Raw genomic sequence first — 72,089 nt, forward strand, 5'->3', positions numbered from 1 at the left:
ATTCTGAATGGTATGCTAGCTGGCAAGCGGGGTCTGCCTAGTTGGTTCCAGTCGAACGAGACAACTAGGTTGCTTGGTGGTGGGACTGAATAGACGGTCGGGTATGACCCTGACGAAGTTCCTTCCTGCGATAAAGGAATGGGCAAATTTCCCCCTTGTTCGTTAGAGTCTGTGTTGATGAAGAGAACTTGGACGGTGTCGTCTTTATTCTCCTCTGTGATGGTATCATTCAAAGATAGAGCCTCTGAAGGCAAAACCGGGTCAACTGCCACCTCAACCTTTTGACTTTCATCAGGTATGGATTCAGACGGTTCATCTTCAATGATAGGTTCTTCGGCTGACCACCTGAGTGGGCCAGCCGGGTTCTCAACTAGTGAAGGACTTGGCAGGAGTTTTTGATATCCAGGAGGAAGTTGCGCTCGTAAAATCGGGCGATCTTCCAGAACTCTTTTAGCCTCATCTAAGAAGGGACAACGGTGGATGGCATGGTCGCCTTCACACAGTTTGCAGGGAAATCTGGCTTTCCCTCTCTGTCCTGTGGCTTCACCTTCACTAGTTGACGATGTGCTGTCAACATGGCTATCAGAGGTTGACGCCACTGAATTGTGCAAACGGGGAGACTAGTCCCTTAGTATCCGAGGGATGCAGGGACAATCTCTGTGGAAGTGGTCTCCCTTGCATATGACACATGGCGATTTAGGCCTTGCTAGTGCTGTGTGTGGATTTTTGTCAGACGACACTTGTTTGCCCCCAGTCGTTTTTGGCTCCTTCTTCTTCTTCTCTTTCTTCTTCTTCTCCTACTTCTCCTTAGGAACTCGGTTTTTTGTTTTAGTAGTTCCATCAAGCGAAGAGGAAGGAGGAGAGGAAGATGAAGTAGAAGGCTGGTGGGAAACTCTGGTCTGGTCTAACTGTTGACTTGACTGTTCAGGAATAGTGGTGTTCTGAACGACATTGGTTGAAAAGAGCCAGACAGGCAGGCCAATCGTCAGTCCTGGAAGCGACAATGTGGCCATGTGGGGCGCACCAACATCTCCCCAAGAGGAGAAGGGACTAGGATTTCCACCAAGGGGAATTCCTTGGTTGGTGGGCTCCATCTTTTCAACCTAAAGATCAACGCGGGAATAAAGGGTGATTGTTACGTTTAAAATAAATTGTTAATGACGCTTAGACACAACTTGCTTTTTCACTTTTAAAGAGTCGAGAAAAAGCTAAAGATGACTCTAGTCTCCTTCGATGTTTTAACGAGCCCGAAGTGACAAATGCTCGGATGGACTTTTTCCGTTATAGAGTCTGAAAAAGGCCAAAAGGAACTGCTCTGGAGTTCTAGGCAGAGGGTGTGCCAAACTTTTCGCAAAACCGCAGAATACTTTTTAGGGTACGGGCGGTCGATCTTCCTGAATGCTGTGTTCAGTGCATTGCGATCAGTAGGGCGGCCGACACGGCTTCCTAAGGATAAAGGTTTTATGCCTATAGGGGTCTCCCAATATATACACGACGGTACGTGGGAGCACAATCCGTACTGGCGCTATCGTCCCTCAGGAGGAATCACCCACCATCCACGAGATCGACAGTCACCAGGCTTTACGACGCCGGAACACGTCTCTAGCCTAGACCTCTATGTTGTGCGTTATGTTGCAAAGCGTTGTTAAGTTCATTCAGTTTATTTTAAGTTGATCTTTTTAGAAGTTTTCCTTTCAAGGTTCACCACGAGATGTATGATACAAATTCCTAAATGCAGTCTAAAGATGATAAGCAAGCTTTATATCTTTTCAACTTTGAAAATCCTAGCTACTAAGGGAAAAGAAAGACACCATCTTTTCTCAACGAGCAATCAGCACACTCTAATGCACTTTTCCTAAATCAAGCATGCAAACTATCAAAATGCAAATGCACAATGCAGGTGTTTGTTTTCCGCTTTCTTAGTATTGATGCCTACAAAGAAAGCTTTTTGTACAACTTTGAATTTCCTTTTAAATGACAGATACAAACAAGTTTACTTTTTTCGAAATCAGAGAGGGTAGAAGAGATTACAACACTTAACGATTTTCGAAATGAATACTTGTTTCGACACTAAAAGAGACAAATTCAAACCAAATGCAAAAGTAAATGTATAATCAACTGCAAACAGCTAATGAACTCTCTCCTAAGATCACAATGAACAGATCTGAATCAAGGGCTACAGGATGATTATTTCACTCATGCAAAGGAAAACTGCAAATGACGCCACAAACACATAAAAACACTCACAGTCCTTTTGTACAAAAGGAGGCGGAATCTAAGCAGAGAAAAGGAGTTATCAGACTGGTACCTATGCTGGTTACAGGCTGCAAAAATCAGAGATCAAAACAAGGCAAAACAGAGCAGAGAACCCCAGCTGCACAAGGCCAAAGTGGTTCAACGCAACCTCAACACAGGGGTTTTGACATTCAACGCAGGTAGCCTTCATAGGAACTGTGTTGAAATGCAGAATCCCTTCATTGGGTCTGCGCTGAAGGAGAAACTCTCGTTTCCCACATGTTCTGGGTCACAGATTGCTATTTAATCTACAGTTTCAGGCCAAATCAAAGCAACAAGCAAGGTGTAATCAAAGGGATGCTTTGAGGGGGTACTAAGATCTATCACAAAGGATCATCAAATCATTTGTGAGTCCATTGTTCAGATCATAGACAAGTCCAGCATTTGGATCAAAGCAGCAACTGTCTACTTTGCATCCGGGAATAGCAGATGCAGTTCGATTGTTGTTGTCAAGTCTATGAAGCAAACAATGATAGAAACACAAATAAAATGACTAAACAAATCTCCCCAGCGGAGTCGCCAATTTGTTGTGGGGAAAAATGCCTATGCAGGACGATCCTATCCACCTAAGGTGTGACAGTGCCTTAGCAACAAACAGAGACAGCTATTCTGGTTTCTTCCTTTATGAAATGTGAAAGAAGAGAGATCAATAGACTTACCGGTGTCTTCCGTTTGTCCCTCGATCCAGTCTCTCTTCTCTTTGGGATTTCACAACTACTTGCCTTCTCACTCGCCCAGCTTCAACAGGTTCATGCAAGATCACAAGAGAACAGCTACTTGCCTTCTTGCTTGTCCAGCTTCAACGGGTCCCTGCAAGATCACAAGAGAACAACTACTTGCGACAAGAGAACAGCTACTTGCGACAAGAGAAGAACTCTACACAAAGACAGATATTCACATTGATAACTAGTTCAGGATTAGAAATGAACTAAACATACTAATGCAATCATACATCAAAGATACACCAGTATATAGGAGAAACCAAGATAGCTTTATTGATGAATAACAAGGTTCAGGAAGAGATACAACCCAGAGGGCTCCAATCCAGCATCTCCTTCCCAGCAGAATGGAATTCCTATCTTCACCCCCTTCAAAGCATTAAGCACCCAATGATTCCAATCTCAAACCAACAGCAATTCTTTGCAATAACAAAATTCCAGCCTCTCTATCTCATGGAGGAGAGATCCATATATAGATGTTTGGAGAGAGGATGAGTCAGCTTGAGATCTGACTAGTGTCCTCTCCCTCTGTCAGTTCTTGATTCCACTTGGAGGTTCTTGCTTCCACTTGGAGATTTGGAACTTCTTACTCATCACCAGTTGAATTCCCTGAGGCAAGTGTCATTTTGGAAGCTTCCTGGGTTTTAACACCTTGAGAAATGAGCCTGCCACATGTCCATTCTCGTTCAGCGCAGGTAGCCAGTGTTCCTTTTGACATTCAACGCAGGTAGCCAGTGTTGGCTTTGACATTCAGCGCAAACAGCTAGTGTAGCTACTGAAATGATCCTGAATTGACTTGTTTTTGAGCAGTTTCTGGTGGAGAACTTCTGTGAATTGCTGTGGTTTGTTAGCCTTGTCCCTCTAGGGGTAGGAACAACATGTTTAGGGACTTTTGATCCCTTAGATTATGGACATTTCATGCTCAATGCTGTAAGGCACAAAAATGTCTATAACAGAAAGGGGTTACAGGGACGGTGACAAATGGTGACAAATTACTGTGTAACAAAGCCTGAGAGAGTGGGAGGGGTGAAATTCTTTACGAAACTATCTGAACTAGAACACCACCTGGAGGAACCTGCAGGTGCAAGTGCAACTGATATCTCTGATAATGAAATACAAGTAGTCGAAGCATGGGCGTAGCCATCCAAAAGACATACGAACTAGGTCTGTGGTATGGACGCAACCACCCAGCTAGTAAGACCATGATAATGATAAAGGTATGGTCGCAGCCATCCATGAAGACTCAGGTATGGTCGCAACCATCCATCAAAGAGTCATGTAATCACGAAACAATCCATGCAACCCGAACATGTGTAATCTTAGTTTAGGGTCTTGAAACCCAACCGATCATAGTACAAATTCTAGCATGTGAATATATGTACTGAGGTCGAGCATGATAGAAAGTTGCTTAAGTACCAGTCAATGATGAAAACCATTAACAAGCATGAGAGAAACCACCAATAATGCCAATGGCTCTCAAAGTACTGTCTAGTACAATCCACGAAGTGTTAAGAATGAGTTGAAGTCAAACACTTGTGGAATCACCCAATCAATGACCAATGATGAAAGTTGATCGTCAGGCGCGAAGAACTTGCCATTGAGGTATGCAAGCTCCAAGGTACCAAAGTGGATCTCTAGATTAGTCTCCTGGATAATGAGCTGACGGCGGCAAGAGATAATCCGTCGCAGGAGGGCCATAATTTTTCCCCCATCAATGACACGAGATAAGGAACAAATGGTAGATGGTGAAACAAAGTATCAAAGGAGGAGGTAAGGATGTGAACTACAGAAGGATTATACTCTTGAACATGTTGATGACACGACTCTGGAGGGTGCCAGCATTCAGGTACCAAAGGATCAGAGGCTTGATGGAGATAGCATGGATCAAATGGAATAAGGCTAAATGTCAACCCAAAAACCCCAGAAAGCCAAATGACGATGGATGGATATCCCAACCCGACAAGAAGCAAAAGTGTCGATGTTCAAGAGTGACTAGCTGCCACAGGTAACCAATGACAACTTCCAAATTTTCCCCCACCATTGCTGGTGAGTACCCCAATTATTTTTGGAAACAAGCTTGAAGGGGATAGCATATGCTTCTAATATAAATTCGACCTTCGGTTGAATCCAACGTAGTAGTAGTTTAATGAGCCCTAGGGAGGAGAAACTCGAGCCCCGTCATGGTGACGAGTCCAATGTCGTCAGGGTTTAATGAGTCCAACATAGGTAAAAATCAGAGTCTTTTTCATGTTTAGAGAGTTTGAAAAAGACATGGAAAAGAAAACTCCAAGGGGGTTCTTTTTCATAGATTTTTGTCCCTCGAGCCCGAAAAGGTATAAAATAATACTCGAGAGAACCACTTGACCATTACGATCAAGGAGTACTTTTCGTAATTTAGTGGCCTTGATCCAAAAAAGTCAAAAAGCGATCGAAGACACGTCATTTTGTGACCAGTATTGAACCTGAAACGACAAAATTCTGGTGATCTTTTCATGTTTATACGGTCAGAAAAGAGCTGAAAGTGGACCACCTTTTAATTGCATTTAACGAGTCAAAAGGGAAAAACTCAGCAATCTTTTCATATTTTGCGAGTCAGAAAAGAGCTTAAAAGGAGACTCGTCCTAGAGGAAAAAGTGGTATAAAGGGTAGCAACTGGTTCGGACAATGGTGGAACTGCTCAAAACATGTAATAGTCAAGAGGCTGGCCAATAAAACCACTAATCATTGCGTTTCCTCAGGAAAGGAAAAACAACCAAGTGAAAGCGTATGATCGGCCAAAGAGATGGTGGTGATGGAATGAAACAACAAAGGCTCATCTAGCAAAATTTAGCAGATAAAAATGGCAATCATGAGATGTAAATCAGGTATGGGTTCATTTTTACACAAGCTTGAACCATGGAGAACTCTGCTTGGATTCAGTTTCATGTTTACACAAGCTTGAAACGAAAAACTATGCTTGTTATGAGTTTCCATGCCCCTAGGCATAATGACGCAAATCAAGGGACATCCCCCCAAGCTTCATTGCATTCAACAAGGTGGATGGAATGAAGGTTCACTTTCAAGATCTTGGAAAGACTCCACTTGGATTTTACGAGATCTTAATCAAAGACTCGATTTGGAAAAGGGATTTGCTTCATTTTTATTTTTTTAAATGAGGTTGACACAGTAAAAGAACTATCCTCATAACCTTGTTTCATTTTTTAACGAGGTTAACACCAGATCAAGAACTTTCCTCAAGACTCCTTGTTTCATTTTTTAATGAGCTTGACACAGGAACAAACTATCCTTGCAACCTTATTCATGGGCCATATGAGAACATGGCTCCCAAGAGGTCTTTGCGGGATGGAAGAGAAGCACTCTGGGAGGAATGCATGTCATGAGGCACTAATGACAAAACAGGTTCCAATGCCCCCAGTACATGATGTACAATACCATCTGCATTATCATCAGCAGAGGTAGAGATGGAACAGGTAGCCACATAATTGACCTGTGGCAAAGAAGGTATTGATTGCGAGCAAGAATTGAGAGGGGATGACAGCTGCGTAGGAGGCACCAGGGGACTAAAGAATGATAATTGATCTACGGTCACCATTCTTCCATCATGTGGAAAACAAACCACATGGAAAAGTGAAGAGACGAGGGCCCCCATGGCATAAACATAGTCACGGCCAAGGAGAAGACTGAGATCTAAAGCACCTTGGACAACCATGACGTCTATATCGATGGTTTTGCCACCCAAAGTAACAGGAAGCTTCGGGAGGATCCCTAAAGGTTGACTAGTTCCTCCGTCAAACACCAAACGATTCTATGTGACTTGCACAAGCTGTGGGGAGCCCAAAGCTTTCCAAGTAGTGGAAGGCATGAGACTAACCGACGCACTCTCATCCAAGGTAGTGCCAAGTACTACCTTATCATAGGCATGTATTGTAATCTGGAAAGGCACATAGGATGGAAGGCGGAAAGCAGTCAAGTGACTCCAGTCGAAGGAAACGACCGAACTACTTGGTGGGGGTATCATATGATTGCCCCCATGCTCTACAGGAACCGAAGAAGGACTCTCGTGATCAGCAGGGATAGGAGGGTCATTCTCGGACTCAGGAGAATCTGACAAGACGAGAAGAACATGAGCATGATGCTCTTCCGAAACAGAGTGATCAACAGGTGGTGAACCCAAGTTGACACTCTCCCCAACCAATGGTTGGTCTAGAATAGGCTTAGCACAACCAGGCTCGGAAAGAGGAGGATGGACAAGAGAAGAATCTAAGTCAATCTCTTTGTCAACGGGGAGAGGGTCTGAAGAGAGCCTCTGATAACCAACGGGAAATTGGGGTGAAGAAGCTGTAAGACTTTCCAAAACAAAGGAAGCTTTATCCATGAGCGGACAAAGGTGAAGGGGATGGTTGCCCTCACACAGTCTACAGGGGAATCGAATCTTCCCTTTCTTTGTACCACTGCCAGTTGATAGGGTAGCATCGTCATGAGCTTCAGAGGATGATGAGGGATGAGCCAGATCGCGAGACCATACTTCTAAGATCCTAGGAATGCCAAGACAATCACGAAGAAGATGGTCACCATTATACAATTTACAAGGAAACTTAACCTTCCGCGGAGGAGCAGAAGGTGGTCCGACCTGAGACGTACTCGAAGTAGTAGCTGCACAGGTGGCCTCGCATTTATCAAACTTCTTCTTCTTCTTCTTCTTCTTCTTAGTCTCCTGGTTACTAGATGTGAAACTTTCACCAGGCGAAGGAGGAGATGAAGGTGAAGAAACAGGGGAAGAAGGCACAAGCTCAACCTTGGAATCAACGTGTCATGATTCAAACAAAGGAGAAGGTGGAACAGGAGTCATGACGCTCAGGACCACTAAGGTCGAAAACAACCAAATGGGCAGACCGATGGTTAACCCGGGCAAGGACAATGTTGCCATATATGGAGCACCGGCATTTCCAAAAGAAGGAAATGGACCAGGGTTCCCATCTGGGGGAAGACCTTGGCCGGTAGACTCGGGGAATGTTGCCATCGGGAATGAGCCTGAAAAACAATCGAACTGTAATGAAGAACTCTAACTATTACCAGGAATATTTCGTGGGCAATAAATTTTATGACACAGGAACAAAACTTGACCTTTTCATGTTTCAAGAGTCGAGAAAAGGACAAAAAGGTGACTCTATCTCTTTCGAGGTTTAATGAGCCTGAAAGGATAAGTGCTTAGATGGACCTTTTCTTTTAAGGAGTCCGAAAAGGAACAAAAGTGACTACTCTAGAGAACTAGGCAAAAGGTTTACCAAACATCACGTAAAACTACATATACACCTTGGCGATTATATGAAAACCAAGGACTTTCCATGCGGCAGTCAATCTTCCCGAATGTTGTCTTCAGTGCATTACGATTTGCAAGGCGGCACACACAGATTCCTAAGGATATAAGATGATAACCTAGTGGGGTCTCCCAACATATACTCGATGGTATTGGGAGCACAATTCCATACAAGACCGCTATTGAGTCACAGAAGGAGGAATCACCCAACCTTGAGTGAAAACAATAGTGATGAGGTTTAACGACGTCGGAGCATGTCTCTATCCTAGACCTCTAAATAGTGTGTGTTATGTTCCAATGCATTGTTAATTTCATTCAGTTCATTTTAGAGTTGATCTTGAATTATGTTTCAATTTCCAGGCCTTACCATATGTATATCAAAAACCTAGGATGTAGCTAGAATGAGTAAAACATCTTTCACTTCAATGAACACCTACCTACAGGAGGGTAGAGAGATCATTCCCAAACCAAGAAAACCAAGACAAGTGAATGCAAACACTAAGAAACACAATGCATCAATACACTAATCTCACGATGCATCGATACTACTAATGAAAGATTTAAAATTCGCTTTCCAATTTCTCAAACATGAAAATTCGTAATGCAAATGTACTTTCACTTTCGTATGCTAAATGAATGCAAACTTTTGATTTTCTTTTTTTTTGAATTTAAAGAGACAAACAAGCAAGTGTGAACTGATCGATCCAAACAATTGTGATCTATGCTTGGTAGTGAAGAAATCGAATCAACATAAAAAATTGGTTCAATAATCAACACTAAAAATCAACCAACAAGAAAACAAGCAGCGAAAAAGCCTCAAGCAAATCACAAGACGGTTGTGGATGAACCTTGAACAGACAAGTAACCCAAGCAAATGGTTTCTTGACGAAACTTCTAAAGGGCTAGGTCACATGGTCTAAAAACACAAGACTCACTCAATGAAATCAGAGAGACAATACCCTAACCAAAATCAATTAAAACAAGCTAATGAGAGATAAGAAACAACAGGGGATAAACAAGATTGATGAATTCAGGAGGTAAAGTTGCAAAAACAACTTTACAGGAATCGTCATGGGTGTTACACTGACAACTAGAGACTAGTCACTAGTGTTACACTGACAACTAGAGACCATCGCAAGTGTTACACTGACAACTAGAGACTAGTCGCTAGTGTTACACTGACAACTAGAGACCGTCGCTAAAGTACACCTATTTTCAGCGATGGTCCAATTTCAAGAGTCATCGTGGGAATTAAACTAGCAACCCGAGACGAAAGCCAAATAGTCGTGGGTACAAAGCTATAACATCAGCGACGTCATCGCGACTATTAGGCTATCTTCAGCGATGATCTTAAAAACAATGACAGATGAACAAGAAACTCCCAAACAAAAACCAGCCAATCCTACAGATAATAAAGGTATTTCCTAGATTGACCCAGGTGATCGAAAATACTGATAGTTTATCCCCAAAATTCAAAAGACAACAAATCAAAATCAAAACAAGAGCAAACAAGATAAGAAATATGCAAATGACTCCCAAGTGGAGTTGCCAACTTGTGATGTAGGAAAGTGTTCCCTCTGCGGACAGAGGAAACCCCTCTAGCCCCAGAGTGGGTCTAGTCACAGCAAGGACAAAACAACAATTAATTCCCTTAAATAGTCATCATTGGAGGTCTACCTCAAACCGGTGGTCGATGAAGTTCTGTTGCACTGCTCCAGCTTCCATTTCCTTCTCCTTAACAAGTGATCAACCTGAAACCCCACAAAGAAATAACAGAGCACGTAACTGAGAAACAAAAATGATCTATTTACTCATAAAGTCAATAAGTCATGAACTATCAAGTAAATTACATACAAGACATAGGAAATCATAATTGATTGTATTAATGATAAATCAAGAGAAAAGCTTACAACCAAGTCTTGACGTCGCAAGCCTTCTCAGAGGGTCCAACCAGTGTGTTTCTTTAAGCATTCACTCTCAAATATGGGTCTCCCAAATAGCAATATATATCTCTCTCTCATTCACAAGCTTTTCACAAGGTTAAGAGCACTCCACACCTTCTTGCAAACTACAAAGCAATCCCACACTCGTCACACTCACACCGACTATCTATCAAACCCAAAAGCAGCAGCAGCACTGTACAACCAAAAGAACTAGCAGATGATAGCAATGGTGAGTGCTTTTATAAGAGAAGGAGTCTCCATGAAATGAGGGAGAGGGAGCTTATCCTCAGGGCAAGCAGCACAAAAGACGGAACTACCATGCTAGAGGGGGAAGGGTGACCCAAACTGACCCAACAACCAGGTCCAAAGACATCTAGAAGGCCGACTGTTGGAACGAATTCAGTCAATCTGGATCATCGCTGGTGAATAACTACGCTTTAGCACCAACATTGCCAGGAAGCAATGTATTCAGTAAAACTGTCACTAAAGATAGCAAATAGCCTCGTGCCAGGGCATGAAATCTAACCGTCGCGGGAAACAGATGTACTCCTACGACAGGGGCACGACTGGACTGTTTATGATAGAGGTCCATTGTGTATATTAAGTGTATTCTCGTGACGAGGCAGAAAACTTAGGAAAAGTGGGTCAATTGGCAACATAAGAGAGAATTTGTTCAATACGAGCATGTTTTACTGGACACATGACACTGTAGAAGGACTGGGGTGAAGGCAGTGACAAATTACTGTGTAACACCCCAACTCTCCTTGTTGTCCCAAATCCTCCGGTTACCCCAACTCATGTTCTCAATCCTGTCCAACTTAGAGCTATGGCACTCAGATATGCTCCCCTTGTGATGCCTGCTCCTCAAGGTGTCTTGCCAGCAGATTATCAGAGTAAAATTACCTTATTCGATGGCACTAGAACTTACACAGCACAACAGCACACTAAGAAAATGACAGATTATTTTGAACTACATGAAATTGACATAGGAGATGTCCAAATGAGAATCTTTGTCCAAACTCTAGCTGGAGAAGTGAGAACATGGTTTAGATATTTGCCCCCTCAGAGTATAGATAGTTTAGAAGTTCTTTATCAACAGTTTTTAAATAGGTGGGAGAAGAAAAAGAACCCCCTTCAAATTCTTTCTGAATATGAAAACCTTAAAAGGGGACCTAAAAAAACTATTCAGGACTACTGTACCAGGTTTAACAATGTTTATAATGCAATCCCACTTGACCTTAGGCCTCCACCTGGCTTAGCCCTGATTAAGTTTCCAGATGGATTTGACACAAATATGGCTTTTCAACTTAGAGAAAGGAACCCCCCTACACTTGAATATATGCAAAGTGTAGTAGTTAGTGTAGAAGCTAATATTCTATCCAAAAGGGCTAGGGTTAGAAACGAGAGAAGAACACCTCTGAAAGATGAAACTTCACCCTTTGATCAAAAAATGGATGCTTTGGCTAAAGGAATGGAAAGGTTGATGGATAGAATAGAAGCCATTGAAAGGAAACCTCACTGGGATAACCAACAGGCAAATCCAATAAGGAATCCAAACTTTAGGAAGAACCAGAACCAAAACACTGGTAAAAATGGGCCTGATCAAAACATTATACCACCTTTCCAAGAAAATTATGTTGAAACTTCCCACCAAGAAGACCATGAGATAGACACCCAAATCAACATAATGGGATTAGATGATGAAGAAACAGTTTTTCTAACTCAGGTTGATCAGGAATTATACATGCTTCAACAGTTATAGACTCAAACTGGAGAATCTTTTGACTATAAGAAAGGGTATGACTCTGCTATTTTCGAAGTGCATAAACAATACAATTTAAGAAGCAAAAAGAGCACTGATCTTCCAAACTAGAATAAAAAATTAGTACCTAATAAGCCTAAGAAAGTAAAAGCTACAAATTAGAATCCTCAAGTTACAAAAACCTTACAAATCCTTTCTAGACCACATCAAAATCCTTCTAGTCCCACCGTTGAAGATGTAATAGATGACCAACCTTCTAATGAGCAACCTTCCACTTCAGTCCCCCTCAAGTGAACAATGGAACAACCTCCAGAAATTATATTAGAAAATCCAATTAGAAACATTCCAAACAATGAAAAAGAAGAACAGACTACTCAAAACCTTGGTGCCAAAATTTCAAATGTTCAAACAGATAAGTCCCCTCTGCCTTTCAATTTGGAAGCAGAGGTGGCCAAACTCAAAATCTTCGTGCCTCTGACAGAATTGGTTAAACATGAAACTTACAAATCTCAAATAAGTAAATCTTTAAACTTGCATGAGAATGAAGACTTTGTGAACCTATTTTATGATCAACCTGAGTTAATTTTCGGACCTGATGTTAATGGAAAGCCAGTGGAAGGATGGATACCACCCTTCTACATCAACCTTAACGTCCATGATAAAATCCCACATAATGCCATGCTAGACTCTGGAGCTTCACACAATCTTATGCCTAATTCTGTTATGGAGAAGCTAAACTTGGATATCACCAAGCCTTACAAGGATCTGTTTTCCTTTGATTCAAGCCAAGTTAAGTGCTTAGGACTCATAAAAGATTTGTGTGTTTCCCTAGTTTAGTACCCTGCTAAGACCATACTTATGGACATAATTTTTGCTGATATGCCACCTATGCAGTACTGAAGAAGGTATGTTTTTATTGATTATTTTGTCATCTTTTCTTTAAAACTCATAATCCCTTTGCATCATGAACTAGGTAAATAATAAGAAATTATGGCAAAATATATGAGATTTTTATGTAACGCAAAACAACTAATAATTTCCATTTTCTTATGCAGAAAAAGGGAAAAACGAAAGATTTCCATCCCAAAGAAAAAGACAGGGCAAAGTTAACGGCTGTCCCTTTGGCAGGGAACCATATGCAGACAAGGCGATCCAAATTGAAGCGTATTAGCCAAGGAAAGGAAAAGGAGATATCGAATCAGTGCAAGAGAACAAATGGATAACTGGGAATTAACAGTTTGGCGAATCCCTCAGGATCCTTTGATCTTGAGGGATCGCTATCTTAACTATTTTTGCATCATTGATATCTCCGCTCGGCTGTTATAAAAAGGGGCAGCACTGCTAGCCTAGGGGACGACCTGTTGTTATTCTTATGTAATTTCTCTTTGTATTTAAAACTTTGATCATTGACTCTCATTGAGAAGTGATCCACTGTAACTCTGCTTTGATGCTTTAATATAAATCTGGTTGTTGTTCCATATTTGATCTTGGAATAATCTCAAGCAGTGTGTCGTTGGAGGCTAAGGGCCCGACCCTGGTGGAACACTTGCTCCTGTACCATTATCTTTAATTCGTGCGTGGTTTTCATTATCAGCTTTGTTCAGTAATCTGATGTGTTTTGTTATTTTACATCACGGTTCTGTTATATTTACAATATCGTTCTCTGTGACAGGAATGTCGTATTGTTCATTCTGACTTTGTAACGCATTGTTGTTCCTTTAATCATTAATATAACATTATTGTTCCCTACAGAATGCTATTGTTGTTCAATTACAGAGTAACCGGGCTGTAATGTTCATAAGTTGGTATTACTATATTCATCTATGGTTTACACTTAATCGCAATTGTTGTTCAACTAACATTGTTGTTCCATTACGAATTGCAATCGTTATTCTTTGTAACAGAGATTAATATTTGTGGTATCAAAGTCAGATTACTGTTTCTCCCAATATCAAGGTGTGTTGTGTGTGTTATTTATTTTGGTTTACTGTACATTCACATTTGGCTTTAAGTGCTATTCTATATTTCATTGCTGATCAGTTGTCGTTCTACTTCCATTTGTTGCCTGATTTATTCTTAGAGTAAAGACTGCTATCTTATTGCTGTAGGGTACGATTGCTGCCTTTATTTCCATAGAATAAGGTTTCGTTGTTTATGAGAACTGGTTGCTATTCCATTTATAGTTGTTGTTCCATTTCTTGTTATTTGAATTGTCATTTCTTTGAACGATCTGAGACTGTAGTGTGCGTTGACATTTGTTGTCTAGCTCCCAGGTTGATGATCTGTTCCTTGATTATCTTTAGTTACATCAGCTTACAGAGGTATGAGTTACTATTACTGTACCCTTGACTGATAATTCGCTTAGTTTTCTTAATGCATGATTTAAGTCTTAAAGTGCTTTGTTGTAAGTATATCTTGTTTTAAGCATCTGTTTACTCTTGTATTTTGAGCACTATACTACTAGCATTACTCTGACAAATGACCGCATCAAACTGAGTACAATCTTTGAGATAACAAATAATTCCTAGATTGATAAGTTAATGTAGGGTAAATAGAGGAGAAAAAGACCCTTTTTATGGCTCAACATTTTGGCATCGTTGCCACGGAAGAGTGTAGCCATTTGTTTCTTTTTTAGAGTAGTGTAAGAACATGTTAGGAAAGAGCTGGGTTTTAAAAATGGAAGGTAAGAACCTGTGTGTGGAGTATGTAATAGCCCTGCTCCCCTACCCAAATTTCCTACAGATTTATTGCTATTTTGTTTGGGTAGAACTTAGCAGTTGGATTTGTGTGCATGACTAAGCAGAAAGATCCTGAAAAGAATCCCAAACCTCTACCCAAGCCTGATAAAGCTAAGGGGCCGGTGACCCTTTGCCGATCGACCTTTATAAACGAAATCATTAAGAAATTAGAATCTCAGCCTTCAATAGGACCTAGAAAAGTTACTTCTAGACAGCTTACTAGTTCCCTTCAGGCCACAGGATCACCATCTGTAGCCTTGCTGAGGTGCATAGTCAAACCGAAGAACAATATTTTCAAGAAATTGAAAATTCTAGCCCAAAATCATTGCAAGAAGGGAACCTTAGCAACCTCTGTGAGGGAAGAGGAGAAACAGGAGAGACTGAAGAACCAAGATCTCCTCTTGGGGTAATTCAGCCATTAAGCAGCCCAGATAAGGGAATTGGTTCAAAAATCATTTATAATGAAGTTGAAGAAACTCGAGAACTTGAACCCTCCCAGACATTAGGCACTCTCATCATCCCAGATAAAGGAAGTGCTGTTAAGGCCATTCCCGTTAGAGTTTTTCCCTTTCGACAACCTAAGAATACCCTCCTAGATATCCCAGAAGGTTATTGGCATATATTTGACCAAATGGCCCAGAACCAGCCAAACATCCAAACCTCTACACTGCAATACCCCATTTTCGATACTGCAGCTAATGCACCTATGAAAGAAATTCCTCTCCAGCATATCCCTACAGTCCATGTCCTTACATCAAAAGACCCTGATGCATTTTTATTTGAATTCGATGTGTTGTGTAGAGGATATGATTATACCACCAATCCCCAGAAACTGAAATTATTTCCCTCTACATTAAAAGGGGTTGCTCTAAGATGGTTTATGGGATTGGGTGGTGGTGTTATAAATAATTGGGAACAAATGAAAGATTATTTTCTAAAAAAATATCAAGACTATTGCATGTCTATAGAGTTAAAAGATGAAATATTTTAGATGGTAGCTAGACCAAATGAAACATTAGAAGAGTATGTCGAACGTTTCCAGTATAATCTTCAAAGATCTCCTTATGCATCATTACCCTTACCTGATAATGTATTAAAAACAGCATTAATTAGGGGGTGAAGGAACAATGGATTGAAACAATAAATATTATGGGAAAAGGAGATATTTATCAGGAAAATTTTGCTGACATTATTAATCTATGTATCAGGAGCTCGAGAGGCAGCACAAGACTAAAACCAATATAACATGATCGGTTTGCAAGAGATAACAGAATTTCGGCAGAAGGAGTAACTTGTGCAGAAATTGGAAATTTATTAGAAAATTTTAAAACTGACATATTGGGGACACTGACAACACAACTTTATATTATGCAAGCCAAACTAAAGCAAGCAGAGGTAGAACAGAATTTGGCAATCTTCTGTCCCAGATGCAAAAGAAACACAGCCATAAGGAGTGTCCATTAGATGCAGTCCAATTTTGCGCTATTTTTACAAAAGACCACTCCACAGAGAGTTGTCTCTCACTTCCTGGATTGAAAGTAGTATACAAGGAAGCAAAAGAAGAGCCAGAATCGGTGTATCTACTTAATCAGCACCGTCAATGGCAGCCGCAAAAATCAGGTATGTTTCCATACCCAGCTTCGTCTTTTCAACCTCCATAATATCATGCTCAACAATATAATACAATGTGGCAAAATCAACCTCCCTTCCCGAATTGGTGACAGCAATCATTTCCTTCATCATCTCCATGGCCGAATCAAGCTAGCCAACCCAATTGGCCAAATTTTCCCTATACCCCACCATATTGGCAAAACAATGCATATCCAGCATAATGGACCCCTCCTACTTCACAGAGTCAAGCCTGGCAGAAAAACTGGCAAAAACCAATGAATCAGCCAGTACGAACCATCCCGCTCCCTCAGCCTACACTGCCAGCATTACAACAAAACCCCTAGTCTAACTTAAGACCGCAACTCCTAGCCCAACCCAACCCTAATTCGAATAACAGACCGGTCCAATCCATTCAAATAATTGAAACACCAGAGATAGGAACCGATCTAAGGGAGTGTAATGACCTTCAATTAAGATCTAGGCATATCATCGAAACAGAGGGAGATAAAACAGCTCAAGTTGAAAATCAGTTACCTGTAGAACAACCACTACAAGAATAGGACGTTACCAAACAACAAATTCATGATCTAGAAACCACATCCTCTCCCCCATTCCCAGAACAATTAATTATACCTCGACCTATACAATACCCTGATTTTAACATTCTGGGAGAACTACAAAATATGTACATAAAAATCCCACTCCTCCAAGCCATTGAAGACATCCCGATATATGCAAAGACTATCAAAGAGCTATGTATAAAGAAACCAAGGAGGAAAATAAAAAATAACCCAAAAGTCCAAGCAGTTGGCACTCTATCCAACTTATTATCAGGGAAAGAAACACCCATTAAATACAAAGACCCAAGAAATCCAATATTAACCGTAAAAATCAATGGACAAACCTTCCCAAATCCCTTAGTTGATCTAGGAGCTGCAATTAATATCTTAACAACCACCACTTACCAAAGACTGGGAATTACATCAGTAGAACCGACCTCCACTTTACTAGAATTGGCTGACCGATCTGTGGTTAGGCTAGAAGGCACACTACATGATGTCATGGTATCCGTTGACTTCTGGGAGTATCTGGCCGATTTTCTGATAATAAACCCCAAAAACTAACTTGATGGATATCCATTGATTTTAGGCAGACCTTGGCTTGCAACTGTTGATGCTTATATTGGCTGCTGACAAGGCAGTATGACCATAACTAGGGGGGAAAATATCAAGAATCTAGCTTTATATCCCCCAACGCAGCCAAGTGTCACAATAATAAAAACTAACAAGCATCCTGTATCATACCTTACCAAAAATATTAGATCTCCATTAACCATAGAAGAGGCCCTCGACTTCAAAGACCAAACAGAAGATGATGCCATTAACAATTTTATTAGCCAAGCTGAACCCAGATCCCGCATACAATGTCACATGATAGAAGCAGCATTTGATAATGAATTAGAAGAAGGTCATCTTAAAGATACACACGATCAAACAATACCTACTACCTCTATCTCAAATAGCAAAATTGTAGAAATTGAGACAGGAAAGACTTTAAACATTAATGCCAATCTGACTTCCGAACAAGAAGAGAAGCTCGTCCAATTACTGAGGAAATACAAAGAAGCATTTGCATGGGACTATCTTGATATGAAAGGAATTGATCCCCAGTTATGTACACACCACATTTACATAGAAAAAGATGTGAGACCTGTTCGCCAACCACAAAGGAGACTTAATCATCATCTAAAAGGCATTGTAAAAGCTGAACTTCAAAAACTGTTAGAAGTGAACTTCATCTACCCTATCTCCGATAGTAAATGGGTCTCTCCACTTGTTGTGGTACCAAAGAAGAATGGAAAGTGGAGGATTTGTGTAGATCATAGAGAACTAATAAAGCAACACAAAAAGACCACTTTCCCCTTCCATTCATTGACCAAGTATTAGACACTTTGGCAGGAAAGAAATTCTTTTCTTTCTTAGATGGCTTTAGTGGATACAATCAGATTCAAATTTCCCCTGAAGACCAAGATAAAACCACTTTTACTTGTCCTTGGGGAACATTTGCCTACAGAGTTCTACCTTTTGGCTTATGCAATGCTCCTGCCACATTTCAAAGGGATATCCTCAGCATCTTTTCAAATTTAATAAATGAAGGACTCGATGTATACATGGATGATTTTACACCATACAGAGACGATTTTGACCCAGCATTGGACACACTGGAAAAATTCCTGCAGCGTTGCATTGCCACGAGGCTATATTTGAGCCATGAAAAATGCTCTATGATGATGACTGAAGGACTTATTCTAGGCCATTATATCTCAGCAGCTGGCAGACAGGTAGACCCAACCAAAATTCAAATAATTTTGCTAATTCTCACTCCTACCACTCAAACAGAGGTACGCAGTTTTCTTGGATTTTCTAGTTACTAAAGAAGATTTATAGGACATTTTTTGCATATTACTACACCTCTATATGCATTGACAGGTAATGTTGACTTTCTTTGGACAGAAAAATGTGACTGTGCTTTCCAGGATCTGAAGAGGCTTGTGTCAACAGCCCCAGTCCTTAGAGGTCCAAATTGGGACCTGCCATTTCAAAGTTCATTAGATGCCTCAGATGCAGCTATTGGAGCAGTACTTGGGCAGGAAGAAGATAAAAAACCATATGCAATTTATTATATTAGCAATAATTTATCTCTTGCTGAATTGAATTATACTGTTACTACAAAGGAATTTCTAGCTGTAATACATGCTGACAATAAGTTCAGACATTACATTACCAGATATCCTGTTATCTTGTATACTGATCACTCTACCATAAAATGTTTAGCAAATAAACCAATCACAAATGGTAGAATAACCAGATGGCTGATTTTATTGTAGGAATTTGATATCACAATCAAGGACCAACCTGGAAAAGCAAATCCTGTAGCTGACTTTCTCTCGCGAATGCCCAAACCAGTGGATGCAACAGCAGTTGAAGATCAATTTCCAAATGAGCATCTATTTGCTATCATTGTTAAAACACCCTGGTATGCTGATGTTGTGAATTACTTAGCAGTAGGAAAATTACCGAAACATCTGACCCCCAATGAATGAAAACAGATTGTCCAACGAAGTGCTCGATTTTCTTGGATTGGGGGCTACCTGTTCCATACAGGGGCAGATATGCACATCAGGAGATGCGTCCGCGAGGATGAAATTTTTGACATTTTGAAATCTTGTCACGATAGACCATGTGGCGGACATTTCGCCGATCAAAGAACTGGACATAAGGTGCTGCAAATAGGGTATTATTGGCCCACGATATTCAAAGATGCAAAGAAGTTCGTTCAAGCTTGTGACAGTTGCCAAAGAGCAGGATGCCCTGGTCAGTCTGACGAAATGCCCCTGAATCCACAGCTAGTTATTGAACCATTCGAGCGATGGGCCCTCGATTTTGTTGGTCCAATTAACCCATCCTCGAACCAAAACATATATTTTGGTAGCAACAGAATAGCTCACCAAATGAGTTGAAGCAGAGGCATTGTCGAGAGCTACAGAGGATTCCATCATACAATTCTTGTTCCATATATTTGTGCGATACGGGCTTCCAAGAGATATAATCACAGATGGTGGACCACAGTTTGCTGGTAACATGATTTCTACAACACTAAAAAACTATCATATCCAGCATAAAATTACCACTCCATACCACCCACAGGCAAATGATCAAGTAGAAAGCAACAATAAAATAATAGAAGCAATCTTAACAAAAACCATTGCGTCACATAGATGCGATTGGGCTATAAGATTACCAGAAGCCTTGTGGGCTTACAGAAGAACATGGAGAAGCACTACCGGCTATTCACCATACCAACTGGTGTTTGGAAAGGAACCCATTTTTCCCATAGAATTCGAAATCCAAACACTGCGAACAACACAAGAAGTTGGTATAGATTTAAACGAGGCACAGATTAATAGATTACAACAGATCAATGAGCTAGATGAAATCAATCTCTTTGCCCTTCAACACACTGCATTGATCCAATAGCAGCGAGCTAAATGGCATGACGCTCTCATTAAAAATAAAGTCTTCTGCGAAGGAGATTCGGCGCTCTTATATGATTCCAGGTTTCAGGATTTTCCCGGGAAGCTTCAGAATCGTTGGCTGGGGCCATATGAAATACAGAAGGTACATGATAACGGTACCCTTACTTTAATCACCATTGATGGATTTGGACATACCTTCAAGGAAAATGGCCACTGAGTTCAACTATACCACAAACCACTTACTTGGGAATCCTTCTACTAGCAACTCCGTGAAGACTCCGACATGCAAATTTTGGAGAAGGAAGAGAAATCTTCCTCACTTCTGGTTCATTAAAGTGATCCAACTGTTCTTACATTTTGTACATAATTCCTTTGTTTTGTTATCATAAATTATTCTCTGTACATATTTTTTTGTATTTGCACTTTGTTGTTCCTTTTCGAAGAATCAACAATTCTATCGTTTTTGTTGTTCCTTTTAAAAGGAATGGCACCTTTACCATTTTGCTCTTCCTTTTCTTTTTAAAGAACAACACTTGTATTTTTCTGATATTCCTTTTTCAGAAGGAACAACACTATCATTTTTGTTGTTCCTTTTCTAAAGGAACAACATTTGTGTGCACTTTTGGTTTTTGTTGTTCCTTTTCCAAAGGAACGGCACTTGCATTTTTTGTTGTTCCTTTTCCAAAGGAACAACACTTTTGGTTTTTGTTGTTCCTTTTCCAAAGGAACAACACTTTTGGTTTTTGTTGTTCCTTTTCCAAAGGAACAACATTTGCGTTTTTTGTTGTTCCTTTTCCAAAGGAACAACACTTTTGGTTTTTGCAGTTCCTTTTGCAAAGAAACAACACTTTTGGTTTTTGTTGTTCCTTTTCCAAAGGAACAGCATTTACGTTTTCTGTTGTTCCTTTTCCAAAGGAACAACACTTTTGGTTTTTGCTATTCCTTTTCCAAAGGAACAACGTTTGCATTTCTGTTGTTCCTTTTCCAAAGGAACAACATTTTTGGTTTTTGCTGTTCATTTTCCAAAGGAACAACACTTGCGTTTTCTATTGTTCCTTTTCCAAAGGAACATCACTTGTATTTTTTTTCTCTTCATTTTTGAAATGACAACATTCTTGTATTCCTTTTATTTATGCTTGTTCTCCTTGTTGTTCCAATTAAAGGACAGCTGTTGTTTTTCTTAATATAAATAATTTCGAGTCTTTTGGAGCACAGCTATACACTTATGTAATGGATACAAAACTAGAGCATACTAAAATCAGTAAATTACATAAAATCGCTATTTTTACAAGAAATTTCTTTGAATTGATAAGAGGAAAGAGGAAAGGACACAATTATCCATCACTTTTGTTGCCATTATCCTACTAATACTGATATGATTGGTTATCTTTATCATGGTGGTTCTTTTTTTTTAATTCCTATAATCTTCTTTCATCATTATTAAGGAATAAGAACAAAGGGTATATTTTTCTATTGAGATGTTAAGACTTCTTCCACCATTCCTACTTGTAAGGAGTGTTGAACCACCCTTTGTGTATAAATAGGAAAGTACTTTAAAAAAGAAAAAGAAAAAAGAGAAAAATGTTTATATGACTTATGGGTTGTCAAACACAAGATAGGGGGTCTCATCAAGAGCCAGCCTACCATGATCATAAGGAAGAAATTGAAGTGGCATTCCCACTATGGCCACCACACCAGGGATATGATCCAAGAGGCACATCAGAGAAAATAAAGAGTCCTTGGAACATGAGGTCTCATCATGAGCCGGCCTGCCCACCTTTCACTCCTTCCTGGTGAATGGCATTATGATTTAACTGGTTACCAAGCCAACATAATGACATCCATTTTGACATTACACAACACTTCCTAAGAATACACAAAGGATCATGGTTCCATGGGTGAAGAAAACAATTCTGTCAAGGTTATGGACACTTGTCAGCAACAAAGCTCTGTTAATGGAATTGAAGTCACATTCCTTATACACCAATAGCAATCATCAACACCCTTCTCTCTCTTATACCTTTGTAATACGTCAAATAAGATTATGTATATCATTTCCCCGAACCATTAAACACATGAAAATCTATTACAGCCAATCATGATGGAAAAGGTTGATAATGACCGCATCGAACTTTCTGTGCACGTCAGATGTCCTATCCTCCCAGCCTCGCACCATATCACAACATTCTCTTACTTGTTAAGCGATCCTACTATAAACCTCGATTTCGGCAATCTGCTCCTTTTGTAAACATGGGATTTCGACATACATTGTTCCTTTATGACTCTGTACCATGGCAATTTGGCATGCCGCTCCCTCATTTGATGGCCGGGGATGGCCTATCACATTGCAGGGGGGAGGCAGGTGACCTCATAATTTGCTAGTATATGTGTCAGACTATTATTCAGAAAACTTTTTACTTGGGAATAGTAAGGCTCAACGGTATATTGTTTTTTAATTTGCATGGCTTGGTGTTCCTAAGCCATTTCCGTATTATGCTCTACGGCAATTAGTACGTGAATCAGGATTTGAACGAGCCCTACTGTTTTGTTATTTTCTCTGTATTTCTAACAGTTTGAACAGCCTGTTGTTCCATTACTATTTCTACATTTTTATAGTGAGCTAAAGCATGGGAGGAAGATCAATTCGGAGAGAACCACAGGTATTGATAGTTTCTAATGCTGCATGGGAAATATTGGCAAGGGCAGGATGGTTAGTTTATCTTAATCATTTACAGGAATCCAATGAGACCGTAGCAATAGAATTCTTGTAGAACTTGTAAGAATGCCACTCCATAGTAAGGGGGAGACGCATAGCAGTCACCGATGACATAATTGCAGAGGTTTTGGGACTACCAACCACTGGACCTGTGTGGAATCTAAAGAAGGAGAGACTGTGAAAGATCATAAAAATCTTCCAAGATGAAGGCCAGAACCTGACAATCAGAGGAAAGGGAGTCCTACTAGCAACATTGGGGGAGACGTGGGCAGAATTGGCAAAGATCATCCAGAGCTACATCACCTGTGAAGGCAGGAAAGATGTGGTAATACCACGACATCTTAAACTCTAAGCCATATTAAAACAGAAATTCTCTGTGAACTTGCCTACATTTTTAAATTCGTTACTTCATGATGTTGCCCAAAGTATGAAAAAATCACAACATGTAGAATCGGTAGTAAGTCACCATGGGCTGATATGACTGATAGTTAGTCACAGTCTTGCTCAGCAATAGAGCAGTTGGGAAGAGCTAATTGCCACGATAGACGGGGGACTGACTCTGCCAGCCCCAAAACGTAAGCATGCTACCAGTACATCGAATAGACCATTGAAATGGAGGAAATCAGTCAGATTGGCATGGATTAGAGGGAGGCTGGAAAATTCCCAAGGGAATACTAGCCAACCAGTGGAGATAGACGATTCAGGGGATGAGAAACCCCCACAATTGGAAGGAGAAGAGAATGAGAAAGGATTGGAAGGAAATGAGGAAGGAGAAACAGAGGAAGAGACCGAGCAGCCTGGGCAGGTGGAGGAAGAGACAGAGCAACACAAAGAAATCCCATTGCAAAATCCATTGCAAGAGGATGAATTGGCCCAAATTCTAGCCAATATGGGTGAATATGCCCAACCCCTCAACCCGCTAGGTCTCCATATTGAAGAAGAACCAAAGGAGCATTCTGCTCAGGACAAAAACGCACCCGAAGAATTGTGCGACGAAGAAGAAGAAGAGAATCATTCTGTTCATGATGGAAGTATGACAGGAGAGAAAAGTGATACAGAAGAGGAACAATCTGTTCCCAACCAGACTACACCGGAATAATTTCAGGGAGAAGAAGGGGTGGAAAAAGAAGTCACCCAGGAAATAACAGAACTAGCTAGGGATTTTACTCCTGAGCAACCCGAACAGAACAACGAAGGAGCACCCCAAGAAGAAAACTAGGGAATTGGCCAAGGTAACAGTCCAGGCCCGAGTAAACAGACAACTGTTCTTTCTGAGAAAACAGAAGAAATTAAAAGACTACGAAAAGAACAACAAAGATTGTTGAATGTGATAGCACGACTTTGACAACAAATCAGGGTTTTGAAAATGAGAAAGAGAGCAAAAAGGACTTCGGGGGTAAGACATGCAACCACTCCGGCGAGACCCCTCAAGAAAAAGGTTCGGAGGACTCAAGTCCAACCTGCTGTTCAAAACCCTATTGAAGAACAGTCTGCTGTTCAAAACCCTATTGAAGAGTAGTCTGCTGTTCAAAACCCTGTTGAAGTGTATTCTACCGTTCAAAACCAAAAGGAACAACATTCAGCTATTGCCCATGTTGAAGTACAAACAGATGATATATCAGCTTGTGACAAAGAAGTTCAGACAGAGGCATAGCCCTCTGAAGGAATGCAAACCATAAACACAAGGTGACGCAATAACAAGATTCAAGTAAATCTTCCACTTTCCACTACCATGTGGGACAGTGATCCGAGGACAGTAACCCTACAAGAGGGTTTGATGCAAGCTCAACAAGTAGTAGAAAAACTCACAGAAGAAACGGTTTCTTAAGAAAAGTATGAAGAATTACAACAACAGCTAAAGAATGTCAATTTATCTAAAAGCCAGGCTTTTGAAGGATGGAGAAAGGAAGAAGAAAAAGTCGCAAAGGTAACTCATAGGTTAGATGTAGTTATCAAGTAGATGGATACCTTATGCTCTTTGTACACTGACGTCCTAGCATGTAGAGCCCCTGCTAAGAATTATGCCTTGTTTTTAATGGAACGATATTTGCAATTGAAAATTAAGGCTGTCAAAGCAGGAGCCCGTATACAAATTAATACTATTGATGATTTTATAATTTTTTGTAAGCACTATGGAGTAAAGGTTCAAAGATTATTCTGTGAATTCCATCTGCATAACCTTGTGTTAGATCAAGAGACAGAGCAGAACCCCGGCCCTTTCGTTGGGGATATCCAACTGCAAACATTTATTTCGTTTGGAGTTAATCAAATCAAATGGCTTAAAGCCTATAATGCCTTCCAAAGACAAGAAAACAGATTAGACTTATGGGTAAGAGCTAAGCCTAGAGATCCATTACAGTTGTGGAATAAACATAGGAATCTCATGAGGACTTCGGGCGTGATTGAAGCATTAGGATCCATTCACACAACAATCAATCGACAAGGGATAGAATACTTCTTTACCATCAAGGACCTTGCCATTGCAGCTGCCAAATTTCGATATCAGACCTCTAATCTGAATATCCAACTCAGGGAACCATTTAATTATGAAAAATTTAAGTTATCCGCTGATCACTTGAGCCTCTATGGTGAACTTATCTTGAGGGCAAGGACATCTTGGTTAGGATATAGGTTCAGGAGTCTGATTATTTGGCACCCTGCACCTGGGTACCAAGCCCTGTATGAGATGCCTGAGGGTCAGACAGGCCATCTTTTTGAACACCTAGTTAGGCATCATGGCTGTAGACCACCACATGAGATCTCGTCTCCGGCTTACTCTCTCACTACCTTACATGTCAACTACAATGTTTTCATGAGGGCATGAAAAAGGGTAACCAGGGGGGTGTGTGGAGTACTGAAGAAGGTATGTTTTATTGATTATTTTGTCATCTTTTCTTTAAAACTCATAATCCATTTGCATCATGAACTAGGTAAATAATAAGAAATTATGGCAAAATCTATGGGATTTGTATTTAACGCAAAACAAATAATAATTTCCATTTTCTTATGCAGAAAAAGGGAAAAACGAAATATTTTTGTCCCAAAGGAAAAGACAGGACAAAGTTAACTGTTGTCCCTTTGGCAGGGAACCATATGTAGACAATGCTATCTAAATTGAAGAGTATCAACCAAGGAAAGGAAAAGGAGATATCGAATCGATGCAAGAGAACAAATGGATAACTGGGAATAAACAGTTTGGCGAATCCCTCGGGATCCTTTCATCCTGAGGGATAGCTATCTTAACTATTTTTGCATCATTGATATCTCCGCTCGGCTGTTATAAAAAGGGGCAGCACTGATAGCCCGAGGGACGACCTATTGTTATTCTTATGTAATTTCTCTTAGTATTTAAAACTTTGATCATCGACTCTCGTTGAGAAGTGATCCACTACAACTCTGCTTTGATGCTTTAATATAAATCTGGTTGTTGTTCCATCTTTGATCCTGGAATAATCTTAAGTCGTGTGTCCCTGGAGGCTAAGGGCCTGGCCCTGGTGGAACACTTGCTTCTGTACCATTATCTTTAATTCGTGCGTGGTTTTCATTATCAGCTTTGTTCAGTAATCTAATGTGTTTTGTTATTTTACATCATGGTTCTGTTATATTTACAATATCGTTCTCTGTGACAGGAATATCGTATTGTTCATTCTGACTTTGTAACACATTGTTGTTCCTTTAATCATTGATACAAAATTACTCTTCCCTACAGAATGCTATTGTTGTTCAATTACAGAGTAACCGGGTTGTAATGTTCATAAGTTGGTATTACTGTATTCATCTGTGGTTTACACTTTATCGCGATTGTTGTTTAACTGACATTGATGTTCCATTACGAATTGCAATCGTTATTCTTTGTAACTGAGATTAATATTTGTGGTATCAAAGTTAGATTACTGTTTCTCCCAATATCAAGGTGTGCTATTTGTGTTATTTATTTTGGTTTACTGTACATTCACATTTGGCTCTAAGTGTTGTTCTATATTTCATTGTTGATCAGTTGTCGTTCTACTTCCATTTGTTGTCCAATTTATTCTTAGAGTAAAGACTACTATCTGATTTCTGTAGGATACGATTTTTGCCTTTATTGTCGTAGAATAAGGTTTCACTGTTCATGAGAACTGGTTGTTGTTCCATTTCCTAGTTGTTGTTCCATTTAAAGTCTCTGTTCCATTTCCTATTATTTGCATTGTCATTGCTTTAAACTATTTGATACTGTAGTGAGCGTTGACATTTGTTGTCTAGTTCCCAGGTTGATGATCTATTCCTTGATTATCTTTAGTTACATCAGTTTACAGAGGGATGAGTTACTGTTACTATACCCTTGACTGATAATTCGCTTAGTTTTCTGAATGCATGATTTAAGTCTTAAAGTGCTTTGCTATAAGTAGATCTTGTTTTAAGCATCCGTTTACTCTTGTATTTTGAGCACTATACTACTAGCATTACTCTGACAAATGACCGCCTCAAACTGAGTACACTCTTTGAGATAACAAATCATTCCTGGATTGATAAGTTAATGTGAGGTAAATAGAGGTGAAAAAGACCCTTTTTACCACTCAATACCACCTAAGTATGATATGTTGTTGTCCAGATCTTGGGGTGCTAAACTCCAAGGATCCCTGGAACTTGACATGTCATATGCTACCATACCAGTCTTTGTACATCCTAAGAAACTATATAGAGAGACTATGATGAAGTATGTAGTGAGTACCCAGGAGAGGCCTCGAAACTTTCCTATATATTCAGTGCATTTTGATATTGATTCTTTCATACTTTACAATGTTGAATCTAATCAAGAAGACACTTCAAACAACATAATAGCATAACCAAAAGAAATTTCAGTATTAAAAGAAAATAAAAATGTCCAAATTCATGAGATTTTAGATAACAAAGATGACCTAGATACCTTAGTCAAAGAAGATTTTGTTCCCCCGAACAGTAAGAATTATGAACATGAAATTCTTTGGCATCTTGAATTCGATGGTTCAGTCAAAAAATTGGGTGCAGGAGTAGGTGTATGGATTTACAACTTAGAAAATGATCATTCAGAGGGTCATGCCTACATATTTAACTTTAAATGTACCAACAACATCGCCGAATATGAAGCACTTACGTTAGGTCTGAAACTGGTCAAAACGTTAGGAGCCATAAGAGTCTCTATTATGGGAGATTCTGAGTTAGTAATCAAACAAATTAATGTTGTTTATATGACTAGGGATCCTAGGTTAGGATTTTATAGAGGTACAGTTGTATAAATACTAAATACCTTTTTAGAAACCAAGCTTGCTATTATCCAAAGAAAACACAACATGCAAGCTCACTGCTTAGCCATGTTTGCTAGTACTTGTAAGTTTCCCTTTCAGCCCAACCATCAGTACACTGCTGAGGTTAGGCATAGACCTGCTATTCCTGAAAACTTAAAGAACTGGCAAGCATTTGAGAATGATCAACAAATTAACAATTTTTTGACTTTGGATGAGGAATTTGTAAATAGCAACATAGACACAGACATAGCATTAGCTTTTGATTGCATTGATGAAGTAGAAATTAACAAAGTAGAAGATGATAAGATAGATAGACTTCATCCCACAAAGTTTACAAAATCAGATATTCGAAACCTAAAAAAAATGGAAATTGATGAAGCAATCGATGAAGAATCTAGAGTCATTAACCTTAAAGACAATTTCTTACCCAAAGGATTAACTACTTTGGAGTACTTATTTGATTCAAACAACATTCCTACAAAGCCTAAAATGGAACCCTTGAAATCAGACATTGAGGAATGTAATATAAGTTCTGAAGAAGATCCTAAACTAATAAAACTTTCAAAATCATTACCTCCCAATGAAAAAGTGAAATATATGGAACTGCTAAAGGAATTCCAAGATATTTTTGCCTGGAATTATGAAGACCTGAAGTCCTATGATACCAGCATAATACAACACACCATTCCTTTAAAATAAAATCAAAAGACTTTTAGACAAAAGTTTAGAAGAATCAACCCTGTTTTATTTGCCTTCTATTGAAAAGGAGATCAAACAAATGTATGAAGCTAAGATTATTGCACCAATTAGGTTCTCAGACTGGGTTTCTAATTTGGTGCCTACAAGAAAAAAACTAGTGAAATTAGATTGTGTGTTGACCTTAGGAATTTGAATAAAGTTTCACTTAAGAATAACTATACTCTTCCCAAAATGGATCACATATTACATAGGGTAGTAGGTTCCATCAAAATCTCGCTACTAGATTGGTTCTTTGGTTACAATCAAATCCTAGTCCACCCAGATGATCAGGCAAAGACTGCATTCACTACCCCATGGGTGACTTTCATGTATATGAAAATGCCATTTCGGTTAAAAAATGTAGGGGCCACCTTTAAAAGAGCAATGGACATAGCCTTTGCTAAGGAAATTCATGACTTCTTGGTAATATACCTAGATGATATCACAGTATTTTCTAAAAAATATCAGCAACACCTGGATCATCTTAAGCAGGTCTTCACTAAGTGTAGGAAGTATGGAATTTCTCTAAATCCTAAAAAATCTATATTTGGGTTGGAAGAGGGAAAATTTCTAGGCCACATTATCTCCAAATATGGTATAAGGATTGAACCAACAAGAATTGAAGCCATTTTGCAGATACCACATCCCAGGAACATCAAAGAAATTCAAGCGTTTTTAGGCAAAATAAACATTTTGAGAAGATTTATCTCTAACCTAGTTGAACTGATTAGATTACTAAATAGCATGTTAAATAAATATTCGACTATTAAATGGACTCTAAAGGCTAAAAATTCATTTGAAGATATAAAGCTAGCCTTAACACAAACACCAATTCTCATCAGTCCAATGTTTGATAGGGATTTCATTATTTTTTCTTTCGCTTTAGAACACACAATTGTTGCAGTCCCACTGTAGAAAAATGATCAGGGTTTCGAACAACCAATAGCCTCTTTCAGTAAAACCCTGAGAGATGCACCTTTAAAGTATAATATAATGGAGAAGCAAGCTTTTGCTTTGGTTAAAGCTATTAAAGATTTCAGAGTTTATATCTTGTACTCTCATATAGTAGCTTATGTTCTCAATGTTGTATTCAAAGACATTCTAACACAAGATGGACCTGATGGAAAGAGAGGGAAGTGGATAGCTACAATATTAGAGTATGATTTAGAAATTAAACCTACCAAATTGATCAAAGGCCAAGGTTTAGCGAAGCTCATGGCTAAATCAAACTATCAGGCCCTAGACATAAACTTCATTGCAGAATTGGATAACGAAGAGGAGATGGCGACTCCACAGATCAGCCAAGCCTTTACAGATTCACCATGGTATGTTAACATAATATACGTTCTACAAAATCTTCAATATCCTCCAAAGTTATCCACGACTAAAGTAGGTTCTTAAAAATGAAGTCTTTGAAGTTTTGCATAATTGACAATGCTTTATTTTGGAAAAATCATGAAGGCATCCTTCTAAATTTTTTGTTAAAGGAAGAATCTGATAAAATTTTGCAAGAGTTTCATGCAGGTCACTATGGGGGACATATTTATTGGAAGACAACAGCCGATAAGATCTTAAGGGCTGGTTTTTACTGGCCCACTCTGTTTGCTGATGTAAAGAAGTTTGTAACCTCATGCCACAAATGTCAGATTTTTGAAGGAAAAGGAAAACTAGTGCCATTACCTTTGAAATCTATATCTAATGAAACACCATTTCAACAATGGGGTCTTGACTTCATTGGTGAAATTCACCCCCCTTCCTCTGCCCAACATAAATGGATCTTGACTGCCACAGACTAATTTACGAAGTGGATAGAAGCCATACCCTCCAGACAAGCCACTGATAATGTCATATAGATTTTCTTGAGGCCAACATTCTGTCTAGATTTGGTTGCCCCATCAAAATCATCACAAAAAATGTAGCAGCCTTTAAATCAAAGAGGATGATTGATTTCTGCAGCAAATATCACATAACCCTTGGCCACTCCACAACATACTATCCCCAAGGAAATGGACTTGTAGAGTCTTCCAATAAGAGCTTAATGAATATCATCAAAAAACTGTTGGAAGATAACAAGAAAACCTAGAACAAGAAACTAGTAAATGCCTTGTGGGCAGACAAACTGACCACAAAGAAATCTATTGGTACCAGTCCTTATCAGTAGTCTATGGAATGGAGGCGGTTTTCCCATATTCTTTGGGGACATCAGTGATAAAATTACTCCAAGAAGAACAGGTTGAGCCAAATGTTATTCAGAGAAGGATCAATCAGACAATTCACTTGCAGCAAACAAGGGAGGAAGTGTATATCAGATCCCAAATTGTGCAGGAAAGAATCAAGAAAGTGTTGGGCCTTAGTTTTGGTCTTATTTTTGCTCTAAGAAACTTACTAATCCATCTATTTGCCATCCATTTTCCCTTCAGTCATCCCATTTTGATGTATATTTGATATCCATTCAGGTATTTAATTTTAATTTTTCAATTTCTAAAGTTTTTATGAAAGTTTGGTTTTTAGTGCAAAATTGGCAGATTCAAAAATTCCCGTAATAGCTCTATGATTGATGTGGTTGTAGGACACTTGGGCATGAATTGAATGCATGGATGGATAGCTTGGGAACTAGGACTAAGCCAACTATGCTTAGTTCGAACAGAACAAGCTTTATTAGGCCCATTTGGTACTAGTCAATCATGACTAGTCATTCAGAAATCCCATAGAAATAGGGCAGTTTTAAGATTCTATGGGATTGGTCATATTTCTTGGGATGGGAGTAATGAATTCGACTTAGATAGATGGATGAGAGTAGATGGGTTTTTTTGAGTGAATATAGATCAGTTTTTTTCATGAGACTTCTTATTTAAGAGCCAAAACTTTGATGGCTTATGTATTGACTTATTATACTTTTATGTTGTGACACTTTTGGATTGAAGAGTTAATTTGAAGACTTGTGCTATTATTATTTTTTTGTTCAATGCTATGGATGTGTGACTGAATTTGAGCTTCTGATATCACTTCTCAAGTGTGCAAGGCAAGGGTGGAGGGTCCCCATTCCAAGCTAAGTACACTTCCTTGTTAACTAGTTTTATTTCTTGTAATCTGGTTATTGTAGAACTGGTTTTTCAAAGCTTTATTTCAGATTGCTTTATGGTTCATGCATGGTGATTGATTTCATTAGTTCTTAGCTTATTCATCACTTTATTAAGTTGGAAAAACAAGTGTTCAAGTTGAGCATCCCTTCTACTAAAATGATGAATTAAAACTAGTTTCCTTTGTTTGCATGCAAGTAGTTTCTTATTGAGATTTTGGTATTGAGATGAATGAATTATGATGAAATACCTTATGTGTCTCTTAAGTTAAGAGCTTCTTTCATTAATAATTTATCCATCTTAAGTTCTTGGTTTTAACCTCTGATTCATTAAGTGGTAATTGAGGCAAAAGTGGACTTCTTGAGTCAAAAACCATTTCAATCTTTTTCCTCTTTTTAAACTAATTGAATTAGAGTTGTAGGATGTATTGCTTTAAGCTTTTGAATAACTTATCTTTCAAGGTTTGATTACATATGATCTTCACATATAGTGAACTTGCCTCAAAGCATAAACAACCCGGATTGATAAGAAATAATTGTGTTAATTTAGGTAAAAAAATTAGCTCAACATTTTGGCGCCGTTGTCGGGGAGGCAAATATCGGCATAGTCAATAGAAAGATAAATTTCAAAACAAACAAAAACATTAGTTACATCCCTTTTTAGTTATGTTTCTTTATGCCTAGATATAGATATCCTCAAGGTAGATTTATTAAAAACCCCCCACAAATAGAGATATGATCATCAAACACCCCAGTTACTGGTAATCCAATAATTGAGGAATTGGCAGAAAAACAAAGAACTGGACAAAGATTAACTTTGATTGAGAGGAAAACTTTGTTAGCTTGGGAAGCAAAACAAAAACAATCTTCAATTTCTGGAAAACAAAAAGAAATTATCAAAGGAAAACAACTTGTCTTTCCATCCATAAATCCACCTATCTTTCAACAACCTGAATCTCCACTCAAAATTGAAACAAATCAACCAATGGCAGAAGAGGGACATGGATCTGTTATTTTCACACCTGAACAACAAGCTGAATATGAAAGACAACAAAGAGAATGGAGAAGAAAGAGAGAGGAGGAGGCAAAACAAGAAAATGATAGAAAGATAGAAAATGATCGGAAAAAACAAGAAGATGGTAATGATCAAGAGGCTACCTTTGGCTTTCTAATAGTAGACACAAGTGCAATATTAGGAGAAGAAGTGAAAATGAAAAATATTCCACCTTCTGTATTGCCAAATTTTTATGGAATGTCCATGGAAGATCCTGATGCATTTATATTTGAATTTGATATTCTATGTAGAACATATGGATACACTGATGACATTCATAAACTTCGTCTTTTCCCTGCAACATTAAAAGTAGCAGCTTTAAAATGGTTCATGGGTTTAGGAGAACAAACAATAGCTTCTTGGGATGATATGAGATTGGTATTCCTTAAAAAATATCAAGCTTTTTGTAGATCTAGAGATTCAAAGGAAGATGTTTTCATAATGACACAACAAGAAGATGAAAGTTTAGAAGAATATTTGGAAAGATTTGCATATAATCTACAAAAATCTAAACAACACTCTCTAAATCAAGAAACCATTCGAACAATCTTTCTCAAGGGTGTAAGGGATGAATAACTTGACATTTTGAATGTGATGGGTAAAGGAGACATTTCAAACCTACCATTCGAAGAAATTGTTGAGTTATGTCAAAAATATTCTAGAGGAAGATCAAAAACAGGAAAGAGAGAAGCAAGTTCAAAAGCAGCAAAATCAGCTGCAGGAGGGATAACAAGAGCTGAAATAGGAAGCTTATTGGAAAACTTCAAAACAGATCTCTTAAGTACATTAGGAACAAAAGTAGATGTTCTAAAGGAAAAAAGGAAGAAATAAGAACAAGAACAAGCTCTAGGAATCTTTTGTTCCAAATGTAGAAAGAAACATCCATTGAGAGAATGTCCTTTGGATAGTATTCAGGTTTGTGGTCTTTGTACAGAAAATCATTCCACAGAAAATTGTCTAAGATTGAAAGAATTACAAATGAACTCAATGGAAGAAGTGCCAGGAATAGAAGGTTTTTATTATGTAGCACCACGAAGACCATGGCAACCTAGGATGCCTCAACAAAATCAACAACAATTCCCTCAACAAAATTACCTCTATCCATCTCAAAATCCTTGGACCCCTCCAATGCCATGGCAAGCTTGGCCTCCACAACAATATCCACAACAACTTGCACAAGATTGGAGAGGATATGGTTATGGAAACCAGCCACCTCAATAGTATCAACAACAATACCAGCAACAATACCAACAACCATTTGCATATCCACAATATTCACAGTCCATACCATTTCAACAACAACATTCTGCATATCCACAATCCATGCCATTTCCATAGCAGAATCCACCACTGTTGTTGACCCAACCACAACAATTACAGCTACCCACAAATCAACCCCGACCAACTCAATTACTAGCCCAACCAATGGCAAATCCGAATAATAAGGTGGACAAATCTGCATATACTGTAGAGGAAACAGCATGTTTTCCCACATATTCGATTCTTCCTCTTAATGATGTCCATCTAAGGTCTGGAAAAGTACTTAAAAAGGATTCTCCTCCAATCATAGAAGAACCAAATGAACAAGGAGAATCACCTGAAACATCACAAACTGAGATACAAATTCAGAAAGGAAAACCCATTACAACTCAAACACCACCTTATCCTGAAAGGTTAGTGGAACAACAAAAAAATAACCCTTCCTGAATTTGATATTTTAGATTAGTTAAAAAATGCTTATGTAAAAATTCCTTTGTTGAAGGCAATTAAAGAAATACCAATATATGCTAAAACAATAAAGGAATTGTGCATTAAGAAATCAAGGAAAAAGAAGAAGGATCCTACTACAATCCAAGTCATTGGTAAACTAGCAAGCCTCATGTCTACACAAACCATTGTAGATAAATATATTGATCCTGGTATCCCTATGGTTACTATATCAATAAATAATTTCTCAGTACCAAACACATTAATAGACTTGGGAGCAACTATAAATGTAATGACAATGGAGACAATGAAAACTCTACATTTAAATAACATTAGATCAACTTCTACAATTTTAGAACTAGCAGACAGATCTAAAGTTGTTCCGGAAGGAATATTAGAAGATATCATAGTCTCTTTGGATTCATGGGAGTATCCTGTTGACTTCCTTATCTTGCAACCAAAAACAAATTTTGGAGGACATCCTCTAATCTTAGGCAAACCATGGTTAGCTACCGCTGATGCCTTCATAGGATGCAGATCAGGAAGCATGATTATTTCACATGGAGATGAAAGGAAACACATTGCTCTTTATTCACCTGCACAATCAACTTCTTTAGAATCAGTACTTGAAACTCAAGAAAAACAGCAAACTAAATCAGTTTTAAGTATAAATCAATTCTTTGACTTTAGAGAAGAAGAAGAGAATGAAGACTTAATGGATCTTTTCATTTCAGAACCAAGTATTTCAGAGCAACTTAGAGAAGTCCAATATGAAGCTGCAAGTAACCTTTTGAATCAATGCTTTCAGGAAACTTGTACTGTTCAAACTTTGCGGAATTCTTTTATAGACATCTTTCCTGTAAACACAATCTCTAATCCAACAATAAAAACAATTGAGGTATATCCTGGAAAACATTTAAACATTGGAAACTAGTTGCAATCAGCACAAGAACAAGAGGTAATTGCATTATTACAGAAATATTCAAAAGCTTTTACCTGGGATTATACTGACATGCAAGGAATCCATCCCAGCACATGTATCCACCACATCTATACAGATGATCAACTCAAACCTGTAAGGCAACCTCAAAGACGAATGAATCCCATGATGAAAGAAATAGTGAAAGAGGAACTGCAAAAATTGTTAAATGTTGGATTCATCTATCCTATTTCAGATAGTCAATGGGTTTCTCCATTGGTTATAGTACCAAAGAAAAATGGAAAGTGGAGGGTATGTGTGGACTATCGGGAACTAAAAAAAGCTACACTAAAAGATCATTTTCCTCTACCATTCATTGACCAGGTGTTAGACTCATTAGCTGGAAAGAAATTTTTCTCCTTCTTGGATGGGTTTAGCGGATACAACCAGATTAAAATAGCAACAGAAGACCAAGACAAGACAAAATTCACTTGCCTATGGGGAACCTATGCATATAATGTTTTGCCATTTGGTTTATGCAATGCACCTGCAACTTTTCAACTATCAGCGCTTGCAATATTTGCTGATCTAATTCACGAATGTGTAGAGGTTTATATGGATGATTTCACAGTTTATGGAAACACATATAATGATTGCCTAAATAACCTTGAGAAAGTCTTGAAACGATGCATTGAAACAAATTTGTCATTGAGCAATGAGAAATGCTATATGATGTTGACAGAAGGAGTAGTTCTGGGACACCATATTTCCGCTTCAGGAATTAAGGTGGATCCAACAAAAATCCAAGTCCTAGTTAACTTAATGCCTCCTACAACACAAAAAGAGGTAAGAAGTTTCTTAGGCTATGCATGCTATTATAGACGATTCATTGAAAACTTCAGTAAAATAGCCCAACCTCTGTTCAAACTATTAGCAAAAGATATTGAATTTCACTGGACAAATGATTGTCAAAATGCATTTCAAATTCTGAAAGAAAAATTATCAGTTGCACCCATTCTCTATGGGCCAAACTAGTCTTTGCCATTTCATATTTCAACTGATGCATCTGATACCGCGATAGGTACCTCTCTTGGGCAGAAAGAGAACTTGTTCAATTATGCAATATACTCTATAAGCAAGAATCTAACACTTGCAGAATTGAACTACACAATCATAGAGAAAGAAATGTTAGCCGTTATACATGCAGTAAACAAATTCAGGCACTATATAACAGGATATCAAGTTTTTATTCATACAAATCATTCAAAAATCAAATACTTGATGAATAAACCCATCACCAATGGAAGAATAACAAGATGGTTACTGTTATTGCAAGAATTTAATATCATAATACAAGACCGGCTAGGCAAGGAAAATCAAGTGGTTGACTTTCTATCCCGCATACATTCACCCAACGATCCAAATCCGGTTGTAGACAACTTTCCAGACGAACACCTGTTTGCTATAATAGTAAAAACACCATGGTTTGCAGACATTGCAAATTATTTATCTTCTAGAAAGTTTCCAACTCAATTCTCTAAAAAGCAGAAACGAAAAATTGTTAGAGAAAGTTCTAGGTATAGTTGGGTAAATGGTGATTTATTTTATACTGGTTCAGATCTGATGATTAGAAAATGTGTGCGAGAAGATGAAATATTAGACATTCTGAGAGCATGTCATGATGAACCATGTGGTGGTCATTTTGCAGACAAACGAACAGCATATAAGGTGCTGCAATTGGGCTATTACTGGCCATCCATCTTCAGAGACTCTAAGGCATATGTCAAGCAATGTGACAGTTGCCAAAGAACAGGGAGACCAATCACATCAGATGAGATGCCGCTCAAGCCACAGGTCCTCATAGAACCATTTGAGCAATGGGCACTTGACTTTGTTGGACCTATTAATCCACCATCAAATGGAAAGAGGTACATCCTAGTATGTACAGATTATGTAACCAAATGGGCGGAGGCCAAAGCAGTGAACAGACCAACAGAAGATACACTTTTCTCTTTGAAGAAATCTTTGTAAGATACGGAGTACCTAGACAAAATGTAACAGATCAAGGGGCACAATTTACATCAAAGATGGTACGAGATCTCACAGAGAAATAGAAGATCAAACACAGGAAGTCTACACCATATCACCCTCAAGCAAATGGGCAGGTTGAATCAACAAATAAAGTCCTAGAAAATATCATGACTAAAACAGTACAGCTGAACAAAAGAGATTGGTCTGAAAAATTAAAAGATGCACTATGGGCCTACAGAATCACATGGAAGAATACAACTGGTTTTAGTCCATACCAGTTGGTATATGGAAAAGAGGCCTTATTGCCTATAGAGTTTCAGATACAAACATACAGACTAGCAGTTGAACTAGGACTAGACCTGACTGAAGCACAACAGCAGCAAATCATGGAACTGAATGAACTAGATGAGCATCGTCAGCAAGCCATAGAACATACCACATTGGTGCAACAATAAAGAATGAAGTGGCACAATAGATATAGAAAAACTAAAACATTTCACAAGGGAGACTGGGCATTACTTTTTGACTCCAAATTCAAAGACTTCAAAGCAAAGTTCACAACACACTGGCTAGGCCCATATGAAATTGACGAAATCTTTGACAATGGAGCAGTAAAGATCAGGACAATCGACCAGGACTCCACCTCATTTGTAGTGAATGGACATAGGCTCAAAGTTTATAATAGTCCTATCAGTAAAGAAGCATTTATGAAACAACTGATAGAGGATACAGAACTGGAAATCATGGCACACTAGGCTCAGCCATCTTCCAGTCTTGTAGTTGAATAAAAAAAAACAAAAAAAACAAAAAACAAAAACAAAATATAAAAAATATATAAAAAAAAACATAAAAAATAAATAATTTGTTTGCTAGTGAAAACCAGGAAACTGGCACCAAGCAAACACGAATTCATAGGGGAAAACCAGGGCAACTTAGACTCTACGAATTCTATATTATTGTTCTACTGTTCTCACATAATTTCAATGCAAGAAACTCTCCACAGACAACTGACTTGAGGACAAGTCAAATATTAAGCAAGGGGGAGAATTGCATAAGACCTTTAGCTGGAAAGCTGAAGTATAGATGGAACTTGTATTGTCAACAGAGGGACCTGAAACAAGAAATCATTGCAGAGGGACCTGAAAGACCTTCCAATGTCAAAACAATAAGTACATATTCCATAAGCATTGCAGAGGGACCTGAGTCAAGAAATCATTACAAAGGGACCTGAACAACAATTCAAGAACCAGAGCATGAAGAACAAGGAGCAGCAATAAAGTTTACTTTTCAATCCATCTACAACATTTGATCAACTAATTTCATCCCACTTGTACAGACATCATTCAGGGGAGTATATGTATAGTCATTTTGTGCTTGAAAATTCAAATTTTTCTTAGAAATTTTTAGTCTTTGTTAAGTTGAAATTAGTACCTGAAGATATTCATTATCATTTCATATCCTATATTCCCTATACATACCCTATAACCCTTATACATCATATTCCATTTCATATCCATATATATCCCATATCTCTTTCATGATCATTAACCCCTAAGTATTTTTCCTTAGAAGCATAAAAAGACCAAACCGGGACAACTTTTCAACCTGCACATACAACTCAAGAATTAGTAATGGTGATAATTTTAAATATGACCCAAGATGGTCATTTTAAAATTATAAAGATGTGCATATAATCAAAGAAGTCATGCGCTATATGAAAATCCATATATGCCATATGCAAATATATGTGCTATAGTCCAAATGGTTATAATATGCATGCGCTATAGTCAAAATGGTGAAATAAGACTATATACATATATCATAAACCAAAGCGCATGTATATGATATAAACTAAAGCGCATATATATATGATATAAACTAAAGGCATGTATATGATATAAGGAAGGGCGCATATGATATAAGGTAAGGTGTATAAAGGGAAGGCCGCGTGCAAACCATATGGCACGATCGTGTACAAAGACAAAACTGAGATTGCATATGTGGCAGCGGGGTATTGTATATGGCTTAAATGATAATTGCACGTCGCTCAAACTCATTGCAAGACGAACACATTGTTTAAAATCATTGCATATGAGAATGAGTGAGGAGCACGGTTATAAACACACGACGGTGGCAATCATATTGTATGCAGCCAAGGGTGAGCAACCAAACCAAACGATATCAACAAAACGACAATCCAAGTCAATATCAGCCAGCACACAGGTACGGGGTAAACACCGTGGCATGGCGACTATTTTTCATTGGACTGTGCACTATGCAGGAGTTATGCGCATACGTTCAAATTAAAAACTATGATTCGGCCATCCTCATGACACAGTCAGGCAACTGGTCAACAGGACACCCATACCAACTATACACTGTAAAACCAATAAACAAAGTGCACAGTACACCCGTGAAACGGTCATGAACTGACCAACGGTTCTTGCACTGTTTAAACTCATTCTTCATTGTCGAATAGCTCAGAACGATGGTGTTTGGAGCTGCAAGCTAGTGAAAAGGAAATTGAAGCGGGTTTGAGAGGATTTAAGAAGGAAAATTGCCCCGAACTTAACGCCGAGTGATCACTGATTTTCAGGATCCATTCAGGTAACGGAGTAGTTTGTTTAAGCTCGACAACTGTGGAATATAGTTGTAAACTGCCTGTAATTAATGGTTAATGATTCTGCCCTTGCCACCAGTCAGTTGAACGAAGCAACAAGGATTTGGAGCACCGTTTAACACTCCTCAGCGCTTGTTGACAACCAGGTAACACCGAAACCACGAATTAACTCCAGCAGTAAGTCGGTTGACAGCAGTTAATAAATATGGCGATACGATTCACTGTGTAAATCATGGCATAGAACACTAGTAAATAGCGTAGAATTTAAGTTTAAACTTGTTGCATGGATAACACGTTAGGGTATCGGGATCACATGTGAAGTTTTGTGAATCAAAACGGAGTGCAGTGTTGTAAATCACAACAAAGTCTATAAACAAAGGAGGCAGAGTCTAGCTCATAGCGCCGAAATGTGATTTTTATGGCATGTTTGTTTTGATTGTGCACTGTTGGTTGATTGCGCACTGTTGGTTGATTGCGCATTGTTTTGATTGTGAATTGATACACATTCTTTGTTTTGTTGCGCGCTGTCATTATTTATATAATTGATATATCACATACTTGTGTATGGAAACGGCCCGTATGGTGAACAAACATAATGGATGTGTCTCCTTTATGGACCTTTTTGCCACTATGCGTCTTTGTTTTGACTAAAACAATGGGTTGAAGTCTGTGTGGGCCGAAAGAGCTGTGTCATGTTTAAAAGAAGAGTTGTGTAATGTCTAAGACTGAGCGCTGATTGCCAAAGAGAGTAAAGGCCGAGAAATTTAAAATTCATTTTAAATGCGCTATTTGTTTTTTTTCAATTCGTTTTGAGGCCGAAGCGCTGTTTTTCAAGCTTTTAGATAAGCAGGCCGAGAGCATTTTGTCGATTTTCAAATTTTTATGTTGAGGCCGAGAGCCATTTGAATGCGCTGCTAGTTTTAAGAGTTTGTATGTACACAGTAAAAACATTGTTTGTTTTTAATGACTGTATATACACAGTAAACATATGGCTTGACAGCATACACAGTGTAGGGTGATGGGCATACATGGAACAGTATGAGAAAAAAGGTTGTTTTTATATGTATTTTGTTTACCAGAACAGAGTTTAGCATATTGACAGGGATATACAGGTGTTTGATTGCTTGAACAAAGATTTAAAACAGTGCTGCTGCAGAGAAAGGGTAAACAGAGGCTAAAGAAATCAAAGTTAAATTGTTGTGAAGAGGAAGGTAAGCTTCTCTACTTTCAAAATTTCATTTTGAAAAGAAAAATAGTCATAAAAATTTTATTTTCAAGATGAAATTAGTAACAACAAAAGCATACATTCACTGGTTTTCAAAAACAATGTCAGCCAGAGTAGAGCCAAAATTTCAGATAGAGAGCTGGGGGAAGGAAACTATAGAAAAACTTTACCAAGCGGGGATGATAGGCTTTTTACAAAAATTTGATGGCCACTCTGAAGAGATAACCAGGGACTTTATAAACAATTTCAATCAGGACTAGACATGGGTAGGAGATGTTATTATTCCTGTGACTCAGGAATACCTTTCCGAAGCTTTAGATCTACCAATGATAGGTGAGAAATATTACAAAGGCCTGCACTTCAAGGAGAAAGCATGGACTTTCTTTCTTGAGAAGAACCCGAAAGGGACTTTTGATAGAACAAAGGGGATACCAAGGGAATGGTTCAATGAACCATGGGGTGAGTTGGTTTTGGTCATCCAGAAGTTTTTGACTTGTGATGGAGGATATAGTGTTGCCCACTTGTATCATGTCAGGCTTCTACAGCATATTAAGGGAGAGGATAGGATTAACTTGCCATATTTCCTATATAGGAGCCTCTTGAGAATGATTGAAACAGTGAGACATGAACACAGGCCTAAAGCAGGACAGATTTACCACCAAGGATTTATCAAAATCCTAGTTGAGTATCAGGTGAGGTCACAAGTCATAGTATTGAGAGAGTTCATGTCTAAAAATCATTTCATTGAACATATTAATGAAGTACAGGATAAAATAGAGCAGGAAAACAAAGGATTGATGAATTCACCCTTGTATCCCAGAACAAGAGCTAAACAGCAAAATAACATGGCCATGCAGGAAAATGAAACATCTGTTATGTCTATTCCTAGAAGATTTAGGAATAAAAGTCCCATTGACTTAGATAAGGAAGTAGAAACATATTCTCCAAGAAAACAAGAAGAAAATGACATTGCACAAGAAGTATTTGAGAGGGATTCTTCATATGATGATGCAGTAGCAGCATCATTAATGAAAACAACACAAGATTTCGAAAAAGAAATATATTTGGGAAGAATCAGGGACTTAACTAGCCAATTGGAAATTGGCAAAATCCTAGAAAAACAATTAAAAGAGGAAAACAAGGCAAATAAGAAGGATAATGCTAAGTTGGTCAAGGCAAATGAAAAGTTAAATGAAGGGTTAGGGAGACTGCAACGGAAAAATGATCTACTTTCTAAGCAAGCATTTAAATGGCTAAAGGAAAAGAATATGTGGCAGGCAAAGTATGAAAAACAGAAGGTAAAAGCAGCTTTGTTCAGGGAAAGACATGACTCAGGTTTGGATTGTTTGGTCAGGGCAGCACAATAGGAAGCATCTATAGGTACAACATCTACTACAGAGAGAAGAAGATCAAAGAGGAGTAAGCAAGCATGGGAACATGCTTGATGATAAGCAAGGGAGAGATGTTGGGCCTTAGTTTTGGTCTTATTTTTGCTCTAAGAAACTTACTAATCCATATATGCCATCCATTTTCCCTTCATTCATCTCATTTTGAAGTATATTTGATATCCATTCAGGTATTTAATTTTAATTTTTCAATTTCTAAAGTTTTTATGAAAGTTTGGTTTTTAGTGCAAAATTGGCTGATTCAGAAATTCTCGTAATAGCTCTATGGTTGATGTGGTTGCAGGACACTTGGGCACGAATTGAATGCATGGATGGACAGAATGGGAACTAGAACTAAGCCATCTATGCTTAGTTCGAACATAACAAGCTTTATTAGGCCCATTTGGTGCTATTCAATCATGACTAGTCATTCAGAAATCCCATAGAAATAGGGCAGTTTTGAGATTCTATGGGATTGGTCATATTTCTTTGGATGGGAGTAATGAATTCGACTTAGATAGGTGTATGAGAGTATATGGGTTTGTTTGAGTGAATATAGATCAGTTTTTTTCATGAGACTTCTTATTTAAGAGCCAAAACTTTGATGGCTTATGTATTGACTTATTATACTTTTATGCTGTGACACTTTTGGATTGAAGAGTTAATTTGAAGACTTGTGCTATTATTATTTTGCTGTTCAATGCTATGAATGTGTGACTGAATTTGAGCTTCTGATATCACTTCTCAAGTGTGCAAGGCAAGGGTGGAGGGCCCCCATTCCAAGCTAAGTACACTTCCTTGTTAACTAGTTTTATATCTTGTAATCTGGTTATTGTAGAACTGGTTTTTCAAAGCTTTATTTCAGATTGCTTTATGGTTCATGCATGGTGATTGATTTCATTAGTTCTTAGATTATTCACCACTTTATTAAGTTGGAAAAACAAGTGTTCAAGTTGAGCATCCCTTCTACTAAAATGATGAATTAAAACTAGTTTCCTTTGTTTGCATGCAAGTAGTTTCTTATTGAGATTTTGGTATTGAGATGAATGAATTATGATGAAATACCTTATGTGTCTTTTAAGTTAAGAGCTTCTTTCCTTAATAATTTATCCAAGTTCTTGGTTTTAACCTCTGATTCATTAAGTGGTAATTGAGGCAAAAGTGGACTTCTTGAGTCAAGAACCATTTCAATATTTTTCCTCTTTTTAAACTAATTGAATTAGAGTTGTAGGATGTATTGCTTTAAGCTTTTGAATAACTTATCTTTCAAGGTTTGATTACATATGATCTTCACATATAGTGAACTTGCCTCAAAGCATAAACAACCCGGATTGATAAGAAATAATTGTGTTAATTTAGGTAAACAAATTAGCTCAACAAAAAGCTTTTGACAAAAGAACCAAGGGAGAAGATTTCTATCTAGGAGATAAAGTCTTGAAATGGGACTCAAGAAGGGAAGATAAATGGAAACATGGAAGTTTGACTTCCTATGCAAAGATCCTTACATTATTTATTTTTTCAGGGGTAATAATGCTTATTTTCTCAAAGACTTGGATGGTGCAGAAGTAGGAGGACCAGTAAATGGTCGAATGCTTAAGCACTATATAGATCCCAGTCACTAATTTTACTAATCACTTGTACATATTATATCCTTCACAAAGTTTAGTGTGGATTAGATGGTAAATTTTGGAGTTGAAGCCCGAAGAGAAGGCCCTAAGCTTCAAAAGTTTCACTATCAGTAAATATTAATAAAGCAGCAAAGTAAAAGGGAAAGTTGCAGAGTAAAATCACAGAAATTCATAAGGCCATTGATCTACTAGTTCTTGACATTTCACCAGGAAATGCCATCCCTAAGTGGAGCCACTGTTATGTTCCTATACCAATAGGTGTCATAATTTTTGAATGGATGAGGTCAAAATTGTAATATGTACATACCTTTGCTTTCTGCAAATGTTTTCCATATTCAAGAAATCAAAAAAATTAAAAAATGTAAAGAGGGTATGTCCTAAAATAAAAATCAAAGGACAAAAAGAATGAAAAAGGTAAAAAAAGATGAAAAATGAACCCCAAAGAAAAACAAAAAAGACCATGAAAGTGTGCAAGTCCAAATGCCACCGCTATTTATTTTTTTGCATAATAATGATTCTGTGCAACTTGTTATTTATGCCACAATCCATGCTAACCAAATAGTTTAATCTTGGTTATTCCATGTTTTGAATTTCATGCTCAGAGATAGAGAATAAAATCTAACCAAACTGTTTAATCTTGGCAGATAAGTAGATATGTAGAGGAAATAAAAGGAGCTCAACAGTTTAATCTGAGCCCTTGGATGTAATAAGGATAGACTTAGATAGATTTTTATTGCAAAAGAAAAGAAAAATGTTTTGATAAGGGTTTTCCAGCTTAAGTGCACCCTACTAAAGAATAGAAAAATGGTAGGATGAGTAGATGGGTTAGTTGAATGGTTGTAGAATTGTGATGAATGATTAGCTAAGATCATATCATTTACTTTCATCATCAAGTTGCTAAAGTATGGATGATAATTGAACAGCTACATCAAGTCAAGTGATTAATTTCCCCATTCATTTTACCTTCAATTTTACTAATTTCCCACAAGCAGTGTTAAAAGTACCTAAAAACTTAAGTTAAAGGGGCTCAGAGCATATCTCTTACTTCTGGAGGGACCGAACCCTTGGCCCAATAACTTGTAGGGTCTAAGTACTAAAGCCCCCTCACCAGCATTCACCCCCTCCATAATTCATTCATTTAATCTAAAAAACCCTTTTCCTAAGGTAAATCACCATTTGCCTAGGGAAAGTAATTACCCCTATACAAAACCCCTTTTTTCCACAAAAAACCCACAAATATGCATTTAGCCTAAGTTATAATGTGTAAATGCGAAAATGTAAATAAATTTCAAATACATTATACTTAGCGCAAAATCCACTTTTCCGCTTTCATTTCATATTAACTTTTAATTTTAATTATATTTATTAACTCCCAAAAATAAACCCTTCCCCGTATATTTTATTAAATCCCATATGATAAATATCCCACCCCCAAGGTTTGAAACATAAACCTTATTAAGTGAATAGTTAAATGGATTAATTAGTCGACCAGCGGCCAATTAAGAACCATAACCCTCCGCCGAATAAAAAGAGTAATTAGTCAATCAGTGATTAATTAAATCTGTCCCCGCCAATCAAATCACCCCCAATGTCATTAATCCTCCCTAATCCACAGTTAATTAACCCTTTTGCTCATTTAAACCCCATCGGGCCCCTCCATTAAATCTCTGATCAAATCATTGCCCCAATCACCGTGCGATCTGACCCCTTCAGATCTAATGGTCGACACTCATATCAGGTGGCCTCCGAAGGCCGACATTTACCTGCCCAATGTGAGCAGTTTCACTATTCACCCCGCCGCTACGTGGCGCCCAATGAATGGCATCGGGTGGCCTCCCCCCAAAACCACTTATCCCAAAAATCAGTGCGATGGATTATGCTTACCACCTCCACTACATGCCAAAACGTCACATCCCCCACTAGCACCAATTATCATTTTCCCAATGTACCCGCCAAAGTCATTGACTTTATGCATAAAACCAAAAAACTTATAGTTTTTTCATTTTATCGTGAAAAAGAACATTCTGAATTCCATGCAAAGCACAGAGTACGTTCAACTATCAACCTGCTACCAACCGTCAACTTACTAAAGCTGCTAAACTCCAGACCACCTTGCAGACCCGTGCACTTCTTGCAAACAGCGCACAGTCGCCATTACTCCGTTCAATAGCCAAAACCAAGTATTTACCCCATTTCCACTGAGAAACCCTGTTTTCTTGCCGAACCTGAACTAAATTGCTTTAAATAATAAGTAATTTAGTAAATTAAGCTACCTGGTGATCCTAAAATACTCCAAAATAGACCAATTTTTCCCAATTTCACTGAAACCCTTTGCCCCCATCCTTGAAACCACAAGAACCAAGGATGGATGCCCCAATTTCACTAAATATCATGCCAATTACAACTCCTCACAGGGATTTAGACCATCTCCCACTTGAAGACAAATATTTCCAGATCAAAGATACTTCTGTCTCAAAATCACCTTTGAAAGTATTCTGCAAGTATAGAGACCAGTACCTGAACCAGGTAGACTCCATTAGACTTTGGGAATCAGGTTTACCCAAGTACCAGTTCCCCAAAGTTCATATATTTCCAGAGATTATACATTACTTCCACATGAATTATGATCCTATCCAAAGGGCGGTAAGAACCCCTGACTAGTCCATTCTATTTACCATCACTGCTGAATCTATTAATGAAATTTTGTAATTACAACTAAGCCAAAACCTTACTTCTCTTTCCATTGGAGATATGCTGAATAGATATCCTACCCTCACATCAATCAGACTGGCTCAGTTATTCCAGACCTTCATTAGAGAAGAATAGTACACCCCAAAGGACTCTCCCCCTTACCTATGGACTATATTCTCCAACCTTGGCCAAGATATCATAGACATGATATCCAGTGTGCTAGGCTACACCACAAGTGAATTTGTTGATGAAATCATAATATCCTTCATGTCCATCTACTCTCCTGGCCAACCACCAGCCATCATGTTTGACTATGCTAAGTTTATTGCTGACAAAATGCATGATCAATTCATGAGATTGGAAAATGAAAGAGTGTTTAAATACTCCTCAGTTCTATATCATTTATTCTTGTATTATCAAGCTAATAGATTTCCAATCACCCTCCAAAAGCTTGATACCAGAGGTAACCCCAGATCAGTGATCTTTTGGACTTCATTAATCCACCAATTTGACTCTCAATACTCTTATACTGCTTTCATAGACCTCTTTGTGTACCCTGTGACAACTGTGCTACTAGGAAGCCCTCCCCCCAGAATCAACACAGACATCAGGAGGGTCCTATAGTTGTCTAAGTAACATAAAGTGGGGGATTGGTACTTGTACCAAAACCACACTGAAATCAAAATCTATGGATGTCAATTGCCACCTTACAAATTACCAAAGTACCTCCCCATGAGATTGCTTGCTTTGGAGTACTACAGGCAAATGATCAATTCAGATGAGGTGCATTTTGTGAAAGCCAAGAAGAAAACCCAACTTAGAATAAAAGATCAGCTCGACCCATTTATTTGTAACAGTAGAGAAGGAAAGGAAGCAGAGGAAATCCTCCGAAGGTTGAAACTGAAACAGAGTTTTATATGGAATTATGACCCCTTAGACTTCATTTGTAATAGGAGACAGAAGAATAAATTATCTCCTTACATCCACCACAGAATCCCTGAAATTGAACAATATGCTAATCATTCTGAATGGTTGAAAACAATTTGATAGTTCGAGATAGCACTGAGGTTGTTGTTGATAATGTATTAATAGACTTAGACAGAAGACTTGATGAGGATTCCTTTGTACAGGTGCCAGGAGAGTCTCAATCTCAGAGGAAATCACAGGGACATAGTGGCCAGACAACAGAAGCAGGACCATCAGAGCAACCAGGTCCATCAGGGAAATCAGAGCAAGCAGAAGAATCAGAACAGCCTGAGATTTCAGAGGAACTTGCTCAACCTGAACAAATCATGAGCAATCCTCCTATTTTGCAGACTCCTCTAAATGAGGAGAGGAACCTCAAAAGAGACAGAGAGGAGGCCACTCCTTCCAGCAGGCCTGTTTCCCAAACCTATGCTAAGAGGCAAAGGTTGAATCCATATTCAGAGCAGGAATACACTGAGGAAATAGCAGGAACTTCAGGAGCAGAAAGGACAGAAAGCATGCATACCACTCCTTCAGGAGGGACACAAGAACCTTCCACCTCACAAGCTCAAATGTTGGAAAGGCAACAGAGCGTGGAAGTGTCCTCCTTCAGGGCTCCTACTGGACAGAGCCTAGATATCAAGGAAAAATACAAGGAAATCAAAGCAAGGAATGAAAGGCTAAAGGTGCAAAGTTATGCACATTATCTAAAGATGGCTCCAACAAACCAAACAAGGCTAATGTCAGCCTTTGACATAAAAGAAGGGAAAATGCAGATGAGTTTTTTGAAGCCAACCACACAACAACCTAAATCAATGGAAGATTACCTAAAAACAGATTTTGAAGTATTGGCAAAGGATATCCATCCTATTGACCAAATTGAATTACATAAGAAAACTAGTGAAATGGTCTATTCCACCTTGACCAGCAAGGCAATAACAGCCCACCAACTTCAGAATTCACTGAATAACATGTCAGCACAATTCCAGTTGGAGAAGGCCTCTTCACAGGCCAAAGACACCAGGATAAAGTCCTTAGAGGACTTGGTCATAGAGCTGGGACATGATCCCAAGGATGTGAAAGCTGCAGAGAATCTTATCAAGAAGAAAAATGATGACATAGCTGCACTGAAAAAGCAGCTCAATATTCCTCCTCTTCATCATCCTCAGACAACTGAAGTAATGGAAACCAAAAAGGAGGAAGAGCTTATGGACTTGGTCCTAAAGCTTAATGAACAGTTAAAGGAGACAGAGAAAGAATTGGATAATTTGATACAATCCAAGCAGAGTGAGTTGGCCACCACTCCTCAAATTGTAATTCCAACAGTCTCCACAGAAGTACCCTCCACGTTGGCTGCTGCATTAGCACCAACAATTCCACCAGCTACTGCTTTGCCAGTTACAGGTACATCAACAAGCACAGAGACACCAACAGAAAAGACTGCAGAATTGATCAAGGCCATGGAAGAAATGAGCATCCAGGCCACTGAGCTTAAGAAACTTAGAGAACAAGTGTCAAGTTTAGAAACCAATTGTAAACTTGCACAAATACAATAGAGAGAAGAAGCTGAGAAGAACCGAAGGATGGTAGAAAGGATAAAAGTCCTTCTGCACAGCAGGACAAATTGGTATTGTCCCTAGTACGGTTGATAATTAAATTGAGGTTGACTTGTGACAACCGTACTTGGACCAGGTTGTCCTGTAGGCATCTGAACCGAGGTCTGAATTGTAGGTCCAGACTGAGGTAAAGATGCTTGAGGAGTTGATGCAAGAACAGTAGAAACCGGAGCTACCAATACTCCAGAAGTAGGTGGGGTAGATTGAACAGATGTTGCAGTAGTTGCAACAGTCGTTTGAGGCACAGTTCGAGGTGTACTCTGCCCAGGCTGAGAAACTACACCGGGTACAGAAGTTTGAATAGTAGGCTGGATAGGTTGCTGGGTTGAACCAGAAACCAAAGGTTTTCTAGATTGAGATGGCAACTGCACATTTGGTTGCAAGATCTATTGAGATTGAGATAGATCCCACACCATGTTCATTCTGGGGTATGGACCCATAGAAGGTTGAGCATATTGAGGACCATAACTGGGTTGAGGGTAGGGTTGATAATTCAAAGGTACATTTCCAGCTCCATGGACAAATGATTGACCTAAAGGTGGTTGAAAACCTTGGGTTGGGTACTGACCTTGAGGTTTATAACCTTGAGGCACGTACTGAAACTGGGGTTGACCTTGAGGTACATATTGATACTAGGGTTGACCTTGAGGTATGTATTGAGTCCGGGGTTGACCTTGAGGAATGTACTGTCCTGAAGGTATGTACTGTCCTTGAGGTTTCCCCCCAGGCGGTAACTCAGTACCTTGAGGTTGCCCCCAGGTGATAATTGAGCACCTTGAGGTTGCCCCCCAGGCGGTAACTGACTACCTTGAGGTTGTGGATTTGGAATGGTACCTGACATCATAAGAATATCTTCTACACTCAACGGTTTAGTTCCGTTATTACCAGTTGATAGCCCATGTTCAATGGGTTGAGGAGATGCTCCTGAAAAAGTACCAGTAAGTGACTGATACCCAGAAGGAACAGAAGGACCGCCATATAAAAATGTTTCCGAAGATTGGGAAAACATGGATGACTGTCTCGACATATTCAAAGGAGGATAATAACCTCTCGGTGTTGGATGAAAAGGAACTCGAGGTGGTGAAAAACTGAGACCTGGATTTTCTAAAAAGTTGGTCAATGAAAGATACCAAGCATCCCTCCTAGGTGGACTATAAAAGATCGATTCACGCTCCCTAAGTTTTATAGTTGGTTGATTTTCAAGGATAGTTATACCTTCTTCCGAACTAATGAGTTCTTCAATAGCAATGAGTCCAGAAGGAAGATTTTGGGTAATGATTCTTCCTACCCTGGGTGAACCAGGACCACAAAAGTTGGAGAAGCAAATCCCGACGATGGAGTAGCAGCAGGTTCAATTTCAGGTTCAGAAATTTTAGGTTCTTCAGCTAATTCACTAGTAGAAGAAACACTACCAGTAACTTCGGAAAATGAAATTGGTTTGGAAATATACTCTGTTGCTTGAACTTGATAATCAGGATGAACAACTAAAGAATATTCTCTTTCTTCCGGTGACCCAACTCTACTATCACTAGGAGTTACAAGAGCCCATAGCCCTTCAAGTTGGCTTGGTGAATACTCAGGAGGTTGCCCCCGAAGTCTGCGGGATTGTCTCGGTAATTCAACCACGATTAAGTATTTTAATTACTTCACATGCAAACAAAGAAAAATCTCAATAAAACCACCAAAGTCTCTAAATAACCAACAATTTGAATCACACGCCTAAAAAATCTAGGAGTTCAAACCACACACAAACAGTAACTTTCCGTACCGAAAACACTAGTTGGTGATGAAATCCAACGTCGCAGAATTCAATACAGAAATGGCGGTTGGAACAGTTACCCTGACAACCTGCTTAATGAAACAGACTAGCACAAGTTGCTTCACTAAACTGTCTCGAGTGAAGAGAACCCCCTAGAGAATCCAAGTGAGTCTATTCGACGTCTGCTCCAGGTACAGTGGGATCTTCCCTACACCGTCACCTTAGGAAAGAATCCTATAGACTATGGTCACTATGGTTACCAACAGAAACAAATATACATGGGGGAACAGTCTGTGATCCGATACACACGCAAGGGGCAGAGTAACAAAGCTCAATCCCCTTGAAGGTTCTTTGACATAATCCAAGGTTTACCAACAAGTGACCCCAGGCTCCTTGACAATGGTCAATCCAAGGTTTACCGTTTTTAATATGTGTATATCTTCTATTGTTCCCAATGAGGAAGGATTGATTACCCCACTGGCTCGGATATGATCTTGTGGTTTACCATTTTTAATACGTGTATATCTTCTATCGTTCCCAATGAGGAAGGATTGATTACCCCACTGGCTCGGATATGATCTCGTGCTTGAATCCTTTAAGAGGAGCTTCCCAGAGCATAGATGTAACAATTGGAATTTATCTCCTACCGCAAGATATAGCTACTTGTTTGTTTTAACTATCTTGGAGAGTTAATTACTCCCTACTCCAAGATACTAGCCTAGCCTATGTTGGTGATAAAGAGCCCTAGAAATAAAAGATTGCTAGATAAATTTTACTTTAAGAGTTATTTTTATTGGTTGTTCCTTAGGTCAAAAGGTATGGAGATGAAACTTTATGGTGTGAAGACTCGACTCCGAAACACTAAAAAATTCACCTAAGATAATAAACAATCATTTTTCTTCAATGAATTTCTAGCTAAATAAAGAGTTGAGAATGCAATTGCTTGAAAAACAAATCTTTCCTTAACATATAAATGAAAAGAAAAACTTTTTTGTCTTTTCGAACAAACTCAAAACGAGACTACTAATTATGCTCACAAAAAAATCCTTTTGCTTTTTCCACACTCAAAAACTACAAAAACAAATTATTTCAAAAGAGCTTTTAAAATTTCTAGAAGACACTCAAAACTATGAAAAATATAATCTTGAGATCTACAAATTCTAAAAACCTAATTGAAGAAAAAGCTTTAAAAATTTCTTTTTGAGGACGTTTTACTTAGTTATTCAGCAAACTAAGGACTAATTCATTCAAAATAAGAAATTAATCAAAAAACACCCAGCTTATGTTTTCTTTTTAAAAATGAAATTCAAAACTTTCAAAACAAGTTCTTTCAAAGCTTTGCAAAGAGAAAACGAGATCTATTTCTCACCAAGGGTAGATTTCACAAATCGGTCAGGCTCATTAAGAAGACCAGCAAAAACCGAGGTAATACGAGGTTTCTTAGGCTTCTAAACTCTGAGTTACTACAAAGACCAAACGAAAATCAAACCAGGCACGCAAAACTTCTAGAAAATCACCTAAAACCAAAATGCCAATGGAATTCACCTACAAGAAGTTTCTGACAAGACACATGCAAATCTAGGGAAAGGCTAAAAAAGGTAAACAAATCCTAAGCTTGACTGGATGAAAAAAATTTAGGTTTTTCAAAAATTTGACAGGGTCCGCAGGCGTCCGGTATAACCAGATGCGGTATCGCTCTGTGTAGTAAAGCAACAGTGCGGGGATGTCCGCACTGTGTTACAAACAGAACATGCAGTCCTCTTTCAAAAGCGTGAAGAAACAAAAAACAATTTAGAATTTAAAAAACTACCAAATCCCACACACATCAAGCAAAAACCAAAAACAGAGAAAAAGTTTCTCAAGTCAAAGTAAAAGTAAAGGCAAAAACCAAAATTCAAGTCCCCAGTGGAGTCGCCATTTTGTTAGCCGGATAAATCGTTCTTGCGGACAAGACCGATCTCCCTAGTATCAACTGATATCTAGCGACAAGCAGAACAAGCAAATCTACCTTTCTCTAAATATTGTGATTTATAAATAAAAACCAAGAGGTGTTTTAGACCCTACCTTAAGTCCAACGCTATTTTGTCGCAGCCACGCTTCGACCGTCCAAACAAGTTTCCTTTAAAGAACCTGCAAACACAAATAAGCACACATCAAATAACACCTGCATAGCCAATATAATAAATCATATTCATCATAGTGATCAAGGAATCCATGAAATAAACCATAAGAGACAACTTATTGATAAAAATAAACTTGATTGTATTAACTTTAAACAACGAAGAACTTTACAACCTTGTTGCCTTGATGTTGTACAAGCTCCTCCCAGGGTCCAAGCAAGAATCTCCTCTACTTTGACAAGCTTCACACTCTTCCTAATGAGATCAAAAGGTATGTAATCTCTCCTCTCAAACTCAATTAGGAAGTCTAAATTCCAACAGCATTTACCCTCAAAAATATTCAGCTTTCAACCTCCCCAGTAACCAGCCCAATGCCTCATTTTATAGTGCAGAGGGAGGAAGTTACAGGTCCACCTATGAAGGGATAGAGTCCTCCTTCAAAGGGATAAGCTCCTCACATCAAGGGGTTAGCTCCTTTAGTTATGGGATGCATGAACATCAAAGGAGCGAATTTGCCACCTCAAGATTCCCTCTAGAAGCTTCCACAAATAACCCAAAGTGGGTTTTTAATAATATACTTGCGCCCTTTTTGACTTTTACAGGGGTCTGCACCCTTTACACAGAAACGGAGAGGGAAGGTCCATAGGGGACATGACCAAGGGGTGCGGGACCGAAGGTAATGCTAAGAGAAAGTGTGGGACCAGATTTTTAGAGATTTTCAAGGACTCTCTCATTTTTCAAGGCTTAACATGAAGAGCTGAGGTTTAATACTTGCATAGGAGGAAAGTATGAGTGGTGATAGACTCACACTGACTGCAGAATTTCATGGTGACAATATTTTGTGTAACACCAGACCAATATAGTTTAGTAGAAAACATATAGAAAGTAAACAGTTAAACCAGAGAGCATTAAAGCTAGTTCTGAGATATCATTCCTTGTTTAATTTTCAGATTTCGTAAGAGACACATATGAATATTTATAACATGAAGAGAAAACAATATTTAAACATGAAGATATAATACTTATTTGTTCCAACTGTGCACAAGAATCCAGTGAAATGTCCTTAGATTTATTTCATATCCAGCAAAACCAGTCCAATCTTGAGTACAATAGCTCCTTGGCTCAATATAAAATGTCTGCAGAAATGTGTTTTAATCCACCCCCCCCCCCCCAATTACTTCAAATTGTGAAGTATTTATACAAAAAATGTTACAAAATATCTCATAACAATATGAGAATTATTCTAGGAAACTGAAAATATCTTCAAGCACGAAGATAGAGACAGATGGAGAACTGTCTTCTTGTTGTCCCTTTTATTGTGACTGTGTTGGTTGTTGTAATTCAGATTTGTCTCTTTCAATTGTTGGATACTTATGTGTTGGATTCACATTATGTCCTCTACCTACTGATACTCTTTACCTGTTCTGCTTTGACTCTGTCTTACCTGTTTTACCTGGCAGCCATGTTTTACGATGTAGATTTACTGCAGTAAATTTATAGTAAATATGTTAGTTTTGTCCACCATTCACTGTCAGGTAATTTCATCCTTATCATCTTTCTATATATTTTGTCAGCTTCTGTATACTTAGCAAAATTTCGCCTGCTAGTAAACAAGTGCTTTACCTCATGCTATATGAAAAACATATTTTCAAGACTATCATATAATACCTTTCCAGTGGGAAAGATTTTACCCCTAAAGTACTAGCTTGGCTTTTGGCCAGTGTGTTTAGTCTTTCAATATAATCATCTTGAGTCATCAGCTTGTCATGTATTACCATAGGACTAGGGAATCCTTTTTCTCTTAATATACCATACTTTTTCATAAATCTATCAATGTCTGCTTGGATGCTTTGGCACCTTTTCTCTAGATTGAGCATAAGGTTCCTTTTGGTGAGAACCTTCTTTATTTCTATGATAGTTCCTGTTCTACTGTCTATTTCTAGTTCATCAAGCCGATACCTATTCCTGTTGTTCACGAATGTTATCAATTGATTTGCTTCTTCAGGTTTATCTCCCAATTCTTCCATTGTCTTGCGGATTGCTTTTGTGGCCACTTTGACTAGTTTAGTTTGTTCAAAAATAACTTGAATAGATGGCCAAACATCATTGATAGAATCAATGATGTTGGCCCAAAGAATTTCCTTCATGTCTCCAAGTGGTTGTTGCAATGTCAAGTCCTTTTCAAGGACTTTTATTCTTTCTCCCATTCTTTGATTCTTTTGAGCTTCTTCTTTCTGTTGTATTTGTGCAAGTTTACAATTAGTTTCCAAACTTGACACTTGTTCTCTAAGTTTCTTGAGCTCAGTAGCCTGGATGCTCATCTCCTCCATGGATTTTACCAATTTAGCTGTCTTTTCTATTGATGTCTCTGTGCTTGTTGATGTACCTGTAACAGGCAGAGCAATAACTGGTGGAACTGTTGGTGCTAATGAAGTAGCCAATGTGGAGGGTACCATTGTAGAGACTGTAGGAATTACATATGAGAAGTGGTGGCCAACTCACTCTGTTTAGACTGTATCAAGTTATCCAACTCTTTCTCTGTCTCTTTCAGTTGTTCATTCAGCTTAAGGACTAAGTCCATAAGCTCTTCCTCCTTCTGAGTTTCCAATACTTCAGCTGTCTGAGGATGATGCAGGGGAGGAATCTTGAGTTTCTTTTTTAGCGCAGCTATGTCATCATTTTTCTTCTTAATAAGCTTTTCTGTAGCTTTCACATCTTTGGGATCATGGCCCAGTTCTATGACTAAGTCCTCTAGGGACTTTATTCTGGTATCTTTGGCCTGTGAAGAGGCCTTCTCTAATTGGAATTGTGCTGATATATTATTCAGCGAATTTTGAAGTTGGTGAGCTACAATTGCCTTACTGGTTAAAGTGGAGTAGACCATTTCCCCAGTCTGCTTATGTAATTCTATTTGGTCAATAGGATGGATATCCTTTGCCAATACTTCAAATTCTGTTTTCAAATAATCTACAATTGACCTAGGCTGCTATGTAGTTGGCTTCATGAAAGTCATCTGCATTTTACCCTCTTTCACATCAAAGGCTGACATTAGCCTTGTCTGATTAGTTGGAGCCATTTTTAGGTAATGTGCATAGCTTTGTGCCTTCAATATTTCATTCCTGGCCTTTATTTATTTATATTTCTCTCTAATGTCTTGGATCTGGCCAGTTGGAGCTCTAAAGGAGGATACTTCCACACTCTGTTGCCTTTCTAGCATTTGAGCTTGTGAGGTGGAAGATTCTTGTGTACCTCTTGAGGGAGTGGTATGCCTGCTTTCTGCACTTGTAGTTCCTGTTGTTTCTTCAGTAAACTCCTGTTCTAAAAATGGATTCAACCTTTGCCTCTTAACATAAGTTTGGGCAACATGTATGCTAGAAGGAGTGGCCTCCTCTCTATCTCTTTTAGGATTCCTCTCCTCATTTAGAGGAGTCTGTAAAATAGGAGGATTGCTCATGATATGTTCTGGTTGAGCAAGTTCTTCTGAAATCTCTAGCTGTTCTGATTCCTCTGGCTACTCTAATGCCTCTGGTTACTCTGATGGTTGCTGCTATTGAGGTCCTTCTTCTGCGGCTTTCCCGCTATGTCCCTATGATTCTCTTTGAGATTGGGACTCTCCTGGTACCTGTACAAATGAATCTTCATCAAGTCTTCTTTCTAAATCAATCAATACATTATCGACAGCAACTTTTGTGCTATCTCGGTCTACCAAAGTGTTTTCCACCCATTCAAGTTGATTAGCATACTATTCAATTTCAGGAATCCTGTGGTGGATGTAAGGAGATAATTTGTTCTTTTGTCTCATATTGCAAATGAAGTCTAAAGGGTTATATCTCCAGATAAAACTTTGTTACAGTCTCAGTCTTTGGAGGATTTCCTCCACTTCCTTTCCTACTTCCCTACTGTTACATATAAATGGGCCAAGCTGATCTTTTATCCTAAGTTGAGCTTTCTTCTTAGCCTTCACAAAATGTATGTCATCTGAATTGATCATTTGCCTGTAGTACTCTAGAGCAAACAATCTCATAGGGAGGTATCTGAGTAGTTTGTAGGGAGCCAACTCACATCCATATATTCTGATTTCAGTATGCTTTTGGTACAAGTACCAATCCCCCACTCTATATTGCTTGTAAAACTGTAGGACCCTCCTGATATCTGCACTGATTCTGGGGAGAGGGCTTCCTAATAACATAGTTGCCACTAGGTGTACAAAGAGATCTATGAAATCAATATAAGAATATTGAGAGTCATGTAGGTGGATCAATGAAGTCTAGAAGACCACTGATCTAGGGTTGCCTCTGGTATCAAGCTTCTGGAGTGTGATTGGGAATTTGTTAGCTTGATAACGTAGGAAAAGATGATATAAAACTGAAGAATATTTGAACACTCTTTCATTATCCATCCTCATAAATTGATCATGCATATTATCTGCAATGAACTTAGCAAATTCAAACATGATGGTTGGGGGCTACCCAGGAGAGTAGATGTATATAAAGGCTATAATAATTTTGTCAAAAAATTCACTTGTAGTCTGGACTAACGCACTGGATATCATTTCTATGATGTCTCAGCCAAGATCAGAGAATATAGTCCACATGTAAGGGGGAGGGTCCTTTGGAATGTATTGTTCTTCCCTGATGAAGGTCTGGTATAACTGAGCAAGTTTGATTGAGGTGAGTGTAGGGTATCTGTTCAGCAAATCTCCAACAGAAAGAGGGGTCAGGCTTTGGCTTGGTTGTAATTGCAGCATTTCATTTATGGACTCAGCAGTGATGGTAAATAATACAGAATGATCAGGGGTCATTACTGCCCTTTGGCTGGGATTATAGTTCATATGGTAGTAATGGATAATCTCTGGGAAGATATGAACTCTGGGGAATTGGTACTTGGGTAAACCTAATTCCCAAAGCCCTATGTAGTCTGCATGGTTCAGGTACTAGTCTCTGTATCTGTAGTATAGTTTCAAAGGGGATTGTTGGACAGAGGTATCTTTAATCTGAAAATCTTTATCTTCCAATGGGAGATGGTCTAAATCTCTATGAGGAGTAGAAATGGGCATGACATTCAATGCAATTGGGGCATCCATCCTTGTTTCTTGTGGATTCAAGGATGGGGGTGAAGGGTTTTTAGTGAAATTGGGAAAAACTGGTCTAATTCAGGGTATTTTGGACTCACCAGGAAACTTATCTTACTAAATTACTTAGTAATTTGAAGCAATTTAGTTCAAGTTTGGGAATAAAACAGGGTTTCTCAGTGAATTTGCGGAAAATACATGGTTTCGGATTTTGAACAGAGTAATGGCAACTGTGCACTATTTGCAGGAAGCGCACACGACTGAAAGGTGGTCTAGAGTTTTAGCAACTTCAGTAAGTTGGCAGTTGGACGTAGGTTAATGGTTGCACGTACTCTGGTGCTTGCATGGAGGTATGAGCAGTATTTTTCACGATAAAACAAAAAACAATGAGTTTTTTAGTTTTATTCGTAAAGTCAATGATTTTGGCGGGTACACTGGGAAAAGGACACTTGGCATTAAGTGGGGGATGTGACATTTTTCCGTTTAGCGGGAGGTGGTAATCGAGATTGTATTGCACCACTTTTGGGATAAAGTGGTTTTGGAGGGAGGCCACCTGATACCATCCATCGGGCGCCACGTAACAGCGGTGTGAATAGTGAAACCACCCATATCGGGCGGGTAAAGGTCGACCTTCGAAGGCCGCCCGATATGAGCGTCGACCGTTGGATCAAAAGGGGTTGGATCGCATGGTGGTCGGGGCGATGATTTGATATGAGGTTTAATGGAGGGGCTTGGCGGGGTTTTTAATGCACGGAGGGATTAATTAATGAAGGATTATGGAGGTTTAATGAAGTCGGGAGTGATTTCATTGGTGGGGACAGATTATTAATTAATCACTGATTGATTAATTAACCTCTTTTATTCGGCAGTGGGTCATGGTTATTAATTAGTCACTGATCGACTTAATTAACTCATTTAACTATTCACTAATAAAGTTTATGTTTCAAACCTTCGGGGCGGGATATTAACATATGGGTTTTTAATAAAATATACAGGAAAGGAGTATTTTTTTAGATTTAATAAATAAAGTTAGAAGTTAATATGAAATGAAGATGGAAAAATGAAGAGCGCTAAGTATAATGTGTGTTGAATTTTATTTTTCACATTATTTAAACATTATAACTTAGGCTAAATGCGCATTTGTGGGTTTTTGTGGAAAATGGGTTCGCTTAGGGGTGATTACTTTCCCTAGGAAAATGGTGCTTTTACCTTAGGAAAAGGGATTTTTTAGGGGAAAATGAATGAATTGAAGGCGGTGAATGTTTGTGAGGGGGATTTTAGTACTTAGACCCTATCAGTTATTGGGCTGAGGGTTCGGTCCCTCCAGAAGTTAGAGAAATGCTCTGAGCCCCTTTAACTTAAAGTTTTAGGTACTTTAGACTTTACTTAAGGGAAATTAGTAAAATTAAGGGTGAATTGAATGGGTAAATTAATCACTTGACTTTGTGTACATGCTCAATTATCATCCATACTTTAGCAACTTGATGATGGAGATTCATGATATGATTGTATCTAATCAATCATCATAATGCTGCAACCATGGGGAAATTAATCACTTGACTTTGTGTAAATGCTCACTTATCATCCATACTTTAACAACTTGATGATGGAGGTACATGATATGATTTTATCTAATCAATCATCATAATTTTGAAACCATGCAACTACTTACCCATCTACTCATCCTACCATTTTTTCTACTCTTTATTAGGGTGCACTTAAGCTGGAAAACCCTTATCAAAACAATTTTCTTTTCTTTTACAATAAAAATCTATCTAAGTCTATCCTTATTACATCCAAGGGCTCAAATTAAACTGTTGAGCTCCTTTTATTTACTCTACCTATCTACTTATCTGCCAAGATTAAACAGTTTGGTCAGATTTTATTCTCTATCTCTAAGCATGAAATTCAAAACATGGAATAACCAAGATTAAACTATTTGATTACCATGGATTGTGGCATGAATAACAAGTTACACACAATCATTATTATGCAGAAAAATAAATAGTAGTGGCATTTGGACTTTCACACTTTCATGGTCTTTTTTCTTTTTCTTGGGGTTCATTTTTCATTTTTTTGACCTTTTCCTTTATTCTTTTTGTCCTTTGATTTTTCTTTTAGGACATACCCTCTTTACATTTTTTATTTTTTATTTTTATTTTTTGAGTATGTAAAACATTTACAGAAAGAAAAGGCATGTACATATTACAGTTTTGACCTCAGCCATTCAAACATTATGATTCCTATTAGTATAGGAACATAACAGTGGCTCCACTTGGGGATGTCATTTCCTAGTGAAATGTCAGGAACTAGTAGATCAATGCCCTTCTTAATTACTGTGATTTTACTCTGCAACTTTCCCTTTTACTTTGCTGCTTTATTAATATTTATGACAGTGAAACTTTTGAAGCTTAGGGCCTTCTCTTCGGGCTTCAACTCCAAAATTTACCATCCAATCAATACTAAACTTTGTGAAGGATATAATATGTACAAGTGATTAGTGAAATCATTGACTGGGATCTATGTAGTTCTTAAGCATTCAACCATTAACTGGTCCTCCTTCTACTTCTGCACCATCCAATTCTTTGAGGAAATAAGCATTATTACCCCTGAAAGCATAAATGATGTAAGGGCCTTTCCATAGGAAGTCAAACTTCCCATGTTTACCTTTTTCCTCCCTTCTTGAGTCCCATTTCAAAACTTTATCTCCTAGATAGAAATCTTCTACCTTGGTTCTTTTGTCAAAATCTTTCTTGATTCTTTCCTGCACAATTTGGGATCTGATGTACACTTCTTCCCTAGTCTACTGCAAGTGAATTGTCTGATTGATCCTCCTTTGAATGACATTTGGCTCAACATGTGCTTCCTGGAGCAATTTCATTACTGGTGTTCGCAAGGAAGATGGGAAAACAGCCTCCATTCCATAAACTAGCTAATAAGGGCCGGTATCAATGGATTTCTTAGTGGTCAGCCTATCTGCCCACAAGGCATTTACTGGCTTCTTATTCTAGGTTTTCTTGCTATCTTCCAACAATTTTTTGATGATATTCTCTAAGCTTTTGTTGGAAGACTCTGCTAGTCCATTTCCTTGGGGATAGTAGGTTGTAGAGTGACCCAAGGTTATGTGATATTTGTTGCAGAAGTCAATCATCCTCTTTGATTTAAAATTTGTTTCATTGTCTATGATGATTTTGGTGGGGTAACCAAATCTAGACAGAATGTTGGCCTCAAGGAAACCTATTATGACAGTATCAGTAGCTTGTCTTGAGGGTATGGCTTCTATCCATTTTGTAAAATAATCTGTGGCAATCAAGATCCATCTATGTTGGGCAGAGGAAGGGGGATGAATTTCACCAATGAAGTCAATACCCCACTGTTGAAATTGTGTTTCAGTAGATATAGGTTTCAAAGGTAATGGCAATAGTTTTCTTTTCCCTTCAAAAATCTGACATTTGTGGCATGAGGTTACAAATTTTTTTACATCAGAAAATAGAGTAAGCCAGTAAAAACCAGCTCTTGAGATCTTATCTGCTATTGTCTTCCAGTAAAGATGTCCCCCATAGTCACCTACATGAAACTCTTGTAATATTTTGTCATATTCTTCCTTTTGCAAGCAATTAAGAAGGATGTCTTCATGATTTTTCCAAAATAAAGCATTGTCAATTATGAAAAAATTCAAAGATTTCATTTTTAAGAACCTACTTTTAGTCTTGGATAAATCAGGAGGAGCTTGAAGATTTGTAAAACGTATATAATGTCAACATACCATGGTGAATCTATAAAGGCTTGGCTGATCTGTGGAGTTGCCATCTCCTCTTCGTTATCTAGTTCTATAATGAAATTTATGTCTGGGGCCTGACAGTTTGATTCAGCCATAAGCTTGGCTAAACCTTGGCCTTTGATCAATTTTGTAGGCTTAATTTCTAAGTCATACTCTAATATGGTAGCTATCCACTTCCCTCTCTTTCCATCTGGTCCATCCTATGTTAGGATGTCTTTGACTACAGCATTGGGAACATAAGCTACTATATGAGAATACAAGATATAAACTCTGAAATCTTTAATAGCTTTAACTAGAGAAAAAGCTTGCTTTTCCATTATATTATATTTTAAAGGTGCATCTCTCAGGGCTTTACTAAAGAAGGCTATTGGTTGTTCAAAACCCTGATCATTTTTCTGCAGTAGGACTGTAGCAATTGTATGTTTTGAGGCGAAAGAAAAAATGATGAAATCCATATCAAACATTGGACTGATGAGGAAGGGTGTTTGTGTTAAGGGTACCTTCATATCTTCGAATGACCTTTTAGCCTCTAGAGTCCATCTAATAGTTGAATCTTTCTTTAACATGTTGTTTAGTAATCTAATTAGTTCAGCTAAGTTAGAGATAAATCTTCTCAAAATTTTATTTTACCTAAAAATGCTTGTAGTTCTATGATGTTCCTAGGATGTGGTATTTGCAAAATGGCTTCAATTCTTGTTGGGTCGATCTGGATACCATCTTTGGAAATAATGTGGCATAGTAATTTTCCCTCTTCCAACCCAATAAATATTTTTTAGGATTCAAAGAAATTCCATACTTCCTACACTTGGTGAAGACCTATCTGAGATGATCCAGGTGTTGCTGATCTGATTTAGAGAATACTGTGATATCATCTAGGTATATTACCAAGAAGTCATGGATTTCCTTAGCAAAGGCTATGTCCATTGCTATTTGAAATGTGGCCCTTGCGTTTTTTAACCCAAAGGGAATTTTCACATACATGAAAGTGCCCCATGGAGTAGTGAATGCAGTTTTTTCCTGATCATCTAGGTGGACTAGGATCTAGTTATAACCAGAAAACCCATCTAGCAATGAGATTCTGGTTGAACCTACTACCCTCTGTAATATGTGATCCATTTTAGGAAGAGGTAGTTATCCTTAAGTGAAACTTTATTTAAATTCCTAAGGTCAACACATAGTCTAATTTTTCTAGTTTTCTTTCTTGTAGGTACCAAATTAGAGACCCAATCTAAGAATCTAATTGGTGCAATAACCTTAGCTTCATACATTCTTTTGATCTCTTTTTCAATGGAATGCAATAGAATGGGGTTAATCCTTCTAAGCTTCTATCTAAAAGGCTTCTAATTTTCTTTTAAGGGAACGGTGTGTTGTATTATGTTGGTATCATAGGACTTCAGGTCCTCATAATTACAAGCAAAAACATCTTGGAATTCCTTTAACAGTTCTATGTATTTTCACTTTTTCATTGGGAGGTAAAGACTTTGAAAGTTTTATCATTTTTGGATCTCCTTCAGAGCCTATGTGACATTCCTCAATGTTTGATTTTAAAGGTTCCATTTTAGGCTTTTTAGGAACATCATTTGAATCAAATAAGTCCTCCAAATGAGTTAATCCTTTGGGCAAAAAATTGTCTTTAAGATTGATGGCTTAAGATTCTTCATCGATTGCTTCATCAATTTCCATTTGTTTTAGGTTTCGAATATCTAATTTGGTAAACTTTGTGGGATGGAAATTATCTACCAAATTAGAGACCTAATCTGAGAATCTAATTGGTGAAATAATATTAGCTTCATACACTCTTTTGATCTCTTTTTCAATGGAAGGAAATAGAACGGGGTTAATCCTTCTATGTTTCAATCTAAAAGGATTTTGATTTCCTTTTAAGGGAATGGTGTGTTGTATTATGCTGGTATCATAGGACTTCAGGTCCTCATAATTCCAAGCAAAAACATCTTGGAATTCCTTTAATAGTTCTATGTATTTCACTTTTTCATTGATAGGTAAAGATTTTGAAAGTTTTATCATTTTGGGATCTCCTTCAGAGCCTATGTTACATTCTTCAATGTCTAATCTTAAAGGTTCCATTTTAGGCTTTTTAGGAACATCATTTGAATCAAATAATTCCTCCAAAGGAGTTAATCCTTTGGGAAAAAAATTGTCTTTAAGATTGATGACTTCAGATTCTTCATCAATTGCTTCATCAATTTCCATTTGTTTTAGGTTTCAAATATCTGATTTGGTAAACTTTGTGGGATGGAAATTATATACCTTTTCATCTTCTACTTCATTAATTTCTACTTTATCAGTGTAATCAAAATCTAATGGCATGTCTATGTCTATGTTCCTATTTACGAATTCATCATCTAAAGTTATAAAATTGTTAATTTGTTGATCATTATCGAACACTTGCTAGTTCTTTAAGTTGTCAAGAATAGTAGGTCTTTGCCTAACCTCAGCAGTGTACTGATGGTTGGGCTGAAATGGCAACTTGCAAGTAATAGCAAACATCGCTAAACTGTGAGCTTGCATATTTTGTTTTCTTGGAATAACAACAAGCTTGGTTTCTAAAAAAGTATTAAGTATTTCTACAACTGCTCCTTTATAAAATCTAGGATCCAAAGTCATATAAACAGCGTTAATTTATTTTATTACCAACAAAAATCTCCCATAATAGAGACTCTTATGGCTCCTAACCTTTTGACCAATTTCAGACCTAACAGAAGTGCTTCATATTCGGCCATGTTTTTTGTACATTTAAAGTTCAATTTGTAGGCATGACCCTCTGAATGATCATTTTCTAAGTTGTAAATCCATACTCCTACTCCTACACCTAGTTTGTTTACTGACCCATCGAATTCAAGATGCCAAAGAATTTCATGTTCATAATTCTTACTGTCTGGGGGAATAAAATCTTCTTTGACTAAAGTATCTAGGTCATCTTTATTATCTGAAATCTCATGAATTTGGACACTTTGATTTTCTTCTATTACTGTAATTTCTTTTGGTTCTGCCATGATGTTGTCTAAAGTATTTTCTTGGTTAGATTCAACATTGTAAAGAATGAAAGAATCAATATCAGAATGTATTGAATATATAGGAAAGTTTTGAGGCCTCTCCTAGGTACTCACTACATACTTCATCAGAGTCTCTCTATACAGTTTCTTAGGATGTCCAAAGACTGATATGGTAGCATACGACATGTCAAGTTGTAGAGATCCCTGGAGTTTGGCACCCCAAGATCTAGACAACAGCATACCATACTTAGGTGGTATATTAGCAACAACTATGTCCATAAGAATGGTCTTAGCAGGGTACTGCACTAGGGAAACACACAGGTCTTTTATAAGTCCTAGGCACTTAACTTGGCTTGAATCAAATGAAAACAGGTCTTTGTAGGGTCTAGTGATATCCAAGTTTAGCTTCTCCATAACAGATTTAGGCATAAGATTGTGCGAAGCCCCAGAGTCTAGCATGGCATTATGTAGGATTTTATCGTGGCTGTTAAGGCTAATGTAGAATGGTGGTATCCCTCCTTCCATTGGTTTTCCATTGACATCAAGGCCGAAAATTAACTTAGTTTGATCATCAAATAAGTTAACAGAGTCTTCATTTTTAACAAATTTTAAAGATTTACTTATTTGAGATCTGTAAGTTTCATGTTTAACCAGTTCTGTTAAAGGGACTGATATTTTAAGTTTGGCCACCTCTGCTCCCAAATTGAAAGGCATAAGGGATTTGTCTGTTTGAATGTTTGAAATCTTAGCACCAAGGTTCTGAGTAGTTTGTTCTTCTTTTTCAGTGTTTGGAGTCCTTTTTAATTGGATTTTCTAATATAATCTCTGGAGATTGTTCCACTGTTTCCTTGAGGGGAACTGAAGTGGAAGGTTTCTCATTAGAAGGTTGCTCATCAGTTACATCTTCAGTGGTGGGATTGGGGGGGTTCTGATGTGATCTAGAAAGGATTTGTAAGGTTTTGTAACTGGAGGATTCTGATTTGCAACTTTTAGCTTCTTAGGTTGATTAGGTACTGCTTTCTTGTTTTGGTCTGGAACATCAGTGTTCTTTTCTCTCCTCAAATTGTACTTTTTATGCACTTCGAAAACAACAGAGTCATACCCTTTCTTGTATTCGAAAGATTCTCCAGTTTGGTTTTGTAACTGTTGAAGCATGTATAATTCTTCGTCATCTTGAGTCAGAAAAACTATTCCCTCATCATCTAACCTCATTAAGTTAATTTGAGTGTCTAGCTCAAGGTATTCTTGATGAGAAGTTTCAGCATAATTCTCTTGGAAAGGAGGTCTAATGTTCTGATCAGGCCCATTTTTACCAATGTTTTGGTTCTAGTTTTTCCTGAAGTTTGGATTCCTTACTGGAGGTGCTTGTTGGTTATCTCAGTGAGGTTTCTTCTCAATGACTTCTATCCTATCCATCAATATTTCCATTCCCTTAGCTAAAGCATCCATTTTTTGATCAAAGGGTGAAGTTTCATCTTTCAAGGGTGTTCTTATTTCATTTCTAACCCTAGCTCTTTTGGATAGCATATTAGCTTCTACACTAACTGCAAAGCTTTGCATATCTTCTAGTGTAGGGGGATTCATTTCTCTAAGTTGAAAAGCCATATCTGTGTCAAATCTGTCTAGAAAATTAATCCGGGCTAAGCCAAGTGGAGGCCTAAGGTCAAGTGACATTGCATTATATACATTGTTAAACCTAGTACAGTATTCCTGAACGGTTTCGTTTGGTCCACTTTTGAGGTTTTCATATTCAAAAAGAATTTGAAGTGGGTTCTTTTTCTTCTCCCACTTATGTAAAAATTGCTAGTAAAAAACTTCTAAACTATCTATACTGTTAGGAGGCAGAGCCCTAAACCATGTTCTCACATCTCTAGCTAGGGTTTGGGAAAAAATTCTCATTTGGACATGTCCTATGTCAATTTCATGTTGTTCAAAATAATCTGTCATTTTCTTTATGTGTTGTTGTGTTGTGTAGGATCCTGTGCCATCAAATAAGACAATTGTACTCTATAATCTACTAGTAAGGCACCTTGAGGAGCAGGCGTCACAAGAGGGGCATATCTGAGTGCCATAGCTCTAAGTTGGACAAGATTGAGAATAGGAGTTGGGGTAACAGGAGGATTTGGGACAACAGGGGGCTTTGGAGTAACAGGGGTAATGGGTGTTTGAAGGGTAGTGATAGGTTGATGGGGAAGTGAAGGTATGATTGGAGATCAGTAATGAACTTCAGAAGTGTGGGGAAATGATGATGAGCTAAAAGAAGTTGAAGTTGTTCCAGAAAGTTTAGGGATTCTATCAATGGTAAGGGATGACTGAGGGGAATTCAGAAGGTATTGATCAATTGACAAGTTCGCTCATTGGACTTCAAGTTCTGCTGTAAATTCTGGATCTAGAACTATGTCCTCAAATTCGCTCTCAGACTTGGTTCTAAATAGGGAAGTGTCAAATACTCATCAAAAGGGAGGTCTTCTAGGAACAACCACTCAATAGGGCATGAATTGGATCTGAATAATGGTCTTGGGCTTACTGAACTTTCTTGTCTTCTGATTATTCTCAGAATAAGGTTTGAATTGTCAAATATAGGGGGAGGATTTGGATCAGCGTTGGCCCTGGTATAGTGAGTTCTCCCTAAATCCAGATTGCGAACTTTTTCTAATTATTTTCTTTTTTATGAATTTTTGAAATAACTTGTAATAAACCCTTTAATAGGCTTAAAAATAAAAATTTGAATTTCTCAAAGGTTTATTAAGACTGGGGGTTTGAGTCCCTAGTATGGTCACCACTATATTATCACTCAAATGTTTTCCCTAGAAGTTATCAAAGACGAAATAGTCTGAGGTAACTACAAACCTAATCTTTTAGACTCATGTTCTAGCCAACCTAAGTCCAGAGAGGGCTCTCTCTTTATAATTTAACTTTGTTTTGGGTATATTTCAGGCTAGTTATTAGTGCCCATGATGTTTTGTTTTGATTGGGTGGTGGAATTCTAGGAACAGATGGGCAGAGCAGACCTTCAAGCCATTGGGCTATGGATTCAATCAAGAGTGGCTTAACTGGATCTGATCAATCACTAAGGTAAGAGTTCACAGGGTAGGCTAGCACAGCAAAAGGAGAATCTGCAAGTTCAAATGGATGAGGTAGTCCTGACGAGAGCAAAGGGAAATGAATAATCCTTAACCGGGATTAAGATGAAGAAAGGAAGGATGATTAGTAGCAAAGGGAAATGAAGATTACTTTACTATGGACCAAAGGTGGGGTAAACTATGGAAGCAAGGGAGAAATTAAGAATTCCCAGACCAAGATAGTTTAGTAGAAAACATATAGAAAGTAAACAGTTAAAACAGAGAGCATTTAAGCTAGTTCTAAGATATCATTCCTTGTTTACTTTTCAGATTTCATAAGAGACACATATGAATATTTATAACATGAAGAGAAAACAATATTTAAACATGAAGATATAATACTTATTTCTTCCAACTGTGCATAAGAATCCACTGAAATGTCCTTAGCTTTATTTCATATCCAGCAAAACTAGTCCAAGCTTGAGTACAATAGCTCCTTGGCTCAATATAAAATGTCGATAGAAATGTATTTTAATCCACCCCCCCTAATTACTTCAAATTTTGAAGTATTTATCAAAAAATGTTAAAAAATATCTCATAACAATACTAGAATTATTCTAGGAAACTGAAAATATCTTCAAACACGAAAATAGAGATAGATGGAGAACTGTCTTCTTGCTATCCCTTTTATTGTGACTGTGATGGCTGTTGTAATTCGGATTTGGCTCTTTTAGTTGCTGGATACTTATGTGTTGGATTCACTTTATGTCTTCTACCTACTGATACTCTTTACCTGTTCTTCTTTGACTCTGTCTTACCTGTTTTACCTGGCAGCCATGTTTTACCATGTAGATTTACTACAGTAACTTTATAGTAAATCTATCAGTTTTGTCCACCATTCACTGTCAGGTAATTTCATCCTTATCATCTTTCTATATATTTTGTCAGCTTTTGTATACTTAGCAAAATTTGGCCTACTGGTAAACAAGTGCTTTACCTCATGCTCTATGAAAAACAGATTTTCAAGACTATCATATAATACCTTTCCAGTGGGCAAAGATTTTACCCCTGAAGTACTAGCTTGGCTTCTGGCCAGCTTGTTTAGTCTTTCAATATAATCATCTTGAGTCATCAGCTTGTCATGTATTACCATAGGACTAGGGAGTCCTTTTTCTCTTAATATACCATACTTTGTCATAAATCTATCAATGTTTGCTTGGATTCTTTGGCACCTTTTCTCCAGATTGAGCATAAGGTTCCTTTTGGTGAGAACCTTCTTTATTTCTATGATAGTTCCTGTTCTATCTTCTATTTCTAGTTCATCAAGCTGATACTCGTTTCTGCTATTCAGGAATGTTATCAATTGATTTTCTTCTTTAAGTTTATCTCCTAATTCTTCCATTGTCTTGTGGATTGCTTCTGTGGCCACTTTGACTAGTTCAGTGTGTTCAAAAATAACTTGAATTGATGGCCAAACATCATTGATAGAATCAATGATGTTGGCCCAAAGAATTTCCTTCATGCCTCCAAGTGGTTTTTGCAATGTCAAGTCCTTTTCAAGAACTTTTATTCTTTCTCCCATTCTTTGATTCTTTTGAGCTTCTTCTTTCTGGTGTATCTGTGCAAGTTTATAATTAGTTCCAAACTTGACACTTGTTCTCTATGTTTCTTGATATCAGTAGCCTGGATACTCATTTCTTCCATGGCTTTTACCAATTCAGCTGTCTTTACCGTTAATGTCCCTGTGCTTGTTGATGTACCTATAACCGACAGAGCAGTAGATGGTGGAACTGTTGGTGCTAATGAAGCAGCCAATGTGGAGGGTACTATTGTAGAGACTATAGGAATTTCATTCTGAGGAGTGGTGTCCAACTCACCCTATTTAGACTGTATCAAGTTATCCAACTCTTTCTCTGTCTCTTTCAGTTGTTCATTCAGCTTATGCACTAAGTCCATAAGCTCTTCCTCCTTCTGAGTTTCTAGTACTTCAGCTATCTGAGGATGATGCAGGGGAGGAATCTTGAGTTGCTTTTTTAATGCAGCTATGTCATCATTCTTCTTCTTAATAAGCTTTTCTGTAGCTTTCACATCTTTGGGATCATGGCCTAGTTCTATGACTAAGTCCTCTAGGGACTTTATTCTGGTATCTTTGGCCTGTGAAGAGGCCTTCTCTAACTGGAATTGTGCTGATATATTATTTACCGAATTTTGAAGTTGGTGAGCTGCAATTGCCTTACTGGTTAAAGTGGAGTTGACCATTTCCCCAATCTTCTTATGTAATTCTATTTGGTAAATATGATGGATATCCTTTGCCAATACTTAAAAGTCTATTTTCAAATAATATGCAATCAACCTAGGCTGCTGTGTAGTTGGCTTCATGAAAGTCATCTACATTTTACCCTCTTTCACATAAAAGGCTGACATTAGCCTTGTCTGATTAGTTGGAGCCATTTTTAGGTAATGTGCATAGCTTTGTGCCTTCAATATTTCATTCCTGGCCTTTATTTCTTTATATTTCTCTCTAATGTTTTGGCTCTAGCTAGTTGGAGCTCTAAAGGAGGATACTTCCATGCTTTGTTGCCTTTCTAGCATTTGAGCTTTTGAGGTGGAAGGTTCTTGTGTACCTCCTAAGGGAGTGGTATGCCTACTTTATGCACCTATAGTTCTTGTTGTTTCTTCAGTAAACTCCTGTTCTTAAAATGGGTTCAACCTTTACCACTTGACATAAGTTTGGGCAACATGTCTGCTAGAAGGAGTGGCCTCCTCTCTATCTCTTTTAGGATTCCTCTCCTCATTTAGAGGAGACTGTAAAATAGGAGAATTGCTCATGATATGTTCTGGTTGAGCAAGTTCTTCTGAAATCTCTAGATGTTCTAATTCCTTTGGCTTTTTTGATGCCTCTAGCTGCTCCGATGGCTACTGCTCTTGATGTCCTTCTTCTGTTGTTTTCCCACTGTGTCCCTATGATTCTCTTTGAGATTGAGACTCCCCTGGCACCTATACAAATGAATCTTCATCAAGTCTTCTTTCTAAATCAATCAATACATTATCGACAACAACTTCTGTGCTATCTCGGTCTACCAAAGTGTTTTCCACCCATTCAAGTTGATTAGCATATTGTTCAATTTCAGGAATCCTATGGTGGATGTAAGGAGATAATTTGTTATTTTGTCTCCTATTGCAAATGAATTCTAAAGGGTCATATCTCCAGATAAAACTTTG

The sequence above is a fragment of the Pinus tabuliformis genome, chromosome J, assembly GCF_031772625.1.
Source record: "Pinus tabuliformis cultivar Carrire ecotype Pingquan chromosome J, CPIR1, whole genome shotgun sequence".
Classification (NCBI taxonomy): Eukaryota; Viridiplantae; Streptophyta; class Pinopsida; order Pinales; family Pinaceae; genus Pinus; species Pinus tabuliformis.